Source organism: Nicotiana tabacum, chromosome 18 (assembly GCF_000715075.1).
Source record: "Nicotiana tabacum cultivar K326 chromosome 18, ASM71507v2, whole genome shotgun sequence".
Lineage (NCBI taxonomy): Eukaryota > Viridiplantae > Streptophyta > Magnoliopsida > Solanales > Solanaceae > Nicotiana > Nicotiana tabacum.
Window position 1 is genome coordinate 123284772 of NC_134097.1, and position 72089 is coordinate 123356860.

The 72089-nt window shown below is 37.9% G+C and overlaps 3 protein-coding genes across 4 annotated transcripts; 1 reads left to right on the forward strand and 2 right to left on the reverse strand.

Moving 5' to 3' along the window:
- Positions 1-14856: 14856 nt before the first annotated feature.
- LOC107805002 (pheophorbide a oxygenase, chloroplastic-like) lies at positions 14857-22356 on the reverse strand. The gene is given in 7 exon segments (NM_001325765.1): positions 14857-15281; positions 15471-15749; positions 16780-16939; positions 17365-17501; positions 20954-21080; positions 21332-21567; positions 21946-22356. Coding segments are annotated over 7 exon segments (1605 nt in total). The 3' UTR covers positions 14857-15026.
- An 11425-nt stretch (positions 22357-33781) lies between these two features.
- LOC107805003 (uncharacterized) lies at positions 33782-37856 on the reverse strand. Of its 2 annotated transcripts, none has more exons than XM_016628975.2 (4): positions 37697-37856; positions 37116-37245; positions 34188-34308; positions 33782-34100 (listed from the first exon to the last, which is right to left on the reverse strand). In XM_016628975.2, exons 2-4 carry the CDS (start codon positions 37240-37242, stop codon positions 33965-33967), a joined length of 384 nt encoding a protein of 127 aa, XP_016484461.1. In that variant the 5' UTR covers positions 37243-37245; positions 37697-37856; the 3' UTR covers positions 33782-33964. The 2 variants fall into 2 exon arrangements, with proteins under 2 accessions (XP_016484461.1, XP_016484462.1); XM_016628976.2 differs by having other exon boundaries at positions 37082-37245.
- Positions 37857-54900: 17044 nt separating this feature from the next.
- Positions 54901-57585, forward strand: LOC107805001 (uncharacterized). Its single transcript, XM_016628973.1, has 5 exons — positions 54901-55180; positions 55226-55761; positions 56103-56473; positions 56605-56696; positions 57344-57585. The coding sequence occupies exons 1-5, from the start codon at positions 54901-54903 to the stop codon at positions 57583-57585; spliced, it is 1521 nt and encodes a 506-aa protein (XP_016484459.1).
- Positions 57586-72089: the final 14504 nt, after the last annotated feature.

Consider the following 72089-nt stretch of genomic DNA (forward strand, 5'->3'; position numbering starts at 1 on the left):
TGATGTGTTATAGCTGATGGGTAGTTTGGTAATTTGTAGTACGTTCAGGGGTAGTTTGGTAATTTTCAGTAAGGTCGGAGGGGTAGTTTAGGAATTGTACATTTTGTAATTGTTTATATGAAGCATGGGGGACAAAATAAAATGGGGTGGTTTGTGATATGGTTATTTAATATAAAGGGGGGACAAGATTTAATTTAAAGGGGGAATCTTGCATTATTTTATGTTAGGCATGGGGGACAAAATGAAATGGGGTGGTGTGATATGTTTATTTAATGTAATGGGGATGAGTGGGAAGATAATGGGTTGGGTAGAGAAAAAGTATTGATTTTAATTAATTGAAAGGTTTATGGGATGGGTTATAAGATGAAGTCTTGAACACAAGACAAGAACAGAAATAGAGAGAGATACGAAAAAAATACACACACAGATAGAGAGAAAAAACGGACAGAGAATAGAAGAGAGAAAAATTCCGAAAAATATTTAAGCTTTCAAAATAAAAATAAAACTAAAAAAAATCTACTGCTCTTTTTCTTTGTTTGAAATTAGTATTAATGATTGTTGTTTCATTTAAAGCTTAAAGCTTTTATTTTTGGGATTACTACTCCACCGGTCTGTTACTGGGTTGTTACTGTTGCTGGGCAGTTGTTGCTATTGTACTGTTATTATTGCTGCTGATTCTCATCATCATTTTCTTTTGCTTCCAATATCAGGTACATATCTGTAAATTCATGTCATGAAAAGCTTCAACATGGCAAGTAAATGAAGTTTGGAATTATAAGGATGTCTTCTACTCATTTAAATTTTATTAGTTTAAGTTTCAGTTTTGTTTTAATTGGTTAGTATAGTATTATACTTGACATGATAAACTGTTAACTAATTAACCTTCTGGAGTAGTAAATTCCACGATAATCTTATATGTTTTGAGGACTAGTGATGACATTTACTGTTTGAATTGATAGGGAACATTGCAGAAAATTGGCCATTAATTAAATCTTGTGATATTGTTAGCTAAGTAAAGAATAGTACGGAAATACCCAGAAATTACATTACTAGCTTATTTTGTCAAATATCCAATTTTGTTTAAGGCTAGATGATGTCGTCTTATTAAATCAATTGGTAGATTAATTCTCTTTATTAATAACAAATGGCGTAGTTAAATCAACTCATTTCTTTTAATGTATGAAATAATGTCGATGATTTTTTTTACAAAATATAGAGTTAGTGTTTGCAAATATTCGCATAGGCAGAGAATAAGAATTGGTTTATTTATCTCAAACTCAATCTTCGTAATCAAAAATCAACTAAATAATTATAACTTTGGACTAAAACAAATACATGAGAAGGACATGGGATTTATAAACAAATCGTGGCATTTTATGTAAAAGATATATAGAAGAAGAGTTCGCCTTAAATGAAACAATGAAGATTCTGCAGAAACTATTAATTTGTTTATCATTTTAAGTTCTTTCCCAATTTTATACACCATTCGATTTATGGACATCCAAATGTTGTATCCACAAAAAATGTTAGTTTTAGATACATATTGTCTGTTTTCTTCTTCACGCCATTAATTCTTTAAAATTTGAGATATATGATTCATATGTGTAAAATAAGGCTCGCGGTCAACACGTAATAACAATTTGTAGAGAACCTTATCAAGAATATTTTTGTGATTAGGGATACGTTCGTGTAACCTGATTATATTTCTAAGAGCAATTCGGATTATGCGTTCGCGCAACTTCGATCGAATATTTAATAAAAGGGATTCCTCGGAGAATATCATTATTAATTTCATAAAACCCCGAGATGTGAGGTTCACTACTTAATTATACAAAAAGGGCGAATGTTTTTTATTTTATTTAAGCACAATTTCGAAAATAATTGTTTTAATAAATATATTATCTATATTATCGTGTACACGTGCGCGTGACACAACTCCGCATGTTTTTAAAAAAATATAATTTATAACACGAATATACGTACGCGTGATTCGATTCAAAGAAGGGTCTTTAAATATAAATAGAAGCGGTAACAATAAAATCATGCAATAAAAATGTATTTTACAAATCAAAATAATCAAGCCGAATATAACAGTTGAGCAACCGTGCTAGAACCACGGAACTCAGGAATGCCTAACACCTTCTCCCGGGTTAACAGAATTCCTTATCCGGATTTCTGGTGCGCAAACTGTTAAATAGACAGAGTCATATTCTCCTCGATTCAGGGATTAAAACGGGTGACTTGGGACGCCTTAAAATTCCCAGGTGGCGACTCTGAAACAAACAAACAAATCCCGTTTCGACTGTCCTTTAATTGGAAAAAACTCCCTTGCACCCTCGCGGGGGCGGAAAAAGGAGGTGCGACACATACTAAAGGAGTTAACTCTTCCGGTCAAACAAATTGAGGCAGTAAAGTCGTCCTCAATGCCGCTTGCAGGGTTTGTGGCCCAAAATCGTTGGCAGAATGTGGCACTCTGATAACTGTGATTTCTACATGTTTTATACCCATTCTTACCTAAGCTTTGTGCATTAACTGCCATAAATTAGTCCCAAAATACTTACAAGTTGTGCTTGATTGCAGGTTTGAGCGACAAGATGACAAATACTAAAGATCGGCTCAAAAAGGAGTGAAATCTGCCAAGTGTCAAAAGACAACAAAAGGGGGGAACAAAATGACCGGTGCGGTCCGCACTGTTTTGTCACGCGACCGCACAGGAGAGTTCAGAGGCTGGGCATTTTCAAGCTCAACCTGTGCGGTCCGCACTGTTTTGCCACGCGGCCGCACAGGAAAGTTCAGAGGCCATGCCATTTTTAAGTCAAGCTGCGCGGTCCGCTCTCTTTTTCACGCGGTCCGCGCCCCTTTTCATGTGGTCCGCGCCTAAGAGTGTCAGAGACTCAATCATTCAAGGCAAAAGCCCACGCGGCCGCACACCTAATCAGTGCGGTCCGCGTGGATGAAGTTCACGCGGCCGCGCGTCACTTTTGTGCGGTCCACGTCCCTAGTGCCAGAAGCAAGATATGAAGACCCAAAACCCTCCGCGGCCACGCGTCATTTGTGCGCGGTCCGCGCCAGACCCTCAGGGGTATTTTTGTCCGATTTTTCCTGTATAGTATAAATAGAACATTTTACTTTTTAGGAGCAGTTTTTTAGATCTGTTTTTGAGAGCATAGAGCAGCTGAACTTGGGATTTCATGATTTTAGCCTATTTTGGGCAATCTCTTCTAGTATTAACGTGGATTTGAGTAGATTAACATTGTAGTTAATTGTTATGTCAATTTCATCTATTATTTCTTCAATTTCTATTCCTATTATGGCTAGCTGAACCCATTAGCTAGGGTTGTGGCTCAACCCTAGTGTGGGTAATTAATGGGTGTGATTGTTTAGTGCATGAATGATGTTGGGTATTTGTTATTTGAATTAATCTTATGTTTTCATTAAGATTTGGTGGTTGCAAACACTAAATCTAGCTTAGTGAGTCTTGACTCTTCTTGAGAAAGAGAGTCTATGACCCCATAATTAATTCTAACAAGGAATTGGGATGGGCCCATGAGAATGGTAGTCCCAATTAACGGGTTAAATCTAGAGAGAGTAATTACCCAACTTGAACCATAAGTTACTTGGGCAAATTGGCCTACCCAATTGGTCTCGAGAGAGTCAATTGGGCAAAATCACTCTCTCTACCGAGAGGTGTGAGAGTGAGTGCAAAAGTGCAATGGTTATAGCATAAGTCCCATAGTCATCATTCTTGCATTAGGAATCTCTACCCGTTAGTTGACCACCTAGGTACATGCCACAGCCCTAGTGCCTTTCTCTATATTGCATAAAACTTAGAATCATAATTTTAGCATAACTTAGCTTTACAATTGTAGTTGATAAATTGTAGCTATTAATCAAAAGAAAACCAAAAATGTTAGAAGATCAATTAGGAGCTAAAACATAGTCCTAGACTATACAAACACGCAACTCCAAATTGAAGTTCCCTGTGGAAAATTGACCCCGATACCGCTATTGGGTAAAAGTATTAGCGCCCATTCTTCCTCAGGTCGAGTCCGCTGCGATCACACTCCCTACAAAGCGAATAGATGAAGGTTTTGATCCTAATGCTTACAGGTTATTTGCAAAAGTTAGATACAATCCTAATGAGCCGTCAAAGTTAGGGAAGCTACCATCAGAAGCTGCAACGAGACAACCAGGTGAAGGTTTGGGATACAAGCAACCGTCACCAGTGCGCATCTCAATAAGAAGGGTGAGTAGCAATTACATCACTGTAGAAGACGAATCTGCCGCTTCTAACAGGCCTTCTGTGTTTGACCGACTTTGGAAAATCAACTGTGAGAACTTTCGTATTTGAGAGATTGGGTCCATTAAAAAAGGGGAACAAGTTCTAGAGAAATTTTCAAAGCATAAGAACACCCGCTCCACCCAAGATCCAGAAGATCTCTAATGATTTCCAAAGTTTGGTTCCTTCAAGAATGAGGCGACAAACAAAACTCGTGGTTTCATGTGAAGAAGTACTAAAGGTAAAGCCATATATTGTGGTCTACACTAAGGAACATGACGAAGATGAAGAAAGTGTAGGTTCTTCGCATCATGTCACTGTACAAGGCGAGAATGGTGTTCCGTCTTCGATGGAGGATAATGCAGAATTGGAGCATGTTTCACCGTGTTATCACATATCCTTCGACGATGGGGACCCTCAAGGAGATGAAGATGCGAAAGATGCTCTGCTTGAACTTGAAGAAGGAGTGAAGACGACAGTTGATGCCTTAAAAGAAGTCAACCTTGGGACCGATGAAGAGTGAAGACCCACCTACCTAAGTGATTTACTAGAAACTGATGAAGAGAGCACTTATATTGAGTTACTCAAGGAGTTCAGGGACGTCTTCGCTTGGAATTACAAAGAGATGCCTGGCTTGGACCCGAAAGTAGCAGTCCATTACCTTGCAGTCAAAAATGGTACTCGCCTTGTTAAACAAGCTCAAAGGCGTTTTAGGCCGGACCTGGTTCCCTTGATTGAAACAGAAGTTAACAAACTCATAGAAGCTGGCTTTATTCGTGAAGTCAAATACCCAACATGGGTTTCAAGTATTGTCCATATAAGGAAGAAAAATGGCCAAATTCGAGTGTGCGTTGACTTTAGGGATCTTAACAATGCATGTCCGAAAGATGAGTTCCCCCTTCCCATTCTAGAACTGATGATCGATGCTACTACTGGGTACAAGGAAATGTCATTTATGGATGGTTCATCGGGCTATAACCAAATACGCATGGCACCAAAAGGTGAAGAGCTTACTGCATTCTGTACCCCAAAGGGTATTTATTGCTACAAGGTAATGCCTTTTGGCTTGAAGAACGCTGGTGCTACTTACCAAAGGGCTATGCAGAATATTTTCAACGATCTTCTCCATAAGAATGTCGAATTCTATGTTGATGACTTGGTGGTAAAATCAAGAGAGAAGGGCGACCACTTGAAGGACTTGAGGATGGTATTTGAATTGCTCCGGAGATACCAACTTAGGATGAATCCATTGAAATGTGCCTTTGGAGTTACTTCTAGAAAGTTCCTTGGTTTCATTGTCCGACATCGAGGGATCAAAATTGATCAAGCCAAAGTAGATGCCATTTTGAAAATGCCTGAGCCTCGGGATATCTATGAATTGAAAAGTCTGCAAGGAAAGTTAGCGTACCTTAGGAGATTCATCTCGAACCTAGCTGGGAGGTGTCAACCATTCAGTCGCCTTATGAAGAAAGGTGTCCCTTTCAATAGGACCAAGCATGCGGTAATGCCTTTGAGAGCATTAAATCCTACTTGATGAAGCCTCCAGTTTTAGCAGCCCCTATACCTGGAAAGCCATTGATACTATACATTGCGGCACAAGAAAGGTCTGTTGGAGCACTGTTGGCCCAAGAAAATAGTGAAAGGAAAGAAAACTCTCTTTACTACTTGAGCAGGATGATGACACCGAACAAGCTGAATTATTCGCCAATTGAAAAGTTGTGTTTGGCACTAGTCTTCTCATTTCAAAAGTTGAAGCACTACTTTCAAGCTCATGTTGTTCGTCTTGTTTCTAAGGCAAATCCCATCAAGTTCGTGATGTCAAAACATGTCCTTAGTGATCGACTAGCAAGGTGGTACCTCCAGTTTCAACAATTTGAAATCGTGTACATCCCTCAGAAGGCTATAAAAGGACAAACGTTAGTGGACTTTTTGGCAGATCACCCTATACCTGATGATTGGGAGCTAACTGACGAACTACCTGATGAGGACGCCATGGTCATCGAAGTTCAGCCTCTATGGAAGATATACTTTGATGGTGTTGCACATCGTGGAGGAGCTGGTGCTGGTGTAGTATTTGTCACTTCTCAAGGTGAAGTTATGCCCTACTCTTTTACGGTGACGCAACTCTGCTCTAACAACATTGCTGAGTATCAAGCACTAATACTTGGGCTCGAAATGCCTGTCGAAATGAAGCGGTTGCAATTACAAGTCTTTGGTGACTCTCAGTTAGTGGTCAATCAGCTTTTAGGTAGTTACGAGGTCAAGAAGCCTGAACTATGCCCATATCATGATTATGCTAAAAAGTTAATGGGGTGGCTCGGTGATGTGACTATTCAGCATGTGCCAAGGAAAGAAAATAAGAAGGTGGATGCTTTAGCTGCCCTAGTTTCATCTTTAACCCTGCTTGATCAAGCGCAAGTTTTGTCTACCAAAAATGGGTAGTACCGCCGTCAAGTGATGCTGAAGGTGAAGAAAATGAACTCAAGCATCTTGTTGCTATTTCTGAAGTCGAGAGAGAAGAATGGCGACAACCCATTATCGACTACTTGTGCTATGGGATACTTCCAGAAAATCCGCGGAGAAGAACTGAAATCTGTCGTCGTGCACCTCGCTTCCTTTACTACAAAGATACCCTATACAGAAGATCATTTGAGGGAGTACTCTTGCGATGCTTAGGGGAAGATGAAGCACTCCAAGCTTTGCAAGAAGCGCATTCTGGGGTATGTGGGTCACACCAGTCTAGACCAAACCTTCACGTTCATATAAAAAGGATGAGATATTATTGGCCAACGACGGTAAAAGATTGCTTGGACTATGCTCGAAGATGCAAGGCTTGTAAATTCCATGCAAATTTTATTCACCAACCTCCTAAAGTGTTGCACCCGACTGTGGCATCCTGGCCGTTTGACGCTTGGGGATTGGATGTTGTTGGACCACTGCCAAAGTCCTCTGGTGGGCACCTATACATCCTGGCTGCAACAGACTACTTCTCAAAATGTGTTGAAGTTGTTGCTCTCAAGGAAGTAAAGAAGGAAAATGTTGCAAATTTCATCCGAGTAAACATTATTTATCACTTTGGCATTCCTCGCTACATAATAACGGATAATGGAAAGTCATTCGATAATAGGTTGATGAACAAGATTTGTGATCTCTTTGGCTTCAAGCAACATAACTCTTCGATGTACAATGCTGCCGCCAATGGTCTAGCTGAGGCATTCAACAAAACTCTATGCAACTTGCTAAAAACAATCGTCTCCAAATCCAAACAAGATTTGAATGACCGGATGGAAGAAGCTCTATGGGCATATAGGACAACTCACCGCATGCCAACACAAGCGACTCCTTATTTACTGGTTTATGGAGTCGAAGTCGTCTTGCCACTTGAGCGTCAAATACCTTCATTACGACTGGATATTCAAGAAGGGATCGCTAATGAAGAAAATGCTCGACTTCGATTAGCAGAGTTGGAGGCTCTTGATGAGAAGAGGTTGGGAGCTCGACAGAGTCTTGAATGTTATCAAGCTCGATTGTCTCGCGCCTTCAATAAAAGAGTTCGCCCGAGATCCTTTCAAATAGGAGATTAAGTCCTTGCCATACGAAGACCCATAATTACTTTCCATAAACCTGTAGGGAAGTTCACTTCAAAATGGGATGGACCATATGTTATACAAGAAGCTTACTCAAGTGGGGCTTACAAGCTGGTTGATGCAGATGGCATGAGAATCGGCCCTATCAATGGCAAGTTTTTGAAGAAGTATTATCCTTGAAGTTACAACGCTCCTTGACGCATGAACCTAAACTGCATGTTGCTACACTCTTGGCCCGCAAGAGTATAAACTGTGTACAACCCACAAAAAAAAGTCCGCTAGGTTAAAAATCTTGAAAGAGGCAGCCTAGGCAAAAGTTAGGACGTAAAAAAAGGGGAAAAATCTACCCATTCTGAACTACGGTATGACTTGATCCTCTTCACTGAGGTACGTAGGCAGCTTAGAGTTTCATTCTAAGTTCAGTCGCATAAGTTCAAAAGATACATATTTCCCCAATTGTTGTCTGAGTGAAGTATGGAGGAATGCAAAATCAAGCTGAAACGCCATCCTCTTGTTGAACTTTGATCTCATTTGATTTAAAAGGGGCAACCCTCCATGGTAAATTGATATCTTCAATTGGCCGATTTTAAGAGGATGTAAAGTATTTGCATTGAAGGCCAGAGATTCTCTATGTCTTCAGGTTTACCAATCCTTCAAGTTTTTTTGGTCTCCAAGTCTGCCCTCTGCCTTAAAAAAAGGGAAGAGAAGAGAGGCGTCAAAAGGAAACACAAGTATAAGGAAAAGATTGTTTGGCACAACGTTTCAAATTCAGTGAGACTTGAACCCAAGATATTTGTGAGAATATGGCTCTTAAATTTCGATTGATGGAAAGTAAGACATCTTTCGATCTTGAGGCTTCCATACCAAGATGCAAAAGTTTTGGTGAAGTCGCACAATCTGAAATCGTCAGCGTGTCAGAATTTTACGTTGAATTTGTAATATTATCTGAAAATATCCTTAAGATATTAAATTTTGTATTCTGGATATGATTTAAATTTCGAAGTTGGGTTTCCGAAAAATCAAACGGTTCATAATTTCGACGTTTCTACACCGAGATATGAATTTTTTGGTGAGACCGCGCAAATCTGGAATTGATAGCGTGGTGCAATATAAAGTTGATTTCAAAATATTATCAGGGACGATTCTGAAGTTTTTTTATTAAGAATTTTGGATATGTTCTAGATCTTGAAGTCTAGGTTTCTTGAAATCAAACGGTTTGTAATTTCGATATTTCTACACCGAGATATGAATTTTTTGGTGAGACTATGCAAATCTGGAATTGATAGAATTGTGCAATATAAAGTTGATTTCAAAATATTATCTGGGACGATTCTGAAGTTGTTTGATTGAGAATTTTGGATATGTTATAGTTCTTGAAGTCTAGTTTTCTTGAAATCAAACGGGTTGCAATTTCGATATTTCTATTTTGGATATGAATTTTTTGGTGAGACTACGGAAATCTGAAATTTTCAACGTGGTAAAATATAAAGTTGGTTTCAAAATATTATCCGGCGCGATTCTGAAGGTTTTTGATTATAAGTATTGGATATATTTTAGATGTTGAAGTCATCAAATAGTTCATTATTTGGACACTCCCACAACAAGATATGAATCTTTTGTTACAAGCGCGTAAAGCTGAAAATTATGCGACTAAGATAAAAGTCGGATAATGTAAAGCAAAGAGAAGCTGAAATATTTAAGCCTTCGAAGTCTCCAAGTTGAAGTCTTCAAGTCCGTCGGTATTCAAGTTGAAGTCCCCAAGTTGAAATCTTCAACTCTGTCGGTCTTCAAGTTGAAGTCTTCAAATTCCCCGATCTTCAAGTTGAAATATTTAGGTCATCCAAGTCTCAAAGTTGAAGTCTTCAAGTCCGTCGTTCTTCAAGTTGAAGTCTTCAAATTCGCCGATCTTCAAGTTGAAATATTTAGGCCCTTCAAGTCTCAAAGTTGAAGTCTTCAAGTTCGTCGGTCTTCAAGTTTCAGTCTTCAAATTCGCCGGTCTTAAAGTTGAAATATTTAAGTCCCTCAAGTTGAAGTCTTCAAGTCTTTCGGTCTTCAAGTTTCAGTCTTCAAATTTGCCGATCTTAAAATTGAATTGTTTAATCCCTCTGAATCTTCGAGTTGCAGTCTGCAAAGTCCGCCAAATCTTCAAAGTTCTCCAAGTGTTCAAGTCGATGTCGTCTTCAAGTTGAAGCTTTATAACTTTCCAATCATAAGGTGGACATATAAGTCCCTTTGCACCTTAAGTTAGCCTCTTCGTGGGTTTGTCCTTAAAAGGAACTATAACTTTCCAATCTTAAGGTAGACATATGAGTCCCTTTGCACCTTAAGTTGGCCTCGCCGATAGTCCGGTCGTTTTGAGAGTAATCTCTCCGATAGTCGGGCCATTTTGAGAGTAATTTCTCCGATAGTCGAGCCACATTGAAAGTAATCTCTCTGATAGTCGGGTCATTGAGAGTAATCTCTCCGATAGCCGGGTTATTTGAGAGTAATCTCTCCGATATTGGGCCACATTGAGAGTAATCTCTCTGATAGTCGGGCCATTTTGAGAGTAATCTCTCCGATAGTCGAGCCACATTGAAAGTAATCTCTCCGATATTGGGCCACATTGAGAGTAATCTCTCCGATAGTCGGGTTATTTGAGAGTAATCTCTCTGATAGTTGGGCCACATTGAGAGTAATCTCTCTGATAGTCGGGTCATTTTGAGAGTAATCTCTCCGATAGTCGAGGCACATTGAGAGTAATCTCTCCGATATTCGGGCCACATTGAGAGTAATTTCTTCGATAGTCGGGGCACATTGAGAGTAATCTCTCCGACAATCAGGCCACATTGAGAGTGATCTCTTCGATATTTGGACAGGGATGAGTATCCATCCCCTCACACCCTAAGACCGCCTTCTTCATGTGTAGATCATCTTGTTAAACAAGAGCATATCTTTCTCACTTGACTTACAAAAAAGAAAAAAAGACAATAAAGGAAGAAAAGCACAAGAAAAGAAAAAGAAACTACCTTCACGTTGATGCTTCCGAGTTCATAAAACTAGACTCAATTGGCTTGCGAAAACTACAAATTAATACTCAACAAATGCGAGTACGGGGGGTTTATATAGATTTGGAGATGAGGCGTTAATAAGTCATGGTCCGATGTGGGATTTGTTGTATAAAGACGGTATGACTTAATCCTTGTGTGTCCAAACTAAAATTGGTAAGGAATTTGACTCCTAGTTGGATTTAACGATGCTTGAGGATAAAGGCTGTGCGGCGGCTGAAGCTTTTCCTTCTCTGAATGCTTAATGGAGTGGCAAGAGGAAATTCTTTTGGATAATTCTGCGTATTATAATTCTTGGTAAAGTGGACAAATATAATAATTGTGCAACTGGCCAAACACTTGGATTGTAATTCTCAATACATTATCTACTTGAGAAAGGATTTAAATGCAAAGAAATTGACTTTGGCGTTAATGGACGAATGAGCCAATTGACTAAGATTGGTTTATTCACTAGTTAAAGTGTGTTTCTGGAGCAATAATTCAATGAATTGCCATATGCATTGGCGAGACTCTTAATTCGACTAACTTGAGGAAGAATGCAATTTAATAAATTCGTACTTCAAGTCTAATCTGTGTAAATACCACGATAAATCTTAAAATAGGGGGCATTTGTAGGCATATAAATTTTAAATCCATAAAGAATTTGGATTATATTTTAAAATTCAAGATATATTGATCCAAATAAATATTATGGGCTAATATAATTGAATTACTTATATAAGTCCAATATATATGAATTAAATAAATATGTCTTAATCTATTGGGTTAGCCCACTTAATTGGGCTACAAATGATGAGCCCACTTCATTAGGCCCAAGAGATCATCTTCCTAGAGGCCCAGTTTGGTGCCACGCGTGAAATGACGTGGCACGCCAAGTCAAGCGGAAGAGCCAATAGGATCATGCCCCATATCAAAATGACAAGGCATGCCAAGTCACATTAAAAGGCCAATGAATCACGCCACGTGTGCAAGTGACATGTTCTGGCCAATCAAATGCGGCCATGTCACACTTCAATTTGATTGGTCGGAAAGAGTTTGTTCTTATCACAACTCCTCCCTTCCACAACTAGGGGTCTTCATAACCCAAAAAAGGGACCAGAAGTTATAACAAGAAGCAAGAGAGAGCTCGTGGATCAAACGCCACAAATTTATCTACAAGTTTCAGAGTTCAAGCAACCAAGTTCAAGTTCAAGAACAAATCAAGTATTCAAGCTCAAGAACGAAGAACAATTCAAGTATTCAAGATCAAGAACGAAGTCAAATCAAATACAAGGCGTTCAAGATCAAGGCTACTTATTCGTGATACAATTCGTGGCAACAATCAAAGTGTTCGTGACGGTTAAATGAAATTCAAATTCAAGATCAAGCTCAAAGGCCCTTAAATTTTTACTAGAAAAGTAGAATCAGAGGAATCATAGAGATTGTACACTCAAATATTCGAAATTAAATACTACGATTGTTGCGATATTTTCGGTCTTGATTTTATTTTCTCGACGCAATTTATTGTCTACAACGCTATATTAATAATTTGAATCAATAAAAATTTAATGAGTTACTATAATAATAAAAAGAAATAATTAAGTCTTTAAATTAATTATTAGCAAAAAAAACATAATCCAATTATTTTTCAAATGCACCCATCTAAGTACAATTAATTTTGTAGTTAACAAAACTCCTTGGTATATACATTTATTTCCATAAGATCAAGCAAATTGGCGGTGAACAAAATAAATAAAAGAGGAATATCAGTTATATAATATAGCATTAAGCGAGTAAAATTGATTAAAAATACAAACTTAAAATAATAAGAATAAAATAGTGGATCAAAATATATTCTAAATAAATTATAGTTAATTTTTTTTTTCTTGCACTCATTTCATTGAATAACAACTCCTTAGTTTTTTCTTTATACAGCTAGCTAAATGCAACTAATATCCTTAGAAAATAGAGTTATATTGGACAAATAGTTATTTAATTATTTCTTTAATATATCTAAAAATTTATTTAATTATTTTATAATATTTAAGAATAATCACTTAATTATTTTTCTAATATTTATCACTTTAAAATCAACAAAATTTTTAGTTATAAATTTTTTTTATTTGAACTATGTCCTAATAGGACATTAAAATCAATTAAAACTCTTCTAAAAACTTAGTTTCTATTTAGGTGAAACTTCAAGCTTCGTCGTTTTCCTTTTCTTCAAAAAAAAAAAACTTTCATGCATACTCTTTCTCTCTAATTAATAACCTCAAATCTTTTCCTTACCAGTAAGATTTCAAAAATTTACTAAGTATCTTTATAGAGAGTATTACTTGAGATTCATAATATTCTTAGTTTTATGGCTTACTACCAAAAATTTATGAGATTTTTTTGCCACAAATCTTGATTGATTATATTCTTTGATTTTATAATGCAGCTATTTATTACTCTATTATACTATTTATTACATGTATTATTTTACTATTATATAAGTAAAACGATCGAAGTGAAAAGTTAAAATTGCTCATAGAAAGTCGAACTACATCATTACCTTTTAGTCATACATTATATTTAATGTTATACCTAACGTTTTTGTACTATGAAACAAGTAATAGAACAGAAGGAAGAATGACTAGAGCGGACCAAACTCAAACATGATTAGCATTTATAATTTTGAGGAGCTCATACTTTTTTAAATAAATTTTACATTTATAATGCAAATATGTCTTTTGAATATATTTTATGCTACTTATAAAAAAGCTTATTTTTATTGATACAAGGTACATGCGCATTGCGCGTATCTTAAGACTAATTAAAAAGTAAAAGAGAGAAGGACGAAAAAGTAGCATAATAACTTTACGGAAGAATTTGACTTAAAAAAAAAACTTTACGGAAGAGGTAGTTGCAAATTGAAGAGGATAATGGATTGGCTAACGCCTAATTTGAAGGTTTATAACTTCACTTATGCGGAAGTGGATGTGCCGTAATTTTCAAAATAAGAATGACCTCAACCTGACCTAAAGAGTTGGGGCGCTTGACCAACTAAGCAAAGAAAGGGTTGATGCGTGTGGTGTCAGTTATATAGTATCTTTATCTTGTATCTCGTTTTCCAGATCATTTTATTCATATAATTAGCAAAAAAAATGACCAAGCGGTGTCACGTGACACCGCTTGAACCTTAGTGCATCCATCCGCCCGTGCTTGTAGCTTATAATGGAGGAATACTTAGTATTAATTTTTAGATCTCGCCTGCTTGTTTAACATTCTTTTGGTTTATGAAGAACCAAAAGAAGTGATTGAATCAATGACTGACCAGATTGAACCACTGATAAAATTATATTTGATTGACTAAAACATGTCATTTGTACCTTTGACACATTCTTATTGACCTTTTGATTAGACTTAGCATGCCACATCATTTAGTATGAGATAGTTGCATACTTTCATTGGCTCTTTTAATGGATTTGGCACGTCCGCACGTCTCTTAGTTCATTTGACACGTGGCACAAAGTCACAAACTTGGGCGTTGATGCTAAAAGATAAATTACGTTAAACATCCCTACAAAATCACTTAGTTTCAGATTGAGATGTTTAGCCCACAATATTCAATTGAACTAATATGTAATAAATTATAGTTTGAATTCTTTTATGAATTTAAATTCAATAAAATCTAAATGTTTCGAGTGTCATTTCTAATATTTTAAGTTTTAAATTAAACAATCGCATAATTTAACATGATATTAAAATATAAAACATATGTTTGGTTTACACTAGACAAATTCGGACAAACTTTTATTTTCAATTTTAACTTTGACTTTCTTAAAAGGCTTTGGGAGAAGGGTTGTTGAGAATGACATCTTTGTCATCTTGGTGTTTTATCCCAGGATACCCCTTATTCCTTCAACCAAAACGACCCTTTAGACTTTGATCTAGACAATAGGAATGTTGTGATTAAGAAGAATGAGCAAAAATTTCCTGTATAAATCTCTACAAATCTCATTGATATATACATGTATAGGAAATGATATACTCTGCAGTATTCGATTTTGTATCTGCAGCTACAGTTCTAATTCCTATAGTAGAAAGAACAAGTTTAGGGATGTCGAGATTGGCAGGACCCTCTTATCACTTTTAATCAATTTCTGCATGTACATAATCAACAAATACAAAATTCTTCTGCAGTTCGTGGAGGGCGTATGCCAAACCAGCACTTAAAATTGCAAACGAAGCCAAGATAACACGTAGCTTAATATCAGAAGGAACGCCTGCAGTTGCGCAGAACACCACTACGGCGCCAATCAGAATCTTTTGCAATCTCTCGAATGTGTAGTAAGCATTTCTGCAAGATGAACACTTGAGTGTATGTTGCTCGAATCTATCCATCATCTGTAATATAACGATATGAAGAATTAGAATAAGAAAAACATTTGTAAAAGTAATCCATATATTACAAGGGCGAAGATATGAAGATAGGTCTCAAGAAGGAAATGGACAAGAAAAATATCCAAAGAGCAAATTGATTCTTTCTCTTCCTTCTAGCGAATTCAGTTGGTTTTGGAGTTCAAGAATCCATGCCTGGCGTTTGGATAAGACTGTAGATGGCAATGGTGGTTGGTCTACGTTACCAAACCATTCAGGTTGACTATTGCCATGCCGTCTAAGCCAATTTCGAAATGCCAAGACGAAGCGATCAGCTTGAGTGGGTGTAAATGTGAGTTTTGTGTACTCCTTGTTGACATCAGTAGAATTCTCCTTTGACTTTGCAAGAAAGATCTTCTCTTGCCCTTGAAGAACAATCATATCCCCATCATACACCTTATTCGAAGTCCAGTGTTCTTGCCATCTAGGAAAAACCTGTCAACGCATCATGAAAATGCCAGTTATTATGATAAAATATTACCCGCTGAACTATGAACAGATCATCAGTCGTTCCAACACCCCACTGAATGATAAATCGTCAATGCTATAGCCACGGATCTACTTTGAAATCAGAAGATAGGAATATTATGTCATTCACCATTTCTCTTGGACAAAGTATCAGCACCAAGTATTGTTGAGACCATAGAAGGCGTATGTCAACTTGGTGTTCTTGCAAAAACACATGATTCACTTTCCACTATTTCTAACGTCACTGAATAAAAGCAGGACTTGTACCCTGGTATGGGAACTGATAAGACTTGATCTAATTGCGTTTTTTCTCGTTGCTGTTTATTTACTTTATTGCTTTTACTGTATTGATGATAAGGTATTGTCTTTTTGTCATACTAGACTAATAAGTCAAATTCTTTTACAGGAAACCATTTGAATATTCAGAATCAGATTTTAGATCAGTCTCATTCTAGTTATTCCCCATACTTTGCATTGCTACTTTTTTTCTTTTTCTCCCAGCTCACCTTCTTCATGTGCCATTTATCTCGTACGATTTCCTACCGAGGTGGTGGGAGCCTATAGTAGATCCAAAACCTCTGTGCCCACCTTAAAGCCGATGGAATAAAAGCTTATGGCTTTGATAGGTTTTTAAGGTCTTCACTGAGTTGATAGTACAGAAATTTTGTGAATGACATGGAAAACGAGACACAAGTTGAACTAATTTCTGCAGTAATTTGAATTCCCAAATTGTGAGATAGGAAATCCATGGACCAATTAAATACATTTTGCTAAAGAATTTTAATCTACACATAAATATAAAAAAAAAAGATATTGAGCTAGTATATCACCAATATGTTTTGGTTTTGGGGGGGTTTGTTAGTTACAGTAAAAATGTCACCACCTCAACCATGTGATGAATTTTTTTGGAACATATAGGAACACCTTTCATTTGTTCCCAAGGGCATATACAAGAGTAGAATTATTGGAAAAATTTGTAAAATAGAAGCATTATTACCTGCCACCAAGCAGGCCCAGGCACTGTAAACTGGAAGAAGTTTCGAGCACTACAAACAATTGATCGGGTCTTTCCAGGTGCCATTGGTACATTAAAAGAACAAATCCATATAACCCACTTCTGATCACCGACGATTGGAAGCTTTGTGTCAATCTCTATTCTGGAAAAAATTCCAACGAGATCTTAGTTATACAGGCATGCAAATAGTTGCAGAATAAATGCAGCCAACATTTACATAGAACAGGTAATTCATACAAAGACATGCACACCAAACACCACGAATATGCACCGGGTTTGGAAATGCTATGAACCCATGATTTCTATAAAAAAGAATCTTCACACTATATGATCAAAACAATTACTAGCATTAAATAACCTTACAGAACCCGGTCTTAAACAGGATATAAGGCTACTGATTAATAGCGTCGCAATTTGTTGGCAGATAACAAAACTTTTTTAAGCAAGGGAAAGGGAAAGATTGATGCAAGCTTATCAACCTAAAGATGATTAATCACTATTGATAAATACATGTTTGCTGCCTTGACAGTCAGGAAAGATGATCTACTTTTGGGATGATGAACTTACTTATTCATGGAGTAACAAGGTGCAACAAACTTTGCAGTAATTTTTGGTTTATCATTGTTTGCACCTGCAAAACCCCACGGTCCAGATGCCTCCATCTTAAATGGCAAGGGCTTGGCTCTATCTCGCCTTCCAGTAACCTGTAAAATGTAATAAGTAAGCTAAGAGACTTTCTTGTTGGACACTAAGCAAGCTGCAGCAATATTGCTCTAGTTGATGCGGATATATCTATGCATACATTTGCATTCTAGTCGATGTGCATATATGCATACACTGCAGTTTGTTGTCTCATATATATGTGAACAATTCAGGTATTTAATTCTACATCTCCATTCTCCATCAAAAGGGCAGCCCAGTGCACTAAGCTCCCGCTATGCGTAGGGTCCAGCGAAGGGCCGGACCAATCTCCATTCTCCATCAAGCTTTGGAATCCTCCTTTAATAGGTTAATTATTAAAGTGATTTAACCACAGGAGAAGATGAAAGCTATACTTCACAGCAACAGAAATATATTTACAGAACACACTGTAGCTGCTATTTTGGTACTTTTGAGGAGTGAGGACTGTATAGCATGCATTATATCTACTACATTGGCATAAGCATACAATGATTTTGAGACTTGAATCTCATAAATATCAACTTCTACTTCAGCAAGTGTACTGAAGCCAAATAAGAAACAACATCCAAGTCAGAGCATGATGTTCTGTTTCCAGAATGTCCTAATCCTGTCAACTTCATTTTTTAAGATGCTAAGATTGAAATTTTTTCCATTAACTGATAAAAGCAGCACAGAAGTCATAAAGTGATACTTAATACTCTAGGTTCCAGAGAGTATATACTTCCATCAATTGCTCCAGAAGTGTGGATTTACTTATCTTTGGACAGAAAGTAAGGCTATGACTACACCTTAATACCACACCAGATAACTTGAACAGAAAACCTTCTAGGGAGCAATCTTAAATCTGTTTATATGATCCGTCCAAGCTGAGAGTCGAGCTACTGTCCTAGAAGCCCAAAAATCCGCATTCTTCACATGTTAAACAGGAAGTTTATATGGTGCCGACATACCAAACAACCCCTAGCTTATGAGAACTCACCACTCAGCACCAAAACACCAAAGTCTATTTTCGTTTTTTTCCTGGGAAAGGATAAATCTTGAACTAGAAACTATGGCACACCTGTGTGCATATTCTTAGTATAAAAGTATTTTGATTGGTCATATAAGTAAATAACTGTAAGGATAAGTGTAATATATAGAGAATTTAGTTTTTGGGTAACCCTGAACTTGTTTTAAAAGACAAATTGGTAAGTATTGGAATGAATTGAATAGCAGAATGGATAGAGGATTCATATAGTAGACTACAACTAGTTTGGGAATGGGATGTCACTATTCATCTAATATAAATTAGTAATAATTATAGTAGAAAAATAAATCTAGTAATTAAGAGTAACAAAAGAGAGGATAATGACTTGAAAATAGGGAGTAGAGCATAGCAAAAAGATCAATTTAATGCTATTTCCAGTCAAGCTAGTGTTAAAGTATGTGACCATCTTATCTAAAAGCTTAAGTTGTTAGAGAGAACACACTTTTATTTATTTAATTATGTCTTCAACACGCCCCCTCGGCTTTATTCTTTTTGATGAGCCAAGCACGTGAAAATTCTTTTTGATGTTGGGTGGCAGTGAGACTCGAACCCAGGACCTCTGCCTACTCTGATACCACGTTAAAGTACGTGACCATCTCATCTAAAAGCTTAAGTTATTAGAGAGAACACACTTTTATTTATTTAATTATGTCTTCAACAACTAGCAGTAGGAACTTGAGGGCAATTTTGGTCTTAAGAAATAGAGAATGACCACAGTTTTAAGAAACACCAAGATAGTTAATAAGGTTGACAACTTTATTAGTAGTATAGATAACAGATGGAGTAATACTATTTATTCCTCCCAAAAATATGCATTGGTATCCCCCTTTTTTTTTTGGAGAACTAGAAGATTAAGAAGTCTCTTTCCTGTATATCTTATTCATGCTCTTCTTGACCCACTCTTCTCTGATTAATCTGTTTCCATAACTGATTGGCTATGGTAACTAACAAACTTTTCACCGAACTGACCAGTCCCTACTGTCACGTCCTTCTTGAACTAAGCGCACGTGTGGTACTTGACAATTTGCTCACGATCTTGCACAACTCGCTCACGATCTTGCACAACTCGCTCACGATCTTGCTATGTCAAATCATCCTAAAATACTACACTCAAGATCGCTAAGAAATTGTTAGATAAGAAAGACGAGAAATTTGCGAAAGGAAGCTTTTTATTGTAGAAAACTTGATTGTTTTACTGATGATTTACAAATGGATGGTCTCCTAGTTATACTAGTCTCTTAGGGGCTAGTGTATAAATATTAATTGTTGTACAAGTCCTTAGTATTTACAAGAAAAGGGCTTTCTCTAGAATTATCTACAAAGCTAGAAAGTTTCAAAGACTTCCCTAGCAATTCCATAGGGTTTTAAGGTCTTTCATGGGGAATTTCTATATTTCTCTAGAACCTTCCCACATGTGCTAGTCTCCTTCCTATGTAAACTTTCCACGTGGCAAAAATATATGTCAATGGCACCTATGTGGTGGGTCATGACACTATGCTCATCTTTGCTGAGTCTTGCATGATCAATATTCTAATCAAGTTTTCAGACGTCACAAGTTATTTATTTGTTCCAAATATATACTTGTTTCGGCCCAACAAAATATACCACATTATGTTTTTAGTACCAACTTAAGTTCCTTTATCTGAATGTAAAATGTGGCATCTAAAAGTTCAATCTACTACAAGTATCATCTCAAGGATCACATAGCACTACATCAAAAGATTTCCTCACTTTTGTAAATTTCACCTATTAGTTTAAATGTATCTCTTAGAGACTCCAACTGATAATTAATTGATACGTTTCTTTTTCGAATCTTCGTCTAATGAAACAGACAACTATGGCCATACGGAAGGAGTCTATAGTTTGGGAGTGGCAGTATACTTCTTCCTTTTCCTTTCCTCTGTTCTCTACCGAGTAGATGTAGTTTATATCCTGTTGCTCTTCAACAATTTGACAGGTCGCCAGAGTCAAGTACTGGGTTGTTTCAATAATTTTCTATATTTACATACTGTATTAAAGAATAAGAGTGCACAGTAAAAAGATCAATTTAATGCTATTGGGAGCCAAGTTTGACGTAGGAAATGAGTTGCAAGTTAAAAGAGTTTGCAGATTGCACTTAGTCTTTGGTCTTTCTTTGAAGGCCTGAATCACGGTTAGTAACCGATTTGTGCTCAGCTACTTATCGCAAATTCTTTGAACCCACTTCAGCTTGAGATTTCTTACTAGTTTAAACAATGTATCATGCTGGTTTAATACTCAAGCTGATCGCTAAGCTGCAAGTACTAGAATAAAATTTGATCTAAGCTTGAAAAGGCTGAACTTGAGTAGCTAATATCTGCCTTAGTCAACTTGATAATGAACTAGTAAATAAGTAAATAAAACCTTAGGGCCCAAAGTGGATTTTTAATTATTTTAGAAGCCGAAGGGATCAAAATGCTGCATATTTACCTTGTGATGCGCAAACTCGATGTGAGAAGGATCAGAGACATTCTCCATGAGAGTATCATAGCCATAAAACAAATCGCGCTGAATTGTCACTGTTGCAAACTCAGGCTTATCAAAATCTTCAGGCAACCTAAAGAATCCCATTAAAAAAACTAGTAAGAATATGTTAAAACAATTCACTAAAGTATAATCAAGATTACTTAATGTAACATTAAAAAACTCGGGATGACTATCGAACGATAACGTAATAAAATAATCAGCATATTTTAAGTAAGTCACTATAGTAAAGATAACCTATTAGTATAATATAACCCAACACCACATGATTAATAAACAATAGTTTTCCCAATAAACAACTATAATAAGGAGTGAGAAACTTACATAGGGGCTTTAGTTTCTTGAGCTCTCTCCCAAGCATTCTCATCAGGCCAAACAAAGAGTAATCCTTGAGAAACCATAGTAGGAAATCTAGTAGCACATGCCCTTGGAGATTGAACAGCTTTAGCTTCAGGTCCTTCAGATGCAGCCTGAGGTATCCTTGTACAAGATCCACATCCATTAAATGACCATCCATGATATGAACACTGCAAATCCCCATTTTCATCTATTCTCCCTTCCTACCAAACAAAAAACACCCACATTTCAAAATCTTGAAAAAAGTTACAATTTTTAGGCAAAATTGCTAAAAATTGAGAAGAGGGTCAATAGGATAAAACACCCATATTTCAAAATCTTGAAAAAGATTCAATTTTTAAGCAAAATTTCTAAAAATTGAGAAGAGGGTCAATAGGATAAAACACCCATATTTCAAAATATTGAAAAAGTTTCATTTTTTAAGCAAAACAAAACACCCACATGTCAAAATGTTGAAAAAGATTCAAATTTTTAAGCAAATTTGAGAAAGTGGGTCAACATGATAAAACACCCACATGTCAAAATCTTGAAAAAGATTCAATTTTTAAGCAAAATTGAGAAATGGGGTTAATTGGATTTACTGATAAAGGAGCAAGGCGATGAGGGCATTTGTCATCAAAAGCAACCCACTGAGAGTTAGATTTATCAAACCAGAGAACTAAGTCTCGATTGAGGAGCTGAAACGGGGTAGGTGAATTAGGGTCAAGATCTTCAACTAAAGAAACTGGGTACCAATGATCTCTCCAAGAGAATTTTGAGGATGAATCTTGTTCATCATCTTGTGTATTTACTTCATCAATATCATTAGTGGTGTTAGTGGAAGGTGTTGTTGGGGGTGAAGCTACTCTAAGAGGAGTTGAAATTGGCCTTCTTTTTCTTCTTTTACTTTGATAAAAAAATTGGGTTTTAGTAGGGAGAGAAGAATGAAAGGAAGAAGAAAGTGAAAGAATTTGAGGAGTTGGTGGTGGAGAGTATAATAGAGAAGAAGCCATTGGGTTAATGTGATGAAATTGAGCTGAGCTAATGAATTTTTTCATGTGAAGGGACTAATATTATATTTAATGGAGTAAAGAAGAAAAAGAAGAAGGGTTTGCGTGCAAGATATGAGCAATGTGTTGAATTGAGTTTGGTTGTTTTTTGGTGAGTTTTCTGGACGTATCTTAGTGAAGGGGCCAGAAAGAAAAGGAAAGGTGTGGGCAACATAAGAAGAAGAGAGTGTAAACTGTGAAAGTAGGAGATGAATGGTTAACTGTCAACGACTCAACGGTCAAGGTTTGAAGACTGATCTACGTACACGATCACGTCGATTGGTGTTTTTAATGGTCACGATACAGTAATGTTTTTTTTTTCTCCTCAAGGCAAGACACTTTTTGGTTTCTCGATTTTTAAGTTCGTTCTTCCTTTGAACTTTCACTTGTTGATGCGCTTCTCACTACTGCTCATTTTGTTGGGAGTCAGGAAACCTAAATAATGAGTTTTGGGACTTAAAATACCTTTATATAGTTAAAAAAAAGTTATTTTTCTAACTAAAATACAGTATTATACTATATTTTAGTTTAACGAAAATTTAGTCGTTAAAGAAAAAAGTAGTATAATACTGCGTTTTAATAAAGTGCAGTATTATACTGCATTTTAGTTAAACTGCAGTATTATACTGTATTTTCCTTCTTCAATTTAAAATCCCCCTTTCTTCCCCACCCACGACAGAACAGCTCCCCTCCATTAAATACTCCAGCCAGCACCGTTCCCTCCCCCCCTCCCTATTTAAAAAAAACTCGAGTGGACCCCACCCGTCACACAAAAAGTGAAGATTATAGGTCTCGCACACAACCCAAGCCTTCGATTGTTGTGGTTTCCTTGTTTCGGGCTCAAAATTTCAAATTTCCGACATTTCTAAAAACATAAATCGAGGTATTCTGATTTAGTTTATGTCGAAACTCGTATAATTATGCATATTTGTTTTCTTGAACGTGTTTCCACGTTGATTTGTGTTTTGTTTGCGATTAAATTTATATGTTATTTTTACCCGGATTAAATTATTAGTGTTTAAAAAAAGTTAAAAGTTGAGAAATAAATTGTTAATAAAAATATTCATAAATTTCTTTTACTGTTTTATATGTAATTTCGTGAATGTTATGCTCATATGTCTATTGTTTTTATTTAGTTTAGATTATTTATTTGCTTAAAGAAAAGTGTCCTTTTAGCGTAGTAAAATATAGAGTCTTATAACATAGTAAAATATAGAGCCTTTTAGCGTAGTAAAATATAGAGCCTTTTAGCGTAGAGTCTCTGTAGTTTAAGTATCTACTAACTACAAACTCTATCCAATTACACTTTACAAAAATTAATTATTTAATTTATAAAACAAACACACAGAACTAACAAATTAATATATGTTGTCAAATTAAATATCGAGCGTGGAACTCATAGATATATACTCTGTCCAATTAAAAATTAATTATTTAATTTATAAAACTAACAAAATTTTAAAAATATTGAAATTGACACACGTAAGAATTCAGGATAGCTTGGTGCTACTGGGCCTCAAATATCCAGCCTAGAACCCATAGATATTTATTGTGTCCACTTAAATAATTAAATATTTAATTTATAAAACTAACAAAATTTTAAAAATATTGAAATTGACACACATAAGAATTCAGGATAGCTTGGTGCTACTGGGCCTCAAATATCGAGCCTGGAACCCATAGATATATACTGTGTCCAGTTAAATAATTAATTATTAATTATTATAACACTAACAAAATTTTAAAAATATTAAAATTGACACACATAAGAATTCGGGATAGCTTGGTGCTACTGGGCCTCAAATATCGAGCCTGGAACCCATAGATATACTCTGTCCAGTTAAATAATTAAATATTAATTATTATAACACAAACAAAATTGTAAAAATATTGAAATTGATACACATAAGAATTCAGGATAGCTTGGTGTTACTTGGCCTCAAATATCGAGTCTGGAACCCATAGATATATAATGTGCCCAGTTAAATAATTAAATATTAATTATTATAACACAAACACACAATTAATATTGTTTAATTTACAGTAGATGACATGGACGTGTCGTCTGTGCATCCTGGACCAGCCTCGGATCAGATATTAGTGTTATATAGCAATCATAGGTCCGCCTACGTATGGGAGGGACAACTAGTGGATCAGACTCTCCGCGCCGGGAGACCAGACGACGTGTGGGACTTTTTGAGGGAGAGATCTTTCCATCCTCGCGTAGTCGAGTGCCTCATTAATACAGGCTTCTATAGGATTTTTGAGATTGGGCGACCGCAGCTCGACTGGTCTCTGATCACGGCGTTGATAGAGCGGTGGTGACCGGAGACGCACACTTTTCACCTGCCCATTGGTGAGGCCACCATCACGCTTCAGGATGTTCAGGTTTTATATGGGCTGCGTGCTGATGGACTGGCCGTTGCACTGCCTCAGTATATCAGATCTATGACGCGTGCCCAGTATTTGGACTTGCTGCAGCAGTTTACTAGTTTCAGGCCACAGGGTGAGGATGCAGCTAGAGGGGGCAGTCGCATTGTTGTGACAACTATTAGACAGCATTTGGAGGTATTGCACCCCGACATCATCGATGAGATAGATGATCTCCATATTCACCGGTACACGAGGTTGGCACTGCTCCTTCTTTTTGGGGGTGTTTTGTTCCCGAACACTTCGGGGAAATCTAGTGAGTATGCGATTTCTACATCATCTTCAGCAGCTAGATGAGTTACCCCAGTACAGTTGGGGTGTTGTTGTTCTCGCTTACTTGTATAAGAGTATGTGTCGGGCTAGCATGGGCACCTAGAGCGACATATGTGATTTTCTGCCGCTTCTACAGGTGACAACATATTCGAATACACTGTTCATTACTTCCAATTCTATATAGTCAAAATGACTCTTAAATTTTACGTCAGACCTTGTATGTTAGGTTTGGGTTTGGGAGCGGTTCCTGCCATTGCAGCCACCTCTACCACCGTTACCTTCGGATGTAGCACCTCTGTTTCTCCCTTTAGCTAGGAGGTGGGTTCTCCGGCGTGGGAACTACCGAGGCATTGATGCTCATCATAATCTCCCCCTTATCAGGGATGTGTTGGATATGCTGGAGGCCGCACAGGTAAATATGTACCTAAACTTACTTTGATAGTTCATTTGGACGCCATACAACGACGAGTTGATAGCTGGCCTGCCCGATTATTGCTCGGTCAACCGACAGCTTTGGAGAACTTCCGTCCCGCTGATGTGCCTTGATGTTGTGGAGAATCATGCCACAGAGCGGGTACTTCGCTAGTTTGATCGTCCACAGACTATACTAAGGGTGTCTAACGGGTGGGCCGGGCCGAGCTGGGTAAGCAAAATTTGGAACCGTACGTGTTGGGGCTTACCGGGTTTAACGGGTTCAGATTCATCCGGGTAAAAAATGAACCGCAGGGGTTACTGGTACAAGGGGCCGGGTCGGGCCGGGTTAGCGTAATTTTTAATTTTTTTTTGTATTTTGTTTTTGTATAACTATTGTAAGTTATATTAATATAAAGTAAAAATATAAAGAAATAGGAAAACATTGCACTTATAAATTGCAAGTGCTACATTTATTTCAAAATTCAAACTTACAAATGGAAAGGTTTACATTTAACAACAAGTAAATTAACTAAAAAAGAGTAAATTCGAAGGCCCCATTATTAAAAAAAAATAAAGTAGTCGTTATACCGGTATGGGTCGGGCCAATCTGGGCCGGTTAACCGGTTTCACAATAAAAATCGTTGATCGGGTTTGACCGGTCCGGTTAACCGATAGCCCCAAGGTGAATGGACCAAACCCCCTACCCCTTTAACCTAGCCCTACTGGTCCGGGCCGGTTTCAATTTTAACCGGTCTGGGTCAGTCCAAAAATGGGTTGACCCAGCCCGTTAGACACCCATAGACTATACCGAGCGAGCATGCATGGGTGGCTACACCTTATCAGCAGAATTATCGTTCTAGGGTGGACGACGCATTTGTAGCATGGCTAGAGGTGCATGTCCATATTTGGGAGCAGCGAGAGGACCTGATTCTGCCACCACCTTCACAAATCCAGGAGGCCACTATTAAGATGTATACGTCATGGTACCTCCGTCACACCCGACTGATGATCGGGAACCCTGTTTATGAAGCTGGCGGTCGATTTAGACCATACGCCGGGAGGCACGAGGCACTGGTATATTTTTGTTGGAACCCATACTTATAAATGTGATATAGCGTCATGTAATTAATATTTTAAATGTTGTGCAGGCTATTGGTCATCATATGATCTACCGGTTGGGATAGGAGATGCAGCAGCATGCCGACAATCCTGCAGTCGTTGAGTATGGCCAGCGGGTGGTAGATTTGGCTCTTTGGACACTGCAACGAGCCAGGGAGGATGAGAGGTTAGATCACGCGGCTGAGTATATGGCGCCAGAGCAACACCATCGGGGTAGGCCTATCCCACGAGGCAGGGGTCGGGCATGAGCCAGGGCTGCCCCACGAGGCAGGGTTGTCCCACAAGGCAGGGGTGCCCCACGGGGTCATGGGGGACGGCGAGGAGGTGGTCCCCAGCAAGGGGGCATTGAGGCACCTGATGAGGATCTTGGAGATGATCAGCCGGGTTATTTCCCTCAGCTAGACGAGCCTTCCAGCAACATTTCGTCGTACAGCCTTCAGCTGGATCTGCCAGCATCGCAGGTCACCCCATCATATCTATTGTTGATCACGGGTACATTCGACGGAGATGTAAAGCAGTTCTTTTCAGGCCCATCTACCGCAGCTGAGGATCGGCTGACCCAAGATGTGGATGGCGGGCGCAGGTTGAGTTTTGGCTCATCCCCGGCGGTTTATGCGGATCTATCACAGGCGCAGGTATGTTTGTATTACTGTTAAATTTTAATTTGTTTTCTTTTCCTTAATGATTTGCCATAAATTAATTTTTAATTTTCTTATTAAGGCTTCGTCCCAACCCATCACGGAGCCCACTGTATGCGATGATGAGGACACCACAAATGCTTATACTCAGGAGCCCTACGAGACCATGGTGAGAAAATGTTTTTGACTTAACACGTACATTACTAATATACATTTTCATATGCTAAGCTTAGTAATTGTTTTGTAGGTTGCTGACGGACCGACGACCCCTTCTACCGATCCTGCCAGCTGTATTGACGATCATGCTGTTGTGCATCCTTACATAAAGAGGCGACTTGATGAGGATGATCCTTATAGTGTACCCGGGCGACAGGGGATGCACCTCAGGCCAGCGGCTGCACTGAAGCACACAGGCTATAGGACTCATTGATTTCTTTTTGTTTGTATTTTGTGTAAATATTACATTATGTAAATAATAGCAAGAATTGTATTTTAACAACAATTTTATTTTAACACAATTTTATTTTAACAGTACAACACAAATACAAACATAGCAAACCTAACATCACATAAATTCAGTACAACTAATGAAAACCCATGACAAGGGAAACATAAAGATACACTACTACGCTCAACACGTACATGTCATTGTTTAGTCACGACCGCCTAGTATTCTCTGCTCCAACCACTTGAGTTGGTCTTCCAGCTTTTTTTTTTCTTCCACCTCCTTGAGTTTCACCTTCAACTCCGCAACTTCTTGTTTGGATAGTCGCTCTTTTTCCCACTGCTTCAAACACAAACTATGAAGAGAATACAACTTGTCTTTGTATTATTCCTGCTCAAATGGTTTATCAATCCATACCTTAAAATTGCAAACAGGTTCGTCAGGTTGCCTATAAAACTTGTTCATACACGTCTAGTAGCAGCGTCCAGCTTCTTCCCAACAATCGTGCATCATGCATCTTTTGCCACACTCGCACCTTGGAACATAAAGGGGTTGTCGAGACATTTGTTAAAGCGTAAATAGAAACCTTGATTTTATGGAAATATTTGCTATTGGTTATTGTTAAGTGCAGAAAATAACTAGAATTCACTCGTTATTTATAGGCAAGATTTCACACAAAACGTAGTATTATACCGCGCTATACATATTAAATTTTTCTGAAATGAAACAGCTTTTGCGCAGTCGGTTCAACTTTTTTCAGACCGACAAGACAACACCCAAAACGTAGTATTGTACCGCGCTATACATATTAAATTTTTTTGAGACGAAACAGCTTTTGCGCAGTCGGTTCAGCTTTTTTCAGACCGATAAGACAACACACAAAACGTAGAATTGTACCGCGCTATACATATTAAATTTTTCTGAGACGAAATAGCTTTTGCGCAGTTGGTTTAGCTTTTTTCAGACCGACAAGACAACACACAAAACGTAGTATTGTATCGCGCTATACATATTAAATTTTTCCTATTGGTTATTATCCTTTATTTTCTTGTACGTTTCTTTAGTTATTTTCTTCGATTCCATTTTTAAGACAACGGCTATTTTAAGAAGCAAATTTTCAAGAAGGATAATAAAGGATGTCTTGATTTTATAGGTTTTTTTTTAAAAAAATTCATATATGTTGCTTTAGTTATGGTTGTTGTGCTTTTATCTCTTCGAATATTATGTTATGAAATTTCAATCTTCAAATTGGTCTTCTTTACTAACACCAATAAGTTGAATGTTTGAACTACCATATCATCATCCCAATTCAAAAGGCCATGTTAAAAAATAAGATGTAACAAGATTGTGGAACATAATTTTATTTGATAGATATTGCAACATACACAAGTACAAACATTTATTACAAAAAACATTACGAAAACAAAAGACTAGGTGTATCCTTGATAGTTTGGTACATTCGATGAACTTGCACCAGGAGCTGGATTACTACCGCTACCCACACCAGCTGAAGGACATTTACAACGGTCGTGTCCTGTTTGCGAGCATATGCCACATTTACGTGCATAAACAGTGTCACCAACATCCATTTGGTTCCGTATACGCGTTCTCTTTTGCACTTGCAGCTTGCGCAAATAGTCCTTGTTACACACCATTTTAAAAGGTTCTGATGGCCAATAATGCTCAGCACCCATGGCTGCAACTGCCCACTATATGTGTCTACGTATGCAGCAACACTGTATTGCCTATCAATATAGTTGGTTGCCCCTAAACCAACTTGTTGAAAGCACTTCAAGGCATGTGTGCACGACATGTGATAGATGGTACATTTTCCACATGAACACAACCGGCTGGCTTCATTCACCATCCGTAGATTATTCTCCCGATGTCCGCGAATAGCGGTGCGAACTTCAAAAATACCCCAGTCGTGATCGTACTGTAAAAATGAATGCCAATGTGCTCGCCTCCTGTACTTCTCAAATCTTCTCATCGGCATTGGCATAAATTGAACACCCCTGTTCATCAATACCAATGCAGCTCTACACCTTTCAACAAACCTCTCCGCAATCTATTTGAATGTCATCCGGACCATGGCAGCGACAGGCAATCCACGTGCAAACTTCAACAAGTCGTTGAATGACTCTGACACATTTGTAGTCAGGGCTCCCTATCATTTGCCACCATCGACATGCATTGTCCACATGTGAAGCTCATGTCCCATCAACCAAGTATAGGCTCGTGGATCTAATTAACGGATCGCTTCCATGCGCCTCGTGAATTTGCACTATTGGTGCTTAGTTGCAGCCATCCACACTAAATCATGCAAGGCCTTGTCATGATATTTCTTCTGGAAATTGGCCTTCAGGTGCCTCACACAGTAACGGTGGTATGCATAAGGTTCCTGTCATTCAGGCAAATGCCGTACAAAACTTAAAATACCACCATGTCGATCAGATATTAGACAAATACCGGAACGCTGTTTGACAACGTGCTGCTTCAAGTGATTCAAAAAAAGCGTCCACGTCTCTTTGATTTCATTGGCACAAATGGCAAAAGATAGTGGAAATATTTGTCCGTTGGCATCTACTGCAACTGCAATCAAAAGCTTAATATCATACTTTCCATAGACATGAGTACCGTCTATGGAAATTACAGGACGACAATGCATAAAACCATCAATTGCTGGTTTAAATTACCAGAACACATAGTTGAAAATATATTCGGGTCTGTCCGGACTCCGCTCACGCCTCTATTCAACAACAGTCCTAGGGTTAAAATGTTGTAGTGCGGCCATGTACCTGGGTCTAGATGAAAATGACTTATCCCAGTCGCCATAAATAATTTTAAAGGCACGTTTGTGCCCCAGATATGCCTTTCTTTTGGTTATAGTACACCCATACTCCCGGTGGACGGCTGTAATATACTCTTTAATCTTGAACCTAATGGACACTTCCAAGTATGGAATCAAGACAAGAGAAATCAAGTTTACATCCAGGTTGAAGTAATTCTCATTGAATGTGTACATTTCACATCTGTGGGTGCTAATATTTTACCCACTTTCCACAACCCTGATTTCTTCTTGATGGCATGCAACATCCAGTGACAACCCATAAAGTCTCTACGGCATACATCCTTGTATACCTCCGTAGTTGACTCCCTTACCATCATCTCACGGCACTCTCTTACGTTGTAGATTTTTACAGCCCTGATTATGCGAGCTTTATCAGGGAAATACATGTCCTTTGCCAGCACCGCTGGTCTAGACTCATCCCACATTGCTGACCAAAATTTGTCAGCATCCCTTGTGAGGGCATCCATGTCCGGCATACTTGGCAAATTATTAAGGAAGGGAATATTTCGCTCATGAAATGGCACGTGGGGCTCGTACACTCTTGGTCTAGCGGGAGGTGGAGGAGCATGCTCCCTCGTCAGCTCAGGTTCGACATTCATTTCCTCATCATCATCATTCTCACTAGGGAAGGGTGTGTCATCTCCAGACTCATCAGCATTGTTGTCATAATCACTATCATCTTCCTGATTCTGCGCATCTACCAAATCACGAGTCAATACGTCGTCTATGGGCAACTGTGTGAGGTCAGGAACATCAAGTTGCTCGGGTTCACTGCACAAAAAGAACAAAATGATAAGCCACTCAATTAGATAAATACTTTACATATAGCTATATCATTTTACTTACAAGTCGTACCGTGTTGATGTTCCATGATGGACATTTTCTTGTTGGTGATGACTCCCGGATGGACCACCGTGGTCCAACACGCCAGGACTACGCATATTCCAACTAGGAGCGGGGTCATAATTTGTAAAATTCATATACAGACAATACCCCCTATGAAAAATATGAGTGTTAATACAAATCTAATTCAAACATAAAATAAACATCGCTAAAGCGTAGAAAAATTGAAGTTTACCAGTCGTCTTGTGGATTAAATAAAGTCAAAAAATTATTTTCTCGCTGCTCATTCGCCGGTGGTGACAAGTTTAAATCAAGGCAAGCTCTTTCATCAGGAATCTGTCTGGCAAAAACTGCTCCAGAATAACCACCCGATGACTGGGGGTTATCCCTACTATGCACACCCTCATTATTGGGAACGTCTTCAACCTTGACGTACATTTTCAATAATTTTATTACAATAAATTCACTGTATTCATCCGGAATCCGCAAAAAATCTCTAAGAGTTTCATCATCTTCGATGTTAAACTCAGAATAATAAGCAAATCCTCACGGAGTCACAGAATATGAAAATCTACCGGTTACTTTAAGGTTCACCGAACGTTTCCTCACACTCATTTTTTTACATAACAACGATACCAATTTATCATACTCCATTGTAAGCGGTAATTTAACATGACACTGTGGAGGTGAACTATGCCTCACAGAGTTATTCTCCATTACAACCTCACTCCCCTCCCCCAATATAATGAAACCTTTATTTTTGGCTCTTCAGACATTATAAAAAAATGCTTGATAACAAGAAGAGAAGTATGAACAGAAGTTTGAAGGAAAGTTTTGAATGGATTTTCATAAAATCCTAACGCCTTTAAATAAGGCAAGTCCTAGCTTGGGGTACGGAATTTTTTTATGTAAAACGCAGTATAATACCACGCTTTATGTATTTGAATTATTGTTATGTCAGTTATCCGCAGAACACTTATTGGTGGGCCCAAAAATGAAGTAAAACGCAGTATAATACTGTGCTTTAGTAAAACGCAGTATTATATTGCGTTTTACACAAAAAATAAATTATTTATGTCAGTTATCTGCAGAACACTTATTGGTGGGCCCAAAAATGAAGTAAAACACAGTATAATACTGCGCTTTAGTAAAACGTAGTATTATACTGCGTTTTACATTAAAAAATGAATTATTAACTAAAACGCAGTATTATACTATGTTTTCCTTTTAACGGCTACAAATTCCGTTAAACTAAAATGCAGTATAATACTGTGTTTTAGTTACAAAGGTAACTTTTTTTTTAGCTGTATAAAGGTATTTTGAGTCTAAAAATTCATTATTTTGGTTTCGGACTCCATTTTTTGGTTGTGTTGAACATTCTCTCCAATTTTCAATTGTTGATGCATTTCTCATCAACTTTTAATATTTTTTGGTTTGTTTCCTTCATAAATTGATTAATTTATAATTGCAATTAACTTCAACATTAGTAAGTTCACAAAAAGAGTAAAAGAATCTCATGTTTTCATTCTGCTTCTACTTACGATGTTCCTAGACAACATGGACATTACACTTTGCTTTTAATCTATAACGGATCGTTTGGTATGATGGATAAATAAAAATAATCTTAGAATAAAAATTTAGTATCGCCTTATTCCTTATTTGGTTACTAAATTTGGGATAAGTTATTTTAGCATTAAAAATAATAACAGGGTAACTTATAGACTAGAGAGTGGAATAATAACCCGAGGATAAAGCAGTAAAATTGTCAATCACAAGATTAATATAACATACCAAATATTCAATAAGAAATATTACTAAGATAACAAATCACAACATAAATAATTCAGTATAACTAATTTCAACATAACTAATTCCTGCATAACCAAACTACCCCTAACAATACTACAACAAATGTCGAGTATTGCTGCCAATTTAAATAGTTCAATCATCTTTGACTGTAATCGTCGGACTTTCATTGGCTATTCTCCTTTGCAAACATCAAGTGGCCAAATGAAAATAGAAAATTATTTATAATACCGGACCAGAAGTTAATTTTTTGGAGCTGATATATAATTTCTAAGACATGTTTGAAATGAAGAGTACAAATGCATTATATATAGTTAAACAGTTCAAAGGCATTTTTCTGTTGTCCCTGCAAGAAGCATATTACAGAAAGCTGTTTCTGAACGAAAAATTCACTGAAAAGGCAACAACACAACAATATGTGTGAAAGGATATTATAAACGGCTCGCTCTTTCCCTAAAAGAACATCATTTTTTTTATAACAGTAGTGTCCAGGCCAGCTAGGGCGCTCCTCGACTATCCCAAAAAGATTCATTCTCAAACATGCTAATGTCCTTCATCAATCCAGGCTGATTAAGAGGTAATATCGACATTGCAATAGGTTCTCTCCAGAAGACAAGAACATAATGAGAGTAACGCAGTTTCAACAGACGGTCATTATTTATCTCCTTTCACTAAATACAGAACATGGAAACAGAGAGAAAAAATCTTATCAACTTCAATTGCTAGCATACTAAATTCTAATTAAGCAAGATGTTATTTCTTAGAGTAAGTTTGATGATCAGGTCCAATATCACGCGATCCAGTGTTAATGTAAGGCCCACGAAAAGTCGCCTGGGGTGGTAATGGCTTTGATGAATCAATCACTGGAGTTGCCCCCGATGATCTTGACCTGAATTGAAACCATGATACCTTTCAATTTGGCAATACTTCGAGAGATTGCCTCTTTATTTGTAACTAGCAACAAAGTTTTACTTACGCCATGTAAAATGGAAAGGACAAGCCAGCAGCTGCAAAAGCTACCAAGCCTGTTGCAACAATGACATTGCGCTTGCGAGACATCAAGTGAGATAAAGCGGGATGTTTAAGTATCTGAATAACTGCGACATAAAAAAGATGAGGAATAAGCGAGAGCCAAAATAATTTTCCAGGAAATAAAAACCATTAAAGTTCAGTTACAAGTTACAACCTATAAAAAATCACAATGCAGCATCTTATTAGATTCTTCCTCAAAGCAACTACATAACTTTGAGGCAAAAGACTATTTTCCATAGAATTAAAAGAATTCATGTCTATACGAAACAGTTCAAAGGTCGCTCGAACAATATGCACACAGATTAAGAGACATCATAGATGGCATGAATAATAGGATTACGTTCAGGCACACCTGCAACATATCGTGCTTCTATATATAACAGTTCAAAGGTCACTCAAACAATATTCACACAGGTAAGAGACACCCAAGATGGCATGAATGATAAGATTACGTTCAGCAACACCTGCAGCATCTCATGCTGCTAAGTGATGCAGGGGATTGTACTACTAATGGCAACAATGATTTTATTCCCTAAACCGTTGGATTGTAATTAATTGACTATGATATTCAAAATCCTTATAAATATATCGAATTCAAGTTTTACAGCTCGGAAGGACGATTTTCAAATGCCATATCTACCGCTGATCAGAAGATAAGACGGAAAAATCCTTGGGTTGTACTCTTTTCACCTACAACTATGGGTACACACAGTAAAAGAAATAATGCTTCGACAAAGAAACGATTAGTAGATAATGTCTACATAATTTTCTCTATGTTATATTTTATGATTTATTGTACAAAATCAGAACACTGCCTTAAGAGTGCTGATTACAATTCTTTCATCACGTTTCACATCAATATTCATGCATTGAACCTTAATCTAGTACTGCATACTATGAATAGATTTTAAATCAAAGTGTGTACGATAAGATTTATGGTGACTGATTGTGATGAAAATATGTTACAGATCAGACAATTCAGACAATCAGCCAGATAACAATTCGCTAACAACTTGAGTTACCTAATATCACCCCTCAAGCAAAGGTCACTATCAGCTATTCTCTATATTGTCCTCACTGAATGGTCAAGTTATGCCAAGTTCATGATAATTTGATGGGATGCTACTCATTTGACAGGACATCATTGGTGGTCTGGGCGACCTTGGGCTGAATGGCATGAATGGTCACAGAGAATGGGCTGCTGCAGAATATATTCCCATGGGATATTTGGTATCGAGGAAGAACTGTGGCAAGAGTTTTTCAATGACTCACCCGAAATTTTGGCTCTTTACATCTCTTATACTGTATGCTTTGAGAACTCACTACCTTACACTGAGACAATTACAGGTTATATAGCCATATTGAATACTCCCATCTATTTTCACAGAAGTACAGGCAATTAATACAGAGCAAATAGCATAACATTCCCGAAATTCCATTAGCCTTCAAGCTAAATTTTAAATAGTACAAGAAAAAGCTTGAACTATTCATTATGACGCCTGATTAATAAATTTTAGTTGCTTCATACATCTTATATGATGCGCTTACTACTGATGTGTTCAACAAGCAAATTTATACTATTGAAGCGTTTTTCATCCAAGGGAAACCTCTTTCAACCAAGTTAATTAGATCATTCTCATCATGATTGAAAACCCTCAATTTAGGTTCCACTGCTGCAGATCTGTAATAGTACTGGAATGAAATGTGGGCAAGATCTAGAAAGGACCTGCGGATCTCTAAATTGGTGGGTGAAACTAACTTTCACGATATTGACAAAACTTCACCTGACTACTGGTTGAAGTCAAGAGAAAGACCTTTGGAAATGCGTTCATTCATGAGTTTAGTAGCTTAAAAGACAATACAAAGAAAACAGAACAGAGAAGAAGAGCTCAAAAAATTCTGTATCCACTTAAGAAAGTGAAGCAATTCGCAGTAATCAGCATATTTTCAGAAAAAACGGCACATGAACGAAGTGCAATTGACCTTGCTATTGGTTGAGAATGGCATCACAATCTTTTCATTTACAAATAATAAACCTCAAATAGGTGTGAGAGGCCAAAAAAGAATAGGCGAGAGGTGATTAGGCAGGACATGGCGCATTTTTAGCTGACTGAGAATACGACCCTTGATAGGAGGTTGTGGAGATTGATGATTAGGGTAGACGATTAGTAGTAGTAGAGCGTACTTTCCTTCCATTACAGTAGCTGTAGTATTACTCTTGTTTTGTCTTTTTCTTGGATTTCTAGTATTATCTGGCATTGCTTATGCTTCAGTTAGTTACTATTTAGCTGTTGCTACTATTTCTTTTCCTATGACTCTCTACTGTCTTTATATGTTGATTTGCCTTACTGTTGTGACTGTGCTTGCCTGAGTCAAAGGTCTCTTGGAAACAGCCTTTCTACCTGCACAAGGTACACACTAACCTCCCCAAACCTCACATGTGAGAATATACTGGGTATGTTATTGATAATAGACCTCAAATGATAATTATGCTCGGAGAAGGAATGCAATAATGAAAAGGCCTTTTGATGAGAAAGAGGTGGAGAACACAATAAAGAATTGTTCTGGAGATAACGCCCCTTGACCGAATGGCCTTTCTTTTATAGCTTTTGGGAAGTAAAAGAAAAAGGATGTTATGGGTTGCATGGATCAATTTTATCAGTGTTGCACATTTGAGAATACCTTTTTTCTAGTCTCCTTCATTCTACAAAATACAGCAGCATAAAGTTGGTTGGTTAACAAAAGAGATATCTTCAGCATACAGTACAAGTTGTGGGCAGGGACTATGAAACTTTAAATTGAATTTTGAATTCCTTATCAAAAAGGGGAGTAGATTACTCTTTTGGCTTGATTTATGATGTAGAGACAATACCCTGAAAGCTATGTTGCTTGGGCTCTCCGAAAATATTGCAAGTGCGTGTCGGATCCTCCAAAAGCAGTGCATTTTTAAAGGATCCGACCCAGGTACGGCAGCATTTTGGAGAGTCAGCACAGAACATAGCCTGAAAGATAACTTTCACAAGTCAAAGGCGAAACCATGATTTGAAGTTTATGGGTACTAAACTTGTCATCGAACCCATAGCTCGTCTTAGTTACTATGGGCACGCAATTACATATTTTATTTAGTGGATTTCCGAACACAAATACAATCTATGCAAAAGTTACTGGAAGGTTAAAATGTCCCCAAAATACTGAACCTTCCAACAACATCAAATTATATTATAGTTACTCTTAAAACAAGAACAAATTTTTATTTGTTCATTTCAAACCTCATGGATATTCAAAAGTTAATGTAGTATCAAACTGAAAATTTAAAAGAATTAAAACCTAAAAACCTTTATTTTATCTAAGAATTCAAATGACAAATCAAAGAGTCATACAACCTAGTGAAGTTACAAAAAGCAAAACCTAGAATCTTAGGAGAGTAAATTAAACGAAAAATTAAAACATTACCAGGAAAAATGTATGGAACTGAAGCTTTTCTGCTTCGATGTTCTCTTCTCTATTGAGCAGCACCCGACCCGCTTGATGATTTAGGTGTTATTTGCTTGCTATTAGACCAAAAATTTTCCCCCTCGTTCTTTTAGCTATTTTTCCAATTTTATTCCACAAAACAGTAATTTTCTAGCAAAAGGAGAAAAAGAAAAATATACTGAATGAAATAGTAATCAATTAGTAATGAATAATGCATAAATTGGTATGCAAGAATTATTTAATATATTGTTTGATATATTACAAATTTTATATAATATATAGTTTGATGTATTACAAATTGTGCATAATATTTAGTTTGATATATTATAGACTAGTATACAATGCATAATTTAAAAATTATGTAGGTATATAACTTAAATAACTAACCACATGATACACCCTACGCTTCATTTTATATGGGTTTTTTTTTCGTTCAAAAAGAATGAGATAGATATTGAAAATATCTTTAACTATAAACTTCTCATTTTATTCAGGGTAATATACATTTATAATATAAATATCACAAATTCTAAGGATACTTTTTATGAGTGTTTTTATTAAAATTTAAATAATAAAATGAATTACAATATAATTAAAAATTCTATGTAATCTATTTCAACTAGCACTAGTATTAAGTACACGAAAGGGTGTCAAATGGGCGGGATAGACTGATTTTAGGCGGATCAAAATTGATTAAGCAAATAAATGGGTCGGGTCAAGATGCGTTAAAATTTATGTGTAGCCCAACCAGCCCAATTCTTACCAAACTTTAATTAATATGCATTATTTTCGTAAAAATTGCACAGGGGCGCCTTATTTGATTGCCCCCATTTAACTTATACCCATTTTTTTAAAATTTTTTAACTTGTACCCACTTTTAAACAACTTCAACCCCCTTTCTCCTCCTCATTCTCCTCCTTCTTCTTTCTTCTGCTGTTGTTGGTGCTGCTATGCAACTTCAGTCCATAGGATGATTGCCATAATTATGTTTATCAGATTATTTAAAAATAAATTATAAATAATTACGTAAGTTAGTAGACAATAATTTGTGAATATTTCCACGTACGTAAGTTAGTAGACAATGATAATTCTGTTCTTTTCACCTTTATTGTTTTCAAAATTTATGATTTAGATACTGTTGGCAACCTGATTATTTATCTAGTATGTTAGAAAGTTTTTTCAAAAACTTCAGCTTATATAGTGCTGAAGTTTTTACAAATGAACTAAATAACTTCAGCATCTTCTGCTGAAGTTTTTGAAAAAGCTTTATGACAAAACTAATGAATCCAGGACAAAAAAACTTCAGCTTTTAGTGATGAAGTTTTTACAAATGAACTAAATAACTTCAGCATCTTCTGCTGAAGTTTTTGAAAAAGCTTATCCAGGACAAAAAACTTCAGCTTATTTAGTGCTGAAGTTTTTATAAATAAACTAAATAACTTCAGCATCTTCTACTGAAGTTTTTGAAAAAGCTTAATGACAAAACTAATGAATCCAGGACAAAAAAACTTCAGCTTATTTAGTGCATTTACAAACAAAAGCTTCAGCAAATAGAGAACAAAACTTCAGCTACTATGCTTAAGTTCAACAATTACAAACAAAAATTTCAGCAAATAGAGAACAAAACTTCAGCTACTATGCTTAAGTTCAGCAATTACAAACAAAAACTTTAGCACACTTGGTTCAGCACACTTGCTACTTCAGGCACATCTACTAGAATGCTGAAGTTTTGCGTGATTGCCTTTGCTACTTCGGCCACGTATGCTGAAGTTATGAGAAAAAGTGGGTACGCTTGCAATTTTTTTGCAAAGCGGGCACAAGTTAAAATGTGACCCAAAAAGCTGGTATAGATGCAAATGCCCCATTATTTTCTTATGAATTGTATATTTACTAAATAAGACTTTTTTTCTTTTGTTATGGTTATATATAACATATCAAATAAAAAAATTCTTTCTAAGATATTTTTGGCAAAGTTACTCATGGATCAATTTGGGCTAAAAACCAACCAAACTTAAATTGGGTTGAGATGGGTGGGTCAAGATAGTTTGAATTCAATAAATGGGCAGGCAAATAATCAGCCCAGCTTTGGGCAGGTCATGTGGGCTTGGGCCAAATTTGGCAGCCCTAAGTATAGGATTAGATAACAATAATCTCAAGCTCTCTATATATAATTTGTTTCACAGTAACAAGTTTCATACAACCACTAAATCTTAACTAATTAGCAATATTAAGTATGAAGATTACCAAAGCAATGATTATAGTCATCTTCTTCCTTATTTTCTCTGTATGCTCTAGTTTAGGTGAATCTTCATTTGAAGATTCCCCTTCACTGAAAGTGAAAGGAATTGATGTTCTAACTCAAGATAAAATTAGCCGCTCTTTTCGCCTAACGATGCCTCAAAGGAAAGACTCAAAATGTGATGTATGATGATGGCCAGTGCGTTGTAAATCTCAATTTAATGTTAAAAATCCTTAGTGAAATAGTTAAGTATCTCAATTTATGCTTATTTAATTTGATGGAAATCTAATTGATAAAATCAGTTGTTCTCTTTGTGTCACTAATCTTTTATGTTTATATACCTTTTAGCATCTCTAACTCTTTTTATACTTTTGATGACTTTTCGTTAAGTCTTTGTTTGATTGATCTAACCTTTAGTACTGTAAAATGAAATCGAATATCTAAATTAAAGGGACTTAATTATCAGATTAAACATAACTATTGGAAACAACCTCTTGATCTTCGCAAGGTACGAGTAAGATCTATGTATACACTACCACATCAGACCTCACTTGTAGGATTACACTAGATTTATTGTTGTTGTCGTAAATTAAAGTGACTTAACTAGTGTTCCTTCCATTTTATTTTATGTGGTATTATATCTATATTACTACCTTCGTCTTAATTTATGTAGTAATGTCTGGCTGGATACGAAGTTTTAAAAAGAAAAACTTTTAAAACTTATGGTCTAAATTAGTTTTTATATATTTGTATTGCTATAAATTATCTCATCAAGGATAAGACAAAAAGTTTAAAATTAGTTGGTTCTAAAAAAGACAATTTTTTCTTTGGAATAAACGAACTAAAAAAGTCTAACATACAAATTGGGATGGAAGGAGCAGTTCATTCCGAAAAAAATGTACTCCCTTCGTTTCAAATTATCTGTCATGTTTCTCTTTTATACGTTCATTAAGAAAACCTTAATTAGGAGGGAATTTTGAATATTTTACCGTTATTTATGTCTTAAGACATGATCTCTCTTTATTGAATATTTACCTACTTTTTTCGTCTCTATCTTCAAAAATAATCTATATTATATTAAACGGAAAAGGGTTAGAAATATCCCTCTACTATTCGAAAATGTTAATTTAGATCCTCTGTCATACTATTAGTCCACTAAAGTCCCCGACGTCATAGAATTGGTGTAAAAATACCCCTCTACCGTTAGAATCCTCCACCATGGAAACATTATCCCATGTGGCCTGCCATATCACTGAGGTGGATGCCACATGACATGCCACCTCACTGCACCTATTCCATTTTACCCCTCTCTATTTCCATTTTACCCCTCTTTATTTCTTCTTCTTCTTCTTCTTCTTCTTCTTCTTCTTCTTCTTCTTCTTCTTCTTCTTCTTCTTCCACCACCACCACCTCCCTAAAAAAAACCCACATAATTCGCATTTCTTCCCCAAGTTCTCATTAAAGGTGTGGTGGCCCGAGTATATAAGATAGATATATGTATATGTGATGACCCGATAGGTCATCTATAGTTTTAAACCCTAATTCTATGTTTCGAAGCCTCTAATAGATTCTTTAAACCTTCCTCGATTTGCATGCGCAATTTGGGTATTTTTTCGGAAAGCTTTTATGTTAAAAGTTGATAAAATATGAAATTTTGCCTTAAAAATCTATTTGAGTTGATTTCGATCAATATTTTAAGCAAACGGATCCGGATCCATATTTTGACGGTCCCGGTGGGTTCGTATCGTGATTTGGGACCTAGGCGTATGCCCGAAATCGAATTCGGAGGTCCCTAGCTCGAGTTATCGTTTTTGTCGAAAATTGAAAGTTTAAAGGTTTAATGAATTCAAAGATTTTACCAATGCTTGAAAGTTTATAGGTCCATTACTATATTTATGATTTGTCTGTCAAATTTGGTAAAAAACGGAGTTAGTTTGACATGATTCTAACGTCCAGTTGTTATAATAGAAGTTCTATAGTTTTCTTGAAAATTTCATTTGATTTGGTGTCTGATTCATAGTTCTAGGCATTATTTTGGTGTTTTGATCTCGTAAGCGAGTTCGTATGAGGTTTTTGAACTTGTGTCCATATTTGGTTTGGAGCCCCGAGGGCTCAGGTGAGTTTCAGATAGGTTACGGATGATTTATACTTAGAAAAATCTGGTTTTTAGGACTTTTACTGGTTTCAGATATAATGTACTTCGCAATCGCGAAGCCATTACCGCGACCGCGAAGGGGAACTGGGCAGGGGAGGATTTTACTTTATGCGAACGCGAATGATTGTACGCGAACACAAAGTGGAGGGAGGATGTCCTTCGTGAACGCGGACAGTGTACTGTGAATGGGTAGCTTTGTGGATATGGAGGAGGGGAACTAACCTATTCTCTTCGCGATCACGACACAAGGCTCGTGAATGCGTAGGCTGGTGGGTGTAAGCCTTCGCGAACGCGAAGGGTATCTCGCGAACACGTAGGCTATTTGAGCCGCTGCTTCGCGAATGCGTCAGGCCCTTTGTGAACGCGAAGAAGGCCTGACATCCAGTGATTAAAAATAGACCAAAAACGGGATTCTTCCATTTTTTTCATAAACTCTCCATTAGAGCTCGGCCTAGAGGCGATTTTGAAGTGAAAACTCAACATCAATGCATAGGTTTGTACACTTTAACTCATTTTCTTTCATTTTTAACATCACCCATTAATTTCTAGCCCTAATCTTTGTTCTTCCACCGTAGAAACTGGGGATTTAAGAAGAATTTGTGTTTTTTTTGCAAATTAGGGATTTAGACCTCAAATTGAGGTCGGATTTCGAAACTAATTATATAATCGGGCTCGGGGGTGAATGGGTAAATAGATTTTGGTCCGAACCTCGGGTTTTGACCAAGCGAGTCCAGGGCGATTTTTGACTTTTTGGGAGAAAGTGAGGAAATCCTAAATTTATGCATTGTAATTGATTCCTTTAGCAATATTTGACATTATTGAGTCAATTGCAGTTAGATACGAGTGGTTTGGAGGCGGATTCTAGGGGAAAGGCTCCGGTAGAGGTTTGAGTCGACTTTTGGAGCGAGCTAAGTGTCGTGGTTAACCTTGACTTAAGGAATTAGGACTTGTTTGCCTATTTTCTACTTGTTTAAATGTTGGATACAACGTATATGTGAGGTGACGAGTACTTATGTGTTGTTCTTGGGTTAAAACATGCATGTGAGACTTGTTTCTTGTAATTTGTTGCTTTCTTTTATCATGATATCCATGCTTAGACTAGTTAACTACTAAATTGATAGTTCTTTCCGCATTTATGGGCTATCTGTGATAATTGAGTATTGTTTTGGTAGTTGAGGTTGGTATTGTGGAACCATTGTTGACGTAAGGTTTATTCTTATTTAATTCTATCTCCCTGTTGTTATATGTTCATTGTTACATGGTAAGAGAGAGCGTTAAAGCATGAAGGGTGATGTCGTGCCATATTTATCATGTTATTGAGAGATTAAGAGTAAAAGCACGAAAGGTGATGTCGTGCCATTATTACTATCTCATGGTGAGGCTGAGAGTAAAATCACGAAGGGTGATGCCGTGCAGTTTTATTCATTATGTTTGTTCATTTTGTTGGTTAAGGGTTTATGGACTGTTTCTTATTATCATTCCCTACTGTGGTTACCGTATCTTGTACCCCTTTCGCATGTCTCTTCCCAATAGTACTTGTTATTCTTTATTTGTTGTTATGTTGTACGTATATCTCCATTTGTACATGTTTATTTATGTGGGTATCCTGTCATAGCCTCATCACTACCTCGTCGAGGTTAGGCTCGACACTTACAGAGTATATTGGACCGGTTGTACTCATGCTACACTCTGCACTTCTTATGCAGATTTTGGTACTGGTCCCAACTGTTCGTAAGGCGTATCAGCTCGGATTAGCATTTGGAGACTCGAGGTAGATCTGCTGGAGTCCGCAGACCTTGAAGTCCCCTTTCTCCTTCCTTATTTCACTATTCATTTTATTCGAGACAGTTGTATTTATTTCAGACTTTATATGTAGAACCTCTAGAAGCTTGTATACTTGTGACTCCAGATCCGGGTTGTACTAGATATCAAATGTTTATGCTATTTCGTACCTCATTTTAGCTTTATTTCTATTTAATCGGTCAAAATTGTTCGAAGTGGTTAAATTTGGCAAAGATTACTCTAACGTTGGCTTGCCTAGAAAGTGAAATGTTAGACGCCATCACGATCCCGAAGGTAGAAATTTTGGATCGTGACACGTTGGTATTAGAGCACTAGGTTGCCTAGGTCTCACAGTCACGAACATGTTTAGTAGAGTCTGGAGGATCCGTATGGAGGCGTCTGTACTTATATTCCAGAGGCTATGGAGTTTAGGAACAAATTTCACTTTTATTCTTCTCTGTCGTGCGATTTATTCTATCATTGTTGATTGAACTCTTCTATTCTTGTCCTCCCGCAGATGGTGAGAACACGTACTGCATCTTCAGCTAGACAGCAGCCGGAGCCCCCAGTGGCAGCTCCTACTAGGGGCAGAGGATGAGGCCGAGGTCGTACCAGAGAACGAGGTCACGCCAGAGGACGAGGCAGAGGCAGAGCTCAGCCTACAGCTCGAGCACCACCACCAGCAGTGGAGCCTCAGGTAGATTTTGATGAGGAGGTTACAGTTCAGACTAGGGCTGCTTATCGGGCGGATCGGACAGTTATTTATGTTTAACAGTTTGGCTTATCGGTTATCGGCTTTTATATGTATTAATCCACTAGCCACCTGATAAGATATCGGGCGGATTGGTATCGATTTAGCTATTATCGGATAGTTATCGGGCGGTTTATCGACCTATTTGAACCTGTATTATAGAGGCCTATTTTGGCACAACGGGATATATTAAACTTTTTCAAAATACAACTGATACAGCTAGCAGATGTTATTTAAATGTTTTCAACATATTGATAGTATCACAAGACACAACCAATAATGGACAAACATAATTGAACCTTGACACACTGAGGAGTTGTATAAACCTGAATGATATCAAACCAAAGACTAGCATTGTACACAAACATGATGACAATACATGAACTGCAGAAGAAACAAGCAAAGAATTAGAAGGCGAGAACGAAAAAAATGTAGGTCCAGGAGCAATCATAGCATCTGGATTGGGTGGGCTGGGGCTAGAACGAATTAAGGGTAGTGGATAATTTAGATTTTAGGGTTTCTAATAGTGGATAAGTGGAAGGGATATATAATATACATATGGATAAAAATATATAAATATAAAAATTCTTAACAAGTTACGATTTATCCGATAAGAAAATTGAATAATCCGTCCCCAACCGATAAGCGATTAATAATGAAATTTCAATTCGTTCCCCACCCGTTAATCCAATAACTGGATACCAATAAGCCAATTAGCCACTTTTGCGGTTCGGTTTTCAGTATTGGTTTTGAACACCCCTAGTTTAGATTGTACTTGTTGGACCAGCTCAGGTCCCAGAGGAATTCATCGCCACCCTAGTGCTTCAGGATGCTCTAGTCCGTTTGGTGGGCCTTATGGAGAGTGTGGCCTAGGCTGGTACATTTCCTATGGCACAAACTGTCTCTCAAGCTGGGGGAGGAGCACAGACTCCCACTATTCACACTCTGGAGCAGATGGCTAGCTCCCTAGTATCAGACTCCAGCATCCCTACCAGTTGGGGTAGTTCAGCTGGTTATTGCGGCACAGGCCGGTGATAGGCCCGCCATGTCTTCTGAGAGCTTATTGAGATTGGACAAGTTTACCAAGATCTTCCCAGTTCACTTTAATGGTACACATTCTGAGGAACCACATGATTATCTTAACCACTGTCATGAGGCGCTGTAGAACATGGGGATAGTTGAGACCAATGGAGTTGATTTTGGTATGTTTTAGATGACGAGTTCTACTAAGAGATAGTGGAAGGATTATGTATCGACCAGACCAGAGAAGTTCCTCCCTATCACATTGAGAGGATTACCGCAGGCAGTTCGAGCGGCTCCAGCTAGGCAGTATGACTGTTACTCAGTACGAGACCCGTTTTGTGGATCTAGCCCGTCATGTTATTCTTCTGCTTCCTACCGAGAGAGAGAGAGAGAGAGAGAGAGAGAGAGAGAGAGAGAGAGAGAGAGAGAGAGAGAGAGAGAGAGAGAGAGAGAGAGAGAGAGAGAGAGATGGAATCACTCACCTTATCATGCTACAGATGGCCAAGGAAACTAGGGGTGAAATTTCTTTTCAAGCGACTGCTAACATCGCCAGGCGGATCGAGGTGGTTCTTGCACAGGAGAAAGGGTAAGGGTATGATAAGAGGTCTCGCCATTCCGGTGGTCTCAGTGGTGCCTCATCTGGAGTCAGGGGTACTTTTGGTAGAGGCCATCCTCCCAAGCCATTTCATTCAATGTTCCAGGCATCCTACAATGCTTCAAGTGGTCACGGCCCTCATATGTCTCATTTTGACTAGTTAGCCTACAGTGCACCATAAGCTCTTATTAGTGCACCTCTACTCCGGAGTTTTTAGAGTGGTTACTTAGGTCCACAAGGTCAGTTTCAGAGTCAGCAGTCACAACATCCGAGGTCCTGTTATGTTTGTGGTGACCCGAGGCACATTGCTAGATTTTGCCCTCGGGCACCGGGCGGCTCACAACAGAAAGGTTCTCGTGCCATGGTCCCGATACTAGGTGTTTCATCGCCTGCTTAGTCAGTCAGAGGTAGGGGTCAAATAGCTAGATGTGGAGGTCAGCCCGTTAGAGGTGGAGGCCAGCTAATTAGAGGCCGTCCCAGGGATGTGGTTCAAAGTGGTAGGGGTCAGGCCCGATGCAATGCTTTCCCAGCCAGCCCTGAGGCCGAGTCATTTGACGTTGTTATCACAGGTATTGTTTAAGTTTTCCATAGGGATGTTTCAGTTCTATTTGATCCGGGATCTACTTATTCCTACATGTCATCATATTTTGCTTCATATCTGGTTGTGCCTCATGATTCTTTGAGTGCTCCTATGTATGTGTCCACACATGTGGGAGATTCTATTGTAGTAGATCGTGTCTATTGTTCGTATGTAGTTACCATTAGGAGTCTCGAGACTAGCGTAGATCTCCTACTTCTCGATAGGGTTGATTTTGATGTCATCTTGGGCATGGATTGGCTATCACCTTATCATGCTATATTAGATTGTCATGCCAAGATGGTGACCTTAGCCTTACCGGGGTTTCCTCGATTAGAGTGAAGGGGGGACTCCTGGCCATTCTACCAGTAGGGTTATCTCTTATGTGAAGGCTCGGCATATGGTCGAGAAGGGGTGTCTAGCTTATTTGGCTTATGTCCGTGATTCTAGTGCAAAGGTTCCTTCCATGGATTCAGTACCAGTTGTTCGTGAGTTTCCATAGGTGTTTCCTACAGATCTACCGGGGATGCCACCCGATAGAGATATTGAATTCTGTATTGATTTGGCTCTAAGCACTTAGCCCATTTCTACTCCACCATATACCGTATGGCCCTACCAAAGTTGAAAGAATTGAAGGAGCAGTTGCAAGATTTACTTGATAAGGTCTTCATTATACCTAGTTTCTCACCATGGGGTACACTTGTGTTGTTCGTGAAGAGGAAGGATGGATCGATGTGGATGTGCATAGATTACCAGCAGTTAAACAAAGTCACCATCAAGAACAAGTATCCATTGCTAAGGATTGATGACTTATTTGATCAGCTTGAGGGTGCCAAGAAGTTTTCGAATGTTGATTTGAGGTCTGACTACCATCAGTTGAAGATTAGGGCATCTGATATCCCTAAGATAGCTTTTCGGACTCGGTATGAGCATTATGAGTTTCTAGTGATGTCATTTGGGCTGATAAATACCCCAGCAACATTTATGGATTTGATGAACCGGGTGTTCAAGCCCTATTTGGATTCCTTTGTGATGGTGTTTATTGATGATATATTGATCTACTCCCACAGTTTGGAGGAGCACGAGCAGTATCTACGGATTATACTTCAGACTCTAAGAGACAACCAATTATATGTCAAATTTTTGAAGTGCGAGTTTTGGTTCAACTCGGTCACTTTCTTAGGGCACGTCGTATCGGCAGAGGGCATTCAGGTGGACCCTAAGAAGATTGAGGTAGTTCAGAACTGACCTAAACCCACTGCAGCTATGGAGATATGGAGTTTCTTAGGTTTGGTGGGTTATTACTATCGGTTTGTGGAGGGATTCTCATGTATAGCAGCCTCATTGACTAGGTTGACCCAGAAGGGTGCCCTGTTTAGATGATCAGACGAGTATGGGGCAAGCTTTCAGAAGCTCAAGACTACTTTGACTGCGACATCGTTGTTGATGTTGCCCATAGGTTCAAGATCTTATACGGTGTATTGTGGTGCATCTCGTGTTGGGCTCGGAGCAGTATTGATGCAGGATGGCAGGCTGATTGCATATGTGTCCCGGCAGTTGAAGGTCGATGAGAAGAATTACCCTATTCACGATCCAGAGCTGACAGCCATTGTTCACGCGCTGAAGATTTGAAGGCATTATCTTTATGGTGTGCGGTGCGAGGTTCTCGCGGATCATCGGAGTCTACAGTATTTGTTCAAACAAAAGGATCTCAATTTGAGGCAGAACAGGTGGTTGGAGCTATTGAAAGACTATGTTATCACTATTTTGTATCATCCCGAAAGGCCAATGTAGTGGCTGATGCCTTGAATAGAAAGGCAGCGAGTATGGGCAACCTTGCGTACATTCCAGTCACTGAGAGGCCTCTTGCATTAGATGTTCAGGCTTTGGCCAATCAGTTCATGAGGTTGGATATTTCAGAGCCTAATCATGTTCTAGCTTGTACAATCACTCGATCTTCTTTGTTTGAGCGCATCAGAGAGTGGCAGTATGATGACCCTCATTTGCTTGTCCTTAGGGACACAGTCCGGCATGGTGGTGCCAGGCAGGTTATGATGGAGTTTTTAGAATGCAGGGTCATATTTGTGTGCCCAATATAGATGGGCTTCATGAGTTGATTCTTGAGAAGGCCCACATTTTCGTGTATTCTATTCATCCAGGTGCCGCCAATATGTATCAGCACTTGCAGCAGTATGATTGGTAGAGGAGGATGAAGAAGGATATAGTGGTATATGTAGCTCGGTGTCTAAATTGTCAGCAAGTAAAGTATGAGCATAGAGGCCTGGTGGTTTACTTCAGAAGTTAGAGATTCCTGAGTGGAAGTGGGAGCGTATCACTATGGATTTGGTTGTTGGACTCCCACGAACTCAGGAAGTTCGATGCGGTGTGGGTCATTGTGGACAGGCTGACCAAGTCAACGCATTTCATTCCTATGGTAGTTACCTATTCTTCAAAGCGGTTGGTTAAGATCTACATCCGCGAGATTGTCCATCTTCACGGTGTTCCCGTGTCTATCATTTCTGATCGAGGTACGCAATTCATCTTGCACTTTTGGAGAGTAGTACAACATGAGTTGGGCACGCAGGTTGAGTTGAGCACAACATTTCATCCTCAGACGGACAGTCAGTTCGAGCACACTATTCAGATATTGGAGGATATGCTCCGCGCTTGTGTTATAGATTTCGAGGGTTCATGTGATCAGTTCTTGCCACTTGCGGAGTTTGCCAGCTACCAGTCGAGCATTTAGATGGCCTCCTATGAGGCATTATATGGGAGGCGGTGCTGTTCTCCAGTTGGATGGTTCGATCCAGGGGAGGCTCGGTTGTTTGGTACAGATTTAGTACATGATGCCTTGGATAAGGTCAAGATTATTCAAGATCGACTTCGCACAGCTCAGTCCAAGCACAAGAGTTATGCCGACCTAGAGTTCGTGATGTTGCATTCATGGTCGAAGAGAGGGTGTTGCTCCGGGTTTCACCCATGAACGGTGTGATGAGGTTCGGAAAGAAGGGCAAGTTGAGCCCTAGGTACGTCGGACCTTTTGAGATTCTTCAGAGAGTGGGTGAAGTGGCTTACAAGCTCGCATTTCCACCGAGTTTATCAGCAGTCCATACGGTGTTCCATGTGTCCATGATCCGGAAATATCACGATGATCCGTCCCATGTGTTAGATTTCAGTTCAGTCCAATTGGACAAGGATTTGACTTATGAGGAGGAGCTGATGGCTATTCTAGCCCGGTAGGTTCGATAGTTGAGGTCTAAGAGTTATCCTTCAGTTCGAGTGTAGTGGAGAGGTCAGCCCATCGAGGCAGCTACTTGAGAGTCCGAGTCGGACATGCAGAGTAGATATCCACACTTTTTCACCAATCCAGGTACTTTTCTATGTCCGTTCGAGGACGAACGGTTGCTTTAGAGGTGGAGAATATGATGACCTGATAGGTCATCTAGAGTTTTAAACCCTAATTCTGTGTTTCTAAGTCTCCAATAGCTTCTTTTAGCCTTCATCAGTTTGCGTGCACAATTCGGGTGTTTTTCAGAAGGCTTTTAAGTTAAAAATTGATAAAATATGAAATTTTGCCTTGAAAATCCATTTGAGTTGATTTTGGTCAATATTTTGAGTAAATGAACCTGGATCTGTGTTTTGACAGTCCCGGTGGGTTCGTATTGTGATTCGGGACCTGGGCATATGCCCAGAAATGAATTCGGAGGTCTCTAGCTCGAATTATCGTTTTTTGTCGAAAATTGAAGTTTAAAGGTTTAATGAATTCAAAGATTTGATAATTGTTTGACTTTTTTGATACCGGATCCGTATTTTGGTTTCAGAACTCGATATAGGTTCATTACTATATTTATGACTTATTTGTCAAATTTGGTGAAAAATGGAGTTAGTTTGACGTGATTCGGACGTCCGGTTGCTATAATAGAAGTTCTAAAGTTTTTTTGAAAATTTCATTTGATTTGGTGTCCTATTCGTAGGTCTAGGCATTATTTTGGAGCTTTGATAGCGTGAGTGAGTTCATATGAAGTTTTTAAACTTGTGTGCATATTTGGTTTGGAGCCCCGAGGGCTCGAGTGAGTTTTTGATACGCTACAGATGATTTATACTTAGAAAAATCTGGTTTTTTGGACTTCTACTAGTTTCTGGTGTAATGTACTTCACGATCGCGAAGCCACTACTGCGACCGTGAATGGGGAACTGGGCAGGGGAGGATTTTACTCTATCCAAACCCAAATGACTATATGCGAACGCGAAGTGGAGGGGGGGCTGCCCTTCGCGAATGCGAACAGTGTACCGCGAACACATAGCTTTGTGGATCTGGAGGAGGGGAACTGACCTATACTCTTCGCGAACGCAGCACAAGGCTCGCGAACGCGTAGGCTATTTGAGCCGCTGCTTCGCGATCACGTCAGGCCCTTCATGAATGCGAAGAAAGCCTGCCGCCCATTAGAGCTCAGCCTAGAGGCGATTTTGAAGAGAAAACTCAACATCAATTCATAGGTTTGTACGCTATAACTCACTTCCTTCTATTTCTAACATCACCCATTAATTTCTAGCCCTGACCTTTGTTCTTCCCTGGTAGAAACTAGGGATTTAGGAAGAATTGGTTTTTTTTTTTTGCAAATTAAGGATTTAGACCTCAAATTGAAGTCGGATTCCGAAACTAATTACATAATCGGGCTCGGGGGTGAATAGGTAAGTGAATTTTGGTCCGAACCTCAGGTTTTGACCAAGCAGGTCTGGGTTCGATTTTTTACTTAAGGGTAAAAGTGTGGAAATCCTAAATTTATGCATTGTAATTGATTCCTTTAGCAATATTTGACATTATTGAGTCAACTTTGGTTAGATACGAGTGGGTTGGAGGCGTATTCTTGGGGAAAGGCTCCGGTAGAACTTTGAGCCGACTTTTGGAGCGAGGTAAGTGTCGTGGTTAACCTTGACTTGAGGGTTTATGACTTGTTTGCCTACTTTCTACTTGTTTAAATGTTGGATACAATGTATATGTGAGGTTACGAATACTTATGCATTGTTATTGGGTTAAACCATGCGGGTGGGACTTGTTTCTTGTAATTTATTGCTTTCTTTGATCATGATATCCATGCTTAGACTAGTTAACTACTAAATTAATCGTTCTTTCCACATTTATGGGTTATTTGTGATAATTGAGTATTGTTTCGGAAGTTGAGTTTGGTATTATGGAACCATTGTTGATGTAAGGTTTGTTCTTGTTTAATTCTATCTCTCTGTTGTTATATGTTCATTGCTACATGGTAAGGGAGAGTGTTAAAGTACGAAGGGTGATGTCGTGCCGTATTTAAGAGTAAAAGCATGAAGGGTGATGTCGTGCCGTATTTATTGATTCATGATGAAATTGAGAGCAAAAGCACGAAGGGTGATGTCGTGCCGTATTTATCATGTTATGGAGAGATTGAGAGTAAAAAGTACGAAGGGTGATGTCGTGTCGTTATTACTGTTTCATGATGAGGCTGAGAGTAAAAGCATGAAGGGTGATGCTGTGCAGTTTTATTCATTATGTTTGTTCATTTTGTTGGTTAAGGGTTTATAGACTGTTTCTTATTATCATTCCCTGCTGTGGTTACCGTATCTGTACCCCTTTCACATGTCCCCTCCCAATAGTACTTGTTATTCTTTATTTGTTGTTATATTGTACGTATATTTCCTTCTGTACAAGTTTATTTACGTGGGTGTCCTGTCATAGCCTCGTCACTACCTCGTCGAGGTTAGGCTCGACACTTACGGAGTAAATTGGGTCGGTTGTACTCATACTACACTCTGCACTTCTTATGCAGATTTTGATACTGGTCCCAGCTGTCTGTGAGGCGTATCATCTCGGATTAGCATTTGGAGACTCGAGGTAGATCTGCTGGCATCCGCAGACCTTGAAGTCCCCTTCCTCCTTCCTTATTTCGCTGTTCATTTCATTCATGACAGTTGTACTTATTTCAGACTTTATATGTAGAACCTCTAGATGCTCGTGTACTTGTGACTCCAGATCCGGGTTGTACTAGATATCAGATGTTTATGCTATTTCGTACCTCATTTTAGCTTTATTTCTGTTTAATTGGTTAAATTGTTCGAAGTGGTTAAATTTGGCAAAGAATTACTCTAACGTTGGCTTGCCTAACAAGTGAAATGTTAGGCTACATCACGATTCCGAAGGTGGAAATTCCGGGTCTTGACAGTATATAAACACAAAAGCAAGAGAAAAGTAAGAAGGTAAAAGAACACCGAAGAAAGCTGACGATTGTTATGTGTTAGTTCTCAAACACAGCAAGCTCCAAGCCTATATTATTTGGTAACCTTATCTAATGGTTGAAATTGAATATCGTATGATTAAAAAATATAGAAATGAGATTACTTAATTAATAAATTAAGTTTCAAATTATATTATATATAAATTTTAAGTCAAAACCACTAGAATTTAACTCTAACTTGAATAGGAGAGTCAATAAATATCGTAAGAAGCAACTCTGATGAACTATAATTCCTATTTGAATGTGACATAATGGAGTTATTTGGTCCATCTCGAGGGTTTCTTCACTGCAGTTCATATGTTAAGTTTTCTGTTTCACAGTTCCAATATAAATGGAGATTACTTTTTCAAATTTAATATTTTAAGTTAGCAATTTATATTACTTGAAACTTCCAGTTCTCTCTTTCATATTCCATCATAAGTTTCAGACAATATAAATTTAATGGGTCAATTCTTGAAAATTAGAAGCTTAAAGTAATTATTGATACTAACTTCAAAGATCAGTTCTCAATCCTATCAAATAAACCTTTGATTATTATTTCTTTGCTGGAAAGAGGATTATTCACTATAGTTCAAGTAATAACATTTTCATCCTTTTAACTTTATACTACTAAAAAGGGCGACCAATTGAATTCAAGGCCAATACCCACCTTTGAAAAAAGGGTGGGTGGGTACCGAAATGTCACAGAGAGTGGAAAGAAGGCTTGGAATGTGATTAATGACAATACACAATTTGTAATCTAACCAAAATCGAAGTTTCTTGTCCTCTAATGGATGGTATTTAATTAGGTGGGTAGGTGTTTTATTGAAGGGGGTGGTGGTGGAAGAAGAAGAATTAGGGAGGGGTAAAATGGAATAAGTGCAATGAGATGGTATGCCATGTGGCATTTACCTAAGCGATATGGCAGGCCACATAGGATAATATTTCCATGGTGGAGGGTCCTAACGGTAGAGTGGTACTTTTGCACCAATTCTATGACATCGAGCACTTTATTGGACCAATAGTATAACAGAGTGTATAAATAAAATAGTATAAGGATATTTCTGACCCATTTTCTGTATATTAAAAGAAGGGTAGTGAAGCATGAGGTTAGGCCAAATGGCCTATTAAAAATGGTCACTTGGCACTTTTTAGACAAAATCTAAATGGATTTTGATCAAATCTAATCTATGTATATCTATATCTATAACTATATCTATATATAAATTCACTTATTAATTTGTTCACCATTCAGCTAGAAACAGGGTGATGAAAAATAAATTAAAAAGTCCTAATAGAAAGAAAATAAAAAATCTTTAAGAATATTCTCTCTCCACCTTCTTTGAGAAAATAAAAAATCTTTGAGATAACCATAGTTAGTAGTGGAGTTAGTTAGTTTTCCAGTTTTATACATATACATGTACATACATACGCAGTATTGATAGATGAAATAAAATCTTTGAGAATATTCTCTCTCCACCTTCTTCCTCTCTTTCACCTTACCTACTCAAACCCACCAAGTTAGCTTCGATCAGCTAAGAATCCATGGTCGAATCTCATGGATAGCTGGTTTTGATATGGTATCAGAGCCACACGACCATTAGTGTGGTCTCATCATTCTCAATTTCGTCCATTTTAGTCTTCTTTGCATTATTTTGGAAGATCAACAATGGCGACTGTCGATAACACTGAACCAAAGAAATTAGGTCACAATCATCCACTTTACCTGAATTCAAATGAGAATTCAGGAGCTGTGTTGATTTCGTTGCAACTATGAGGACCAGAAAACTACTCTGTGTGGAGCCGGGCAATGAGGATTGCAATTCTAGGTCAAAATAATCTAGGGTTCATAGACGGCACATGCAAGAGGGAGAACTATGGTACAAATCTCGTAGATCTCTGGGAACATTGTAATGCAATTGTATTGTCTTGGTTGAGGAACTGTGTTTCTCCGGAATTGTTGAGTAGGATGGTATATTTGTCAAATGCTAATGAAGTATGGGACGATTTGAAGGAGCGATTTGATAAGGTGGATTGCTCTAGGATATTTCAGATCCATAGAGAAATTGCTACTGCTAGGCAGGGCACCAGTTCTATTTCGACTTAGTTCTCAAAATTGAGAGTGCTTTGGGCAGAATTTGATAGTTTGGCACCAATTTCTAGTCGTGATGCTGCTAACTCACGTGAATTTGTTCAATTCATGGAGCGTCAAAAGCTTCTACAATTCCTAATGGGACTAAATGAGTCTTATGAACAAACACGCAACCAGCTCCTGATGATGGTTCCTGTTCCATCTGTGAACAAAGCTTATTCTATATTAATGGAGCGTGAGAGTCAGAGGACAATGTCCAACACCTTTACCACTGTTGATGGGGGTAAGATGGCAGCACTGATGACGAATAGTTTTGGGAATCAGCAAAGGCCAAAGAAAAATTACAATCTTCAGTGTGATGAATGCCACATGAAAGGACACACAAAAGAAACTTGCTACAAGGTAGTAGGATATCCAAAAGATAACAAGTTCAGGAAGAAGTACAATTCCCAGGCAACAACTAATTTTGCAGCTGAAGATGTCCCAGCAACAACAACTGCTTCTATACCTATGGTTCTCACATTCACTCCAGAACAATATGAACAGATTCTACAACTGCTTAAAGGGAAGGAGACTGAAGTAGCAGCTAATGCAACATGAATGAATTCAGGTATTATAATGTCCTTAATTTCTAACCTGGATCAAGATGTTTGGATTGTAGATAGTGGTGCCTCTAACCACCTGATTTCAAAGCTAGAAGCATTAACCCTACCTCTTTCCTAAAACCCAACTCAGTTCATTTACCAAATGGAGATGTGACTGCAATTACACATAGTGGATCAACTAGTATATTCAAGAACCAACAGATTAGTTATATTCTTCATGTCCCAAATTTTAAGTATAACCTACTGTCTGTTTCAAAATTGATAAAAGAGTTGCAATGTTTGGTATCCTTCTTTCCTGATATATGTGTATTTTAGGATCTCTACACTGGGAAGGTGTTGGGGATTGGTAATAACGCAAATGGACTGTACATACTCAAAGATTGCATATGTAGGAGGAAGATTACTACACCAACTGTACATACCACAACCATGCCTACTTCTATGTCAGTTAGTCAAGATTCAATAAAACTGGAGATATGGCACCAGAGACTTGGCCACCTACCTATGGAGATAATTAAGAGTATTGATAAGTTCAAAAATCTTCACATTAGTAATAGGAGCAGTGATTGTGCAATGTGTCCTGTTTGTCCACTAGCTAGGCAGACTCGATTACCATTTCCAGCTAGTACTAGTAGAGCTAAGGCACCATTTGATCTTTTGTATGCTGATGTATGGGACCTTTCAGAGTACCCACTTATGATAGCAAGAGATTTTTTCTTATAGTGGTGGATGATTTCTCTAGAATAACTTGGCTTTTCCTGATGAATGCTAAAGATGAGACTTGTTGGTTAATGAAAAGATTGTTTTCTATGATCAGTACTCAATTTGATTGTTCTGTTAAGATCCTGAGAACAAATAATGGTTCTGAATTTGTTAATTCAAATATGAAGCAGCTAGTTGAGACATTAGGTATTGTACATCAAACTACATGTGTTTATACTCCGCAGCAGAATGGCATAGTGGAAAGAAAACACAAATATATCCTTGAAACAGCTAGAGTTTTGAGATTTCAATCTGCAGCACCCTTAAGATTTTGGGGAGAGTGTGTCCTTACAGTAGTACACATAATAAATAGATTGCCTTTCACAGCCTTGAAAGGAAAGTCTCCCTATGAAGTATTCTTTAACACTGCACCATCATTAGATCACCTTAGGGTGTTTGAGTGCTTATGTTATGCTGTAAATGTAAGAAAACAGGACAAATTTTCTGCCAGAGCATTACCAACAGTGTTTATGGGATACTGACCAACAAATAAGGGCTATTGTATGACTTGCAATCTAGACAGTTTCTGATCAGTAGAGATGTGGTATTTAAGGAGAAGATGTTTCCTTTTAAACGAATGAAGATGATGCCTAATCCCTTATTTCCAGTCCTTGAATTAACAGATGAGAAGTTAGTCTAACATGTTTCTGATGATGTTCAGGGGCATACCACTCCTACTAATAACTTTACAACATTTGATGATGCTGATTCACCTGAAGCATAACCTGACAACCCTGCACCACATGATATTGAGCCTCCTTCATCACATGGAGAAGTTGTTTAACCAATTGCAGTCAGAAAATCCCAAAGGACAACTGGACCTCCCAGATGGATGCATGATTATGTGACAAGTTCTTGTGCATATCCTATGTCCAATTATCTGAGCTATGATGGGTTATCTCCTTCATATGCAAAGTGTCTTACTGCACAAATAGTTATTGTTGAGCCCAAGCACTACTATGAGGCAGCCAAAGATGCAAAGTGGGTCAATGTCATGAGATTCAAGCTTTGGAAGACAACAAGACCTGGGATATAGTTGATCTACCTGAAAGCAAAACCCTATAGGTTGTAAATGGGTATACAAAGTCAAATACAAAGCCAATGGGGAAGTAGAAAGGTTCAAGGCTAGGCTTGTGGCCAAAGGCTTTAGCCAAAAGGAAGGTCTAGACTACAAGGAGACTTTTTCTCCTGTAGTTAAAATGGTAACTATCAGATCTGTTATAGCTGGCGCTGCTTCAGAACATTGTCACATCTATCAGATGGATGTGCACAATGCATTCTTGCAGGGGGGTCTCTTTGAAGAAGTATACATGCATCTTCCTCAAGGTTTTGGCATCAAGGGGGAGTCTAAAGCCAAGGTGTGCAAATTGAAGAAGTTACGTTATGGGCTCAAACAAGCATCTCGACAGTGGGACTTGAAGCTCACTGAAGCTCTTCAAGACCTGGGATTTGTCCAAAGCCACTTTGATTATTCCTTGTTTACACAAAGAAGAGGTGATGCTTTAGTGGTTGTCCTAGTCTATGTAGATGACCTTCTGGTGACAGGCAATAATCAGAAACTTATTCAAGCTGCTAAAGACGACCTTCAGAAGAAGTTTAAAATGAAAGACTTAGGGGAGCTCAGATTCTTCTTAGGCATAGAATTTGCTAGAAGTAAGCCTGGAATTCTCATGAATCAACGCAAATATGCTCTTGATCTAATATCTGATTCAGGGCTAGGGGGAGCAAAGCCTGTGTCAACACCTTTGGAAGTCAATCAGAAGCTCACACAAGTGGAATTTAATGAAGCTACGTAGACCAAGAATGATGATGATACTATTCTGGCTGATGTTGAACCCTATCAAAGGTTTGTAGGAAGGTTGCTCTACCTTACCATGACCAGGCCTGATATAGTTATGTGGTTCAGGTCTTGAGCCAATTTATGCACAAACCTAAAAGGTCACACATGAATGCAGCCCTCAGGGTCATCAGATATTTGAAGAGTTCTCCAGGTTTGGGTTTACTAATGTCTTTTGCAACCTCTCATTCATTGGTTGCCTATTGTGTCTCCGACTGGGCAGCCTGTCCACAGTCCAGAAAATCAGTCACAGGGTACATTGTGAAGTATGGGGAATCACTTATTTCATGAAAATCCAAGAAACAAAGCACAATATTAAGAAGTTCAGCAGAGGCAGAGTTTAGAAGCATGGCCTCAACAGTAGTTGAATTATCATGGCTTGTGGGTCTGTTTAAGGAGTTAGGAATCACTATGAAATTTCCCATAAACCTCTTTTGTGATAGTAAAGCAGCCATACAGATAGCTGCTAATCCAATATTCCACGAGAGGACCAAACACATTGACATCGATTGTCTGAGAAATTGCAGCAAGGTCTCATCCAAACACATCATGTCAGTACTAAGGATCAACTTGCAGATTTACTTACCAAAGGTCTTGAAAAAACACCACACTATCATTTGTTGAGCAAGCTGGGAGTAGAAAATTTATTTCTACCATCCAGCTTGAGGGGGAGTATTGAGCCAAACAATGTCACTTAATTAGTTATAGTGAGAGTTAATTAGTTGTACTAATTGTAACTTAAGTTTACTATGGTTAGTAGTTAGTTAGTTAATCATAGTTAGTAGTGGAGTTAGTTAGTTTTTTAGTTTTATACATATACATGTACAGACATATGCAGTATTGATAGATGAAATAGAATCTCTGAGAATATTCTCTCTCCACCTTCTTCCTCTGTTTCACCGACCTACTCAAACCCACCAAGTTAGCTTCGATCAGCTAAGAATCCATGGCTGAATCTCATGGATAGCTGGTTTTGACAAATACAAATACAAAGTTTACAAATATATCGAAGAAAACTCAACTGCTAATACAATCACGTGAATGCAAAATTAATTACTAATACAAAAACTTTTTGCTCGTCATTGAGAACTAGAAACCCTTAATTTTGTAACTATTACTTGAGCAATACAAAATTTTGATGATGAAAAACTAAAACTATAGATTCTTTTATAGAGATACTTGGGTATATAAAATTGTGTAAAAATTTATTAATAAATAAAGACTCTCAAACCAAAAAAAATTCAAAAAGTTTGTTTTTACCGAATATATTTATAAAAAAGTTACTTGTCAAAACATTATACCAAACTTTCCTAGTGTGTTTTAAAATTTTATTAACTTAAAAAACTTTTCAACTGAAATACTTCAAAATCTGAATGTGTTTGAAAGTAGTGTATAAATTAGTCAAAATTTTATTAAATAAAAAAAAACCTCCTAAATTTAAAAGGAGAAATTTATTAATGCTCCTAAATAAAACGCCATTCAAACATCCTCCATTTCTTTGTACAAAAGAGAAACAGATCACATATTTGGGCTTTAACACCTAATGGACATTTTTCTGTCCATTCCTTGTATAATGCATTAGCAAATAACCACACCCAAACACTTTCCCCCCCTCAAAATTTTAAATGGATTGGGCTTTGCCAATCCATCCTAAGGTTAGAAATTTTATTTGGCCCCTCAACCTAATAGATTGCCCACACGTCACTTTCTCCAATCTATTGGAATTATAATGGATGCAACCTGTTACTACTGTCAGGGGGCCAATGAGACTCTAACTCATATTTTTCTAACATGTGTCAATGGCCAAACCTATTGGGCCTCACTAGGGCTTCAAGGCCATATCAGTGGGCTCATACATATGGATCACCCACAACAATGGTTGCATCCTCTAATCAATTCAAAATCACCTCAGTTACCTCATAAGATTAATTCTCGCACCTTTATATCATTAAGTCTATGGAACATTTGGCTAACTCGTAACCGTAACCTTTACGAACAAACATTCTTTTCAATTAGCACAAATTATACAATCCATCAAGCCATAGAATTTCCTATTTGGCTGCTTCACATCTAAAATGACCCTGCCGACCATTTTGAAAGTTTGTAGCCCCTTTACCCCATTTACTGCTCATTTTATACTTTATAACTATTATGTGACTTGACGGAATAGTCGGTTCGAGTCCGGAGGGATTTCAGAATGAATTGGGACACTTAGTCTCAAGATTGGAAGCTTAAGTTGAAAAGGTTAACCGAATGCCGATTTATCTATAAACGATTCCGGAATAGAGTTTTGATGGTTCCGTTAGCTCCGTTGGGTGATTTTGGACTTTAGGAACATGTTCAGATTGTGATTTGGAGGTCCATAGTGAAATTAGGCTTAAAATGGCAAAAAATTGATAATTTGGAAGTTTGATCGAGAGTGGACTTTATGGTTACCGGGTTCGGATTGGTTCCGGGAGTTGGAGTAGGTATGTGGTGTCATTTGTGACTTGTGTGCAATATTTGGTATCAATTGGACATGATTAGATAGGTTTCGGCATCGTTTGTAGAAGTTGGAATTCCTTAGTTTCAATAGACTTGAATTAGGGTTCGATTCATATTTTTGATGTTGTTTGAGATGATTTGAGGGCTTGACTAAGTTTGTATCGTGTTTTAGGACTTGTTGGTATGCTTGGTTGAGGTCCCAGGGGCCTCGGGTCGATTTCGGATGGTTAACGGATCGAAAATATGACTTAGTGCATTGCTGAAGCTGGGAGTTTCTGGTGTGATCACACCTGCGAGGGGTTGGCTGGAGGCGTGCTGCTGCAGGTGCAGCTGGAGTGGCACAAAATCAAGATTTTGTATGGCCTTGGGTGTGTCATAGGTGCGAACTTACAATTGCGCGTGGAGGATCGCAGAAGCAAAAGTGAGCTTGGGGAGGTTGGTTCGCAGAAGCGGACGATTTGCGCAAATGTGCACCCGCAGAAGCGGGGTTTGCGATCGCAGAAGTGGTTGGTCGCCATTAGTGACTTCTACAAATGCAGATGGTTGACCGCAAAAGCGGTGCTGCAGAAGTGGCAAAATGAACCGCAGAAGCGAAAAGGCTGGGTAGAACATTTAAATTCAAGGGTTCGCAATTTTTCTTCATTTTGAACATTTCAAGCTTAGGATTGGGCGATTTTTGAGAGGATGTTTGAGGGGTTTTTTTGAGGAAAGCCACTTGTGCTCATTTTTAATCAATAATTTTGTTTCCCCATTGAATTTCCCACCTAGTTTTGTGTGTATTTAAGGTGAAATTTGGGAGTTTGAGGCTAGGGATTTGAAGAGTTTGATTTGGGGATTTGAGTGCGATTTGGTGTCGGATTTTGGTAAAGTTGGTATGGTTAAACTCGTGACTAAATGAGCTTTCGGGTTTTGTGACTATTATCAGATTCCGAGACGTGGACCAGGGGTCGGCTTTTGAATCGAATTTTGACTTTTGATTTATAACTTAGTATTTTCTTATGGAATTGCTTCCTTTAGCCCGTATTGATTGTATCGAACTATTTGTGGCTAGATTCGAGGCATTTGGAGGCCAATTCGCGAGGCAAGGGCGTGTTGGAGTAGGGATTCGCGCAGTTTGATAACAGTTCTAAATTTGGTTCTGAGGGTATGAAACCCCGTATTATATGTCATGTGATTGGTTTTGAGGTGACACACATGCTAGGTGACGGGTGTGTGGGCGTGCACCATAGGAATTGTGACTTGTCAATTTTATGGAACTGTATAGTTGAATAATCTGTTGTTGTCTGTATGTTCTCCATATGTTATAAAAATTGACTGCAAATCATGTTAAAAAGCATGTTTAAGCTATATATTGGTACTGTAGGGACCCATAGAGGCTGTGTTACATGTTGAATTATTTGCTAATTGCTGCTTGTACTCAATTACAGTTTTACTTGCATATTATATCTCAGTCTCTATTGTTCTTTACTAATGCATTATATCATTGATGTTTGGGCAAATTATCATGATTTACCGAGAGCCTGAGAGACTGGAGAGTTTGATAACTGAGTGAGGCCAGGTCCTGATTGTGAGGATATTTATGGGATCAAATTGCACGTCACAACATGTTTTACTGATTTATGCCATGATTGACTTGTTATAGTGCTTGGGCTGAAGGAGCCCCTCCGAAGTGTGTAACACCCCTAGTGAACACAGGTATCTAATGAGTGCGAGTGCCAGTGCCAAGTGCCGAGCGACTGAGAGGAATGAGAGACTGTGAGGAATGAGTGACTGTGAGGTTGGAGTGCATGGGAGGACTAAGTGACTGTTGCACTGAGATTTTGCACTTGATTTTATTACTGTTGTACTTCAGCTGGCATATATCATTGTTATGTAATTTCTGAGAGATATTATATCCTGTTTCAATTGAACTTGGCATGAAGTAACTATTTTATCCTTAATTGTCGAACTTGAAAGCATGCCTATCTTCCTATGTTGTAATTTTTGTAATTGAACTATATACGTGAAGCTCGTCACTAATTTCTGTCCACTATTTAGTCTTGTTACTTACTGAGTTGGTTGTACTCACGCTACACTCTGCATTTCGTGTGCAGATTCGGGCGTTTGTGGACATGATGGGTGTTGATTTCTTTGCGCAACTTGATCGTTTGGAGATTCTAAGGTAGTTGTCCGGCGTTTGCAGACCTTGTCTCTCCTTCTATATCTTTCAGCTTTATGTATTTAGTTTTAGTCTTTCATAGACAGTATTTCCAGACTTGTGTTGTGCAGACGCACATGTACTCCGTGACACCGTGATGTTGGGAATTTTTGTATTGGGTTTTGACCTTCTATCCAGTTTTATTAAGAATTTGATGACTTCAACCTGGTTATTTTATTTTTTTCATTTAAAAGTGTTGAAAGTATTTTTAAGTGTCGGCTTGCCTAGTACCATTATAGGCACCATCACGACAACCTAAGTTTTGGGTCGTGACAAGTTGGTATCAGAGCCTAGGTTACATAGGCCTCACGAGTCATGAGCAGGTTTAGTAGAGTCTTGCAGATGTGTACAAAGACGTCTGTATTTATCTTTGATAGGCTGCCGAACCCTTAGGAAAATTCACATTCTTGTATTCTTGTCGTGCAGATTTGTTGATTTCGGTAACTAAACTTCTGTATTCTATTCTCTCACAGATGGTGAGGACACGTGCTACCGGATAGGACGGACAGCTACCAGTGCCACCATCTAGGGCCCTGAGAGGCCGAGGCCGTGGTAGGGGCAGATGTGTAGCTCGTACAGCAGCTAGAGCAATGCCTGTAGATCCACTAGTCACTCCAGCTCATGAGCTGGTACAAGATACGGTTAAGCCAGTGGGACCGGCTTAGGCACCAGTTGTGCCCATTATGATTCCATGCTTCAGGAGGCCTTGGCTTAGATTTTGACTGTGTACACCAGCCTTGCTCAGGCAGTCTCTGTTCCGGCGACAACAACCACTTCTCAGGTCGGGGGAGGTACTCACACTCCCGCCGCCCATACTCCAGAGCAGGTGATGCAGGGACTACAGACACTGGAGGTACTACCAGCCCAGTTGGCTACAGTTGCTCAGGCCTAAGTGGGTCCCGTTATGACTTATTGATGAGCAGAGGAGACTAGAGAGATTTGGGAGGCTCCAGCCTCCATCACTTAGCGGGCTAAGTTAGAGGATGCCCAAGGCTTCTTGGATAAGTGCCAGTGGATTCTTCGCAGGGCGGGTATTTTAGAGACTAGTGGGGTCTCGTTCACTACTTTTCAGTTTACTGGGGCTGCCTTCAGATGGTGGGAGGCTTATGAGAGGCTTAGGCCGATCAGTGCAGCACCACTTTCATGGCAAGAGTTCTCCGTTCTCTTCTTGGAGAAGTTTGTAACGTAGTCTTGCAGGGATGAGCTGCGTAGATAGTTTGAGCAGCTACGTTAGGATGGCATATTTGTGACCCAGGACGAGATGAGGTTTTCAGAGTTGGATCGTCATGCAGTCTGGCTAGTTCCCACTGATAGGGAGAGGATTATGAGATTCATTGATGGCTTTACATATCAGCTGTGGTTGTTTATGACTCGAGAGAGGGTATCTGGTGCTACTTTCGATGAGGTAGTTGATATTGCTCGGTAGATAGAGATGGTCCGTAGTCAGGAGAGTGAGGAGAGGAAGTCCAAGAGGCCTCGAGGTTCGGGTGGTTTCGGTGGCAGTCAGGCTCGATTCTATGCTGTTCCTGCCAGCTAGATATTGTTGCTTCAGATGTAGTGATCACATGTATTGTCTTAGTATGCCACAGAGATGCTATTGTATTATTTGACTATGGTTCCACTTATTCGTGTATCATCGTATTTTGCTCATTACCTAATGCCTTGTGAGTCCTTAGTTTTATTTGTTCATGTATCTATGCCAGTAGGCGATACTATTATTGTGGACCGTGTATATTGGTTATGTGTAGTGACTACTGGGTGACTGGAGACTAGAGTTGATCCGTTATTGCTTAGTATGGTTGACTTCGACGTGATCTTGGGTATGGATTGGTTGTCTCCATGTCATGCTGTTCTAGATTGCAATGCTAAGACCATGACATTGACGATGCCGGGGTTGCCAAGGATCGAGTGGAGAGGTTCTCTAGACTATGTTCCCAGTAGAGTGATTTCATATTTGAAGGCTCAACGGATGGTTGGGAAGGGTTGTTTATCTTATTTGGCCTTTGTGAGGGATATTGGTACCAATACCCCTACTATTGATTCTGTTTCGGTGGTGCGAGATTTTTCGGATGTATTTCCTGCAGACCTGGCGGGCATGCAGTCCGATAAGGATATTGATTTTGGTATTAACTCGGTGTAGGGCACTCAACCCATCTCTTTTCCTCCGTATCGTATGGAACTAGTTGAGTTGAAGGAATTAAAAGAGAAGCTTCAGGAACTTCTTGATAAGGGGTTTATTAGGCCTAGTATGCTGCCTTGGAGTGCACCGGTTCTGTTTGTGAAGAAGAAAGATGGTACTATGCGGATGTGCATCAACTATAGGCAGTTGAACAAAGTTACAATCAATAACAAGTATCATTTTCCATTCATTGATGATCTATTTGACCATTTTTTGGGAGCGAGGGTGTTCTCTAACATTGATTTGAGGTTTGGGTATCACTAGTTGAAGATTCAGAACTCGCATATTCTAAAGACAGCATTCAGGACTCGTTATGGTCATTATGAGTTCCTTGTGATGTCTTTTGGGCTGACCAACGCCCCAGCAATATTCATGCATCTGATGAAGAATGTATTTCAGCCTTATCTTGACTCGTTGTCATAGTATTCATTGATGATATCCTGGTGTACTCTCGTATCCAGGAGGAGCATGCCCAGCATTTGAGGATTGTGTTGCAGCGGTTGAGGGAGGAGAAGCTTTATGCCTAGTTCTCCAAGTGTGTGTTTGTCTTAGTTCAGTGGCATTCTTGGGGCACGTGGTGTCCAGTGAGGGAATTTAGGTAGATCCAAAGAAGATAGAGGCGGTTCAGAGTTGGCCCAGACCGTCTTCAGCTACGGAGATTCGGAGCTTTTTCGGCTTGGCCGATTATTATCGTCGCTTCGTGGAGCATTTCTCGTCTATTGCATCGCCCTTGACCAAATTGACCCAAACGGGTGCTACTTTCAGGTGGTCGGATGACTGTGAGGAGAGCTTTCAGAAGCTCAAGATTGCCTTGACCACAACTCCAGTTCTAGTTTTGCCTTCAGCTCTAGGCTCTTATACAATGTATTGTGATTCTTCTCGAATTGGTATTGGGTGTGTCTTGATGCAGGAGGGTAGAGTAATTGGTTATGCTTCGCGCCAGTTGAAGCCCCATGAGAAGAACTACCCCGTTCGTGATTTGGAGTTGGTTGCCATTATTCATGAATTGAATATTTGGAGGCATTATCTCTACGGTGTGTCTTGTGAGGTATTTACGAATCATCGGAGCCTCCAACACTTGTTCAAATAAAAGGATCTAAATTTGAGGCAGCGGAGATGGTTGGAGCTGCTAAAGTACTATGATATTACCATTCTGTGTCATACCAGGAAGGCCAATGTGGTGGTTGATGCCTTAAGTAGGAAGGCAGTGAGTATGGGTAGCCTTGCATTCATTCCTGTTAGTGAGAGATTGCTTGCAGTGGATGTTTGTGAGCACGTGATTTTTGCTCGACCAAAATACTCCTACAAAATCACAAAATAGATTTTTTGTAGTTCATTTTAATTTTTATAGAATTTCTAGGAATATTTGCTCAATTGTTTGCATTTTTAGTTGCATTTTTGCATACATTAAAAACATAGAAAATACTCAAAAATATATTGCAGTAGTAGGTTGATAATTAAATTTTTAGCTTAATTGTCAATTAATTGCACCAATAAAAGAAAGAAAATTCAAAAAAAATTTGCATTATTCCGTTTTTAGCTTTAGCTTTAGTATTTTCTTTCATTAGTTTTAAAATCAATTAATTAGTTTAAGGGTTAAAATTAGATAATTAAGTCAATTTCATTATTAGGTCTTTTAATATTTGATTTAAGTTTAATTTATTAGTGATTGCTAATTAGGATTAAATTAGTATTAGGATTAATTAGTTTAAAAATTGGGCCAAGAGTTGAGTGGGAATTTTGGTCTTTGATTTTTCAATTTGGGCTTCAGCTCTTCAAAACCCGAACCCCTTTTGTTTCCCCCAAATTTTCCTAGACCAAATACCAACTGGCCCATCCTTACCCCTCCACCAAATGACACCGTTTCACGCTATCAAATCCTATCTGTTGATTTCTTTTGATCGAACGGATGAGAACTGACTGACCCCCTACCTTATATATGTCCTAACCGACCCCCCATACCCTAGAGAATGCCCCCTTTCCCCATCTCTGATCTAAAACCTAACCCTAGCTGCCCTTAAATGTTCCCAATTTTACATGGCCCAAACCCTATCCGCCAACCGCCTGAAATCATTTCACGGCGGCGGCGGCAGGTCTCCAAACACCTCCAAACTTACACCTTATAACCAACTTTCCCTCTACTTTCCAAATCCCCAAACCGTTTCCCTTAAATCTTTCTCAAACCATTCGAATCTTAGATCTGAAAATCCAAAGAACACCGGTTTGTACATGTTCTTTCCTCCTCGATTTTTCTTCCGTTCGATAGTTTGAAATTCACCCCAAACGGTTTGTTCTTGACAAGAACAACCATTTGGGGTTGATTTTAAGCTACATAGAAGCCAAGCATGAGGTCCGCTCCAGTTTTCCCTTGTTTCTCATTAGGTACTGCCTTGATCTTGTTTTCTTGTTTTTATTTATATATATATATGTGTTCTGATTCACGACTGTGAAAACAGAAGAAAAGAAAAAAAGTGTTGTTAGACTACTGTCTTGTTTAGATTTTTTTTTCTTCATTTAATTCTGTTTTCGTTAGCCATAGTTAGTCAGTAATATTAATTATTTCGTGACTATGTGTTATCTTCCTCCCTTTTCTTGTTTTATTTATTTATTTTTCCTTTTCACAATTGTTTTCTGATTTAGTGAGCATAATTTAGGGTTTTCAGTATTTTAGTATGTGTTCATATCGCCTATGTTAGCATAAAAACAGTATGTTTGTTTCGAAGATTAGACAGTCCCTTCGATTTGATTTAGGATTATTATTGTTTTTGTTATTGTTTGCTATAATCTGTAAATCTCTAGGTATTTCTAGGGGTTTAATTGAACAAAAGAATACTTAGAGGGGTCATTTGAGGGGTGGACAAATAGAAAATGGAATAAGACCATGTTAGAAGGTTCTAGAATATGGGCAGCTGGCCCTATTTGGCCAGTACAAAATACTGAAACCAATTAGGGGCAGCCAGCTGTCCAATTCTGTTGAAAGATGCTCTTTGTGGGTTGAAGGGAATAATTCCCTTACCCTTTTCAGCACATGGCATTTTGATGCCCATAAATAGGATCCTTCTCATTCATTTGAGGGGGATTTTTTTCAGAACCCTAAAAACACTAAAAGGCTCAGCTACTGTTTCATTGGTAGCTGCCCCTATTTTCTTCTGATTTCTAGCACAACTTAGAAAAACTTTTTCTATAGGATTTCTGGTTCTCTATTTCGAGTATGGACTAAGCTGAACTGTGTACTGCAGTTGATTTATTACTATTCTCCACTTATTTCTTACTGAAGTTCTTACCTCATTTTGTTCTTTGTTGTATCCAGGTATTTTCATGAGCCTTGAAATGACAAAAATGAAGTTGTAACATGTTGGCCTAGAATAGAATTTCAGATCTTCTTCTTTGCTTGATGTCTTCTATTTTTGGCTTCGTAGTTTCTTTCAAGTTTTTGTTTAAGCATGCTGAAGCTGATGTTCTACTCTATAATTTAGTCACAATATTTAGGTGTTTGAAGGTTTGAATTAGTTTAGTTGTTTCATGTATGGTTTGACAGTTTGCAATGCTTAACAGTTGTTGTAACTCATTTGGACTTTGTTGAAAAATATGTCGAGTGTATACTGTATATGTCTCGAAAGGATATGTGTTTTAATTGCTGAGTATTCTCACCTGAATCACCTCGAATTTCAATGTTGTTAGATTAATGGCATGTTTAGGTCTAAGGTAATTCATGAATGAGTTTAGGACTCGATTTTTTGTTGTTGATATTAACAACATCTTGATAAATTAACTTATAGTGGTTGATTAGTATTCTGCATTTTCAGTAATCAGGTAGTGTATTTTGGTGCACAAATGAAATCAGGCCTAATTAAGGCCCTGACACTTGTCGCACCTCCTTTTTTCGCGCCCGCGAGACGCGTAGGGAGTTTTTTCCAATTGAAGGACAGTCGAAACGGGATTTATTTAATTATTTCAGAGTCGCCACCTGGGAATTTTAAGGCGTCCCAAGTCACCGGTTTTAATCCCTGAATCGAGGAGAATATGACTCTGTTATTTATTCTGCGAACCAGAAATCCTGAGTAAGGAATTCTGTTAATCCGGAAGAAGGTGTTAGGCATTTCCGAATTCCGTGGTTCTAGCACGGTCGCTCAACTGTTTTTATTATTGGCTTAATTATCTTGATTTTACTAAATACGTTTTTATTGCATGATTTTACTGCCGCTTTTATTTATTGTTTACAATTATATAAACGAATTACGCGTACGTATATTCGTATTATATACCTTTTATAATTACAGGGGATCATGTCACGCATACGTGTACACAATAAAATTGACCATATTATATTTTTGTTAAAACTCATATGTTCAAAATTTAAAATAAAATTAAGAACATCGTCACCCTTGTATTTAAACAATGAATTGCACATCTCGGGCTATATGAAATTATTTTGATATCCTCGGAGAAATCCCTTTTATTAAAATGTTCACTCGAAGTTGCGCAAACGCATAATTCAAATTGCTTTTAAAAATATAATCAGGTTACGCGAACGTATTCCTAATTACGCCAAATATTCTTAATGGTATTATGGGTTTTCCAAGAATTATTTATTATATCTACACATTTTATATGAAAATCCTGAGAAATTCACATTTAAGGGATGCCTTTAAATTCTTTTAAAAGAATTCACAATTTATTAAATGTTGCCCGTTGATTGTAATTTCCGCGTATAAATTATATTCATCCAGACTATTCAAATTCAAAGAAAAAGAATAAAAATATGATTAATACTATTTTTAGCAAATACAACGTATGTATATATATACCAAAGAATGAATTGCATATGAAACTAAAAAAAATGATTTATAAAGGGAAGAGATATTTTTTGAAGAATTTTCATTATTTTATTTAATGCAAACTATATTTCTACGTATCATTGATATAAAATGTTGCAACTCTCGCTTATACATCCCATCTTATTCTCACATGCTTGTTTTTAATCCAAAATTATAATTGCTTAGTTTATTTATAACGATAAATAATCAAGTTGATAAGAAAGGAATTAATTACAAACCTGATTTAATAAAATTGTCTTACATGCAACCTAATTGTATGTCGGAAACATTCATAACATCGTAACGAGTTATATCAAATCATTTTTTCACTAGTGGTTATACATACATCTGTTATCTTATACATGAAAACAACACCAACACCATTTTTACCTTATTTAACAATAGATGTTACTAGTGTAGTTTTCTTGATATTTCTACATTACTCTTTACTTAGCTAACAACACCAAAAAAAACATTTAAATAATGGCCAACATTCATGCCATATTCCTTACCTTGACAACTTAATTATATCTTCCGTTAATGAAAATTTAGAAATTAACATTATTACAACATTTATATCAACTTCAAGAAATGACATTTAACTTACAGTCATCCCGTCAACATATACTACTTATTTAATCATGAAACAAAGCTGAATTTTTAACTAAAGAGCTCAAATGAATAGAAGATAGTATTACAATTCAAACTTTATTTATTGTCATGTTGAAACCCTTCACAACATAGGTTTTAAAAGATATGTACCTGGCAATAAGGAAGAAGGAGTTAAAATTTCAGCAGTAGCAGTAGTAACAAATTCAGCAGAATAGCAGTATACAGCAAGTCTGAACAAGACCCGTTAACCCAGATGAACAGTGACAGAAACTTGAGAGAAAGATTTCAGATTCAAACTGAACAATATCCACAAAACAAACAACGGACAGATTCTAGAAGAATAACATTTTTTTCAGATTTCAGTTTCTTCCTCTTTCGGATTCCTATTTCTGATTTTTCTGTTTCTGTTTTCTTCTCTTCTTCTATCCAGATTTCTCTCTATGTATATATATTTCTGTGTATATATCTAATGCCTTAAAATCAGACTCTTAAAATCTCTCTCCCTCTCTTTAAAAACTCTCTCTGAAAACTGATCTTCAGTCCTAAAATCTGTCCTTCAAATCAGATTTTTCTCCTAATCTCCTCTGATTTTTCCTCTCTTCAGTTTTAAAATATGTCCTCCAAATCAGATTTTTTTTATCCTCCTTAATCTCTGTCCAGCTCCCTGTATTTATACAGGCCTGCCCCCTTTCTTTTTTAAGTGCTTCCTGGACCCCTTTCTTCTTTTAAAATCAGAAAGTTCCATTAAAAACTGCTTTTGAATACTTTAAGTGATCTTATCCTGATTTTAAGCAGCCCCATTATCCCTTGTTCCCCATTATTATAGCCAATAACATTCCATTATAATACACTAGCATTAACACATTGTTTTTACTGTTTCATTCCCAGAAATGCCCAGAAATCCTACTGTAATTACTGTCCCAGATTTTAACAAGTTATCTGAATTTAAACTTGTCTAGCAGCTAACAACCAATCCTATGATTAATCTCCTAATACAATTGTATTTACCCAACCTTTGTAAACTTGAGTTCAGAACTAACATCACAACAACATTACACTGATTTTATTATAACAATTCAAACTTTAACTTCAACATTGAACTAGAATCAGGCAAACACAGGAGCATTGTCAATATACTGACAATGCCCTGAAACTCAATGCTCAGAAATCAACATATACACAACATTCATTTGAATTTACTGATTTATTAAACAAGAACCAACTGATTAACAATAGCTAATTAACTGATTATAGCAAAATAATCCATCCAAAACAGGTTGTTTCAGTCAACATTTTCAGAAGCAGGATTTATAATACAACTAATCGACGAACTTAATCGAGTCGATTACACACATTGTAAATAATCATAACCAACAGAAACAATTCATATTTGGATTAAGTAGACGGGTAAGAG

Bases quoted from the DNA above. Each gene is read 5' to 3' on its own strand.
- LOC107805003 (XM_016628975.2), bottom strand. From the start codon at position 37,242: ATGTTCTGTGCTGACTCTCCAAAATGCTGCCGTACCTGGGTCGGATCC. The intron at 34,309-37,115 runs GTATTGTCTCTA...TTTATGTCGCAG, and splicing joins CAAGCAACATAGCTTTCAGG to TTATTCAGATACTTAAACAT. The intron at 34,101-34,187 runs GTAAGTAAAACT...GTTTCAATTCAG, and splicing joins TCCTTTCCATTTTACATGGC to GTCAAGATCATCGGGGGCAA.
- LOC107805001 (XM_016628973.1), top strand. From the start codon at position 54,901: ATGAGGATTGCAATTCTAGGTCAAAATAATCTAGGGTTCATAGACGGC. The intron at 55,181-55,225 runs GTTCTATTTCGA...TGCTTTGGGCAG, and splicing joins TACTGCTAGGCAGGGCACCA to AATTTGATAGTTTGGCACCA. The intron at 56,474-56,604 runs GTACCCACTTAT...TTCTATGATCAG, and splicing joins GATGTATGGGACCTTTCAGA to TACTCAATTTGATTGTTCTG.